This window comes from Talpa europaea (assembly GCF_964194135.1).
Source record: "Talpa europaea genome assembly, chromosome: X".
Lineage (NCBI taxonomy): Eukaryota > Metazoa > Chordata > Mammalia > Eulipotyphla > Talpidae > Talpa > Talpa europaea.
This window is the reverse complement of record NC_140081.1, coordinates 81,279,129-81,342,605: the sequence shown is the minus strand read 5'-3', so window position 1 is coordinate 81,342,605 and position 63,477 is coordinate 81,279,129. Positions and strand designations below refer to the sequence as shown.

Sequence of the window (63,477 nt, the reverse complement as noted above, 5' to 3'; positions counted from 1 at the left end):
GACTTATTTCTCACAGTGCTGGAGGCTGGGAAGCCTATCGTCAATACGCATGGTCTGCTGATGACCCACTTCCTGATTCATAGACAGTTGTTGTCTTGCTATGCCTGCACATGGTGGAAGGGGCAAGAGAGTTCTCCAGGATTCATCTTATCAGGGTGCTAACCACATTCATGAGGGCTTCACCTTGTGACCAAGTCACCTCCCAAAGGCCCCACCATCAAGTCTCATCACACTGAGAATTAGGTTTCAATATGAATTTGAGGGGCCGGCACAAATATTCAGTCTAGAGCAGAAACATACCAGGATTTTCCCCCTAAGATTGATTTATGCATACCACAACTGGGGTACAGGCCAGAGGTATGGGGGGTGAAAGGATTCACAGAGTTGGGGAGCAGGACAGGCAGATCTACTGAAATACACTGCTGAGAGGAGCAGTGGGCGATCGAAGTCTTGCTGTGCAGCAGTGGCTGCGGATAACTTCATAGTGCTGCAACTTAAGCCCTTGCGCCACCAGGGAGGCCCCTGAAAGCCAGTTTCAATGACCACTTGTGATGTAGTCTACTCCTTGCCATTCATAGTCAAGAGTTAAACCCACTGAACTCACTTGGTTTCATTTTCCAGACTGATTTCAGCTATAAATGATTTTTCAGATTTATCAGAAGTAGCTATTTCTTAGTAGCGGACTTAGTGATATTCTAGTCTTTTTTTCTGTATTTGTCTCTAGGATGTTTTTTCATCATACTATCCACTTTTTTCTAACTTTTCCAAAATTGTGTTTAAATATGTAACAAAATTTGCCATTTTAACCATTTTGTTCGTATTGAAGTGCCATTGTTTTACATCCGCGTTAGTGTTTTGACCTAGGATTTCCTCCCTCAGGTGTAGTCACCATTATCACTCCCACCACTGAAACAGCCACAGTCCTCCACCACAGTCCACTGTGCTCTCCCCCCACACCCCCGTTTCTGCCCTCCCCCACTTAACCATTATCAGATGAACAGTTCAGTAGCATTAATTACACCAAGTTTTAAACTCTTACACAGCAGTAGCTTTTGTTCAGGTTTTAACACAGGTTTTCTTTATATAAAGGCCTTTTCTCTACTTCTGTCATAATTCAAAAATATAATAAATCACATTTTTGCTATAGCAGTATTTTAGGTAGGGATAGAACTTTGTGTACAGTATAAGGTTCATTTTTTTTTAATATAATGCTCTTAAAAGTTCTGTATACTGTAGCATCATTTTTTAAATTTCATTTAAATAAAACATTTTGGTCAGTACCTCTGGCCTACACCCCAGCTCTCATATGTATAAATAAATAAATCTTAAAAAAGTAAAAAGTTACAAGACTATGAGATAGAGTAGGAGTGAGAAAGGACAAGGGCCACAGACAGATCCAGGGAGTTCCAGCAGTTAGAGGTTAGGGAGATGAGATGGACTCAGCAGAGGGCACTGAGGAGTGGCTAGTGATCGGAGAGCAATGCTCAGGAGCGTGACAGTGTCCTGACCTTAACCTCAGATGCCCTCTCTGTAACACTTGGGTGATAATCTCTTGTAGAATTCTTGGTTTCTATTATGGTTCTATCTAAATGTTACATGTAATTTGTTCATAAGAGAGACTGACTCCAGACTACCGTCACCAATAGCAGAAACAAGGACTTTTTCAACATTGAGAAAATGAAATATTTCAATTACTCCTAGGTGTGGTTAACTCCCTCCAAGTACTCTTGTGAAAATAATAATACCCTTCCATTTCTGCAAAAGAAGTAATCTTGGTCTAGAGTTAATGTCCATTATCTATAAATGGTCTGCAAAATAAAAATCCCATAGTCAAATAAATTTAGAAAAATGCTGGGCTACAGTTAATACAGATTCTTTATTATGGGATTTTTTTTCATATTACATGTGCCCTATAGTTCTCTACCAGAAAATTACTGGGCACTTATTTGTCCCTGGAATCCCCCCTCCAATGCTTAATAACTTCTAACCATTCATCTCCATAATTTATATTGGGGAGGGCACTGACCTAGAATAACCATTAGATTTTCTGAGCTGGAAATAAATAGTTGCGTGAGAGTGATCTAAGACGAAGTTCAGGACATTTCATTCCATGACTCACCTGCAAGGTGGAGATGTAACTGGATAAATGTAATATCCATTACATCCTATGTCTAGAAATATACCAGGAAAAAGTACTCATTACTGTGTTTGTATAACTTAAGAAATAGGTAACTGGAAGAAACTACTTTGTGTTGGGGATATGGTCACTTTGCACACTTCAAATTCAAGAAGCTTCAGGATATTGTCCTAATCATGTCTAGCTTCTCTGTAACTCATATTTAGCTTATCAGTTTACCCACTTACCTGCTTTTTAAAAAAAACTACTTTTCAGCCTACTGTTACCTTTTAAGAAGTTTCTTACTCTAAAGTTTACTGCCTGCTTACACTGCGTCACGATACCCAACTCCATGGCAAACCCTCTCCGACCTGAAAGGGGCAGTGCCTATCTTGGAGATCCTGCTCTGCCAATGACGAGATGCTTGTCTTTGGGCTCAGTTTCCTCTGTTGTAAAATGGAAATAGGAGCACCTGTCCATAGACTGACGGGATGGCAAGAGCTAGTACATGTGTCTGGAACTCAGAGCAGTGAGTGACACACAGGTGTGTAAGCCATTGTTGCTATTCTTGCTAGTGAATTACTACCGTTCCTGATTTTATTTATGTCTTCATGTCAAGTAGAATGGCCCTACTTTTCATTCCTAATTCCTATTCATTTTTCATTCTGACCCGCCCCCCCACACACACACCACTTTCACAGTCATTTTAGTTACCTTTCTTTCCCTAACCCAGGCTGTCTTTTCTTGAGTCATGGTTGACGCACATAGCACCAAACAAAAGCAGGCACACTATTAGCGTTTTCATGTCTTAAGCTCACCAGAATTCTATTTGTAGAGAGCAGCTATAAATGCTCCCAAAATGTTCATTTGAGTCATAACTGTCTTTTATAAATAGTATTAAGATAATTTCCTGGACCTCCCTGGTGGTGCAGGGGTTAAGTCTCAGCGCTATCAAGCTAATGCCAGCCACTGTGGCATGAGTTCCACCCCTGGCCAGGGAGCTGACCCACATGGTGCAGCAAACCTCTGGTGTCTTGCCCACTGCTCCCCTCAGCAGTGTATTTCAGCAGATCTGCCTGTTCTGTTCCCCACTCTGTCTCTGGTGAATCCTCTCACCCCCCCCACACACACACACACCTCTGACCTGGACCCCAGTTCTTGTATGCATAAATCTTTTTTTAAGAAAAAAAAATTTTCCCTAGAGGATACTGCCTTGTACTTAACCACACCATGGCTCGCCTCACACTCATACTCACACAGCACCCTTCTCTGATTTGGAGATCCAGCTGCAGCCTCACTTTTGTCAGTTTGCTACTCAACCACGTGGGAAAACATGCTGTCATCAACAAACTGGGAGAGGCCACTGTGCGTCTCCTCAGCTGTTTAGAATTCTCCATGCCCTGGAAAAATATCCATTTTTTTTCAGTTCACTGTGATGTGTGGCAATTTGAAGGGATCTCAGCCTTGAGTGAAGACCGCCCTATGTTTAAATCCTGGTTTTGTATCTAGATAGCTTTGTCACCTCAAATAAATTACCTAAACTTGTGAAGCCTCAGCTCCTTCATCAGTGAAAGGTATGAAATGATCATTTCTTGCAAGTTTACTATAAGGATCAGAGATAATAAATTTTATATTAAAGCAGAAAAATTTCTATTAAAAAATATATATATATAAAATTTGGCACTGGCCTGACAAAAATCAGGCACTCAATGAATGCTGCTGACTCTATCACCACGAAAGTGAGTGCTATTCCTGTCACTGCTCTGGCTGCTATTGCTGTCACAGCTGATACTGCTGAGAGGACACCCAGGAAACTACACAGCGATGGACAGTTGTGGTGATCCATCAGCACTGCCATTAAATGTACTTGTCATATAGTTCCCTGGTCTCAAAATACCTTCCTCCAAACAGTTGGGTGGGTAACATCTTATGGTGCTTCAATCACCTGTGGTAAAACTGTCTGGCACTAGAAATGAGTGTCTTTCCAGTTTTTCCCGTAAGGCTATGAAATGGGGCCTCCCCTGGTGGCGCAGCCATTGAGCACTAGGCTGCGCCGCAGCCCGCAGCCTCTGCAGCGCTGGTTCAATCCCCGGCCACCGGCGAGGGTCCCACATAGCGCGACAGACCTCTCCTGCCATGCCCGCTGCTCCCCTCAGCAGTGTATTTCGTCAGTCTGCCTGCTCTGTTCCCTGCTCTGTCTCCGGTGAATCCTCTCACCCTCCTGCGCTTCTGACTGTGCCCAGTGCTTGTATAAATAAATAAATAAATAAATAAGCCTTAAAAAAAAAAAGACTGAAATGATACCACCTGTTGAAAACCAGAACAGCCTATCTGAGTCAATTCTGAGGAGTATTCTGGAGGAATTCTGGGGAATATTCTGGAGGAAAGCATTCCTTTCTGCAATTAGCGAGTCCCTTCTTTACAGGAAACTTTGTAGTAATTATTACCAGGAGTTCATTTCCAGCAATGTCAGCTAGTAATCTAATATTATTATTCTTATGAAAAAGTGTAATTATAAATACTAGCAGTAAGTGATGTAATTGTTTAATGCCTTGGTTGTGGTGATGGTTTCTCAGGTATTTGCATATGTCCAAATGCATCAGAACTTGGGCCTCCCCAGTGGCGCAGCGGCTGAGCGCTGGGCTGCGAATCTGCCCAGCAGCCTCTACAGCGCTGGTTCGATCCCCGGCTGCTGGAGAGGGTCCCACATGGCACGCAGACCTCTCCTGCCGCCCGCTGCTCCCCTCAGCAGTGTACTTCGGTCCTTCTGCCTGCTCTGCTCCCCGCTCTGGCTCTGGTGAATTCTCTCACCCTCCCGCGCTTCTGACTGTACCCAGTGCTTGTATAAATAAATAAATAAATCTTTTTTAAAAATGCATCAGAACTTGTATGAATATGTTCAATTTTTTAAGTATATAAATTATACCTCAATAAAGCTTTTTTAAAAAGTAAACTTTCTAGCTCCAGCTGTCTGGTGACCAGACTAGCACCAGGATTAGCCTCTTCTGTACGGGTTGCCATCCCAGGAAATTGGAAACACTTGCCAACCTTCATGCCTCTTACCAGCAGGGGGCGCACAGCCAACATGTAATCTCAGTGACTTGTCCACCTCCTGTCTTGTTACCAGAGTGATCCTGGTAGTGCAGAGATATTTATACTCTGGATTAGTTCTTCCTCCGTTGTCTCTGAGGTAAGAGACTCTTGCCTACTGTTTTCAGACAAACATCCCAAGCCTGTTGGTGTGATTGAAGCACTTTCATTGATCCTAAGAAAGGATGCAGAGAGGATGTGCCTCATGAGACAGGGTCCATGGTTAGATAGCTAGTTTCGAAGCTTTGACTCAGGATAGGTAGTTTCTGATTTTAGTGTTCATTAGGAAGCCTAGGATTGTGTACACACACACACACACACACACACACATGCGTTGACCCTGACAGTTGGGCTTTCCCTTTTTGTAATGCAAGTGTCTGACATAAGCTTTGATTACTGAAGTATCCACTTCAAAGAAGGTTATCTCAGGTAAACACACGGTCAGCCACAAGACCGGATACAAGCCAAGCTGCCTCCCGCACTCAGGGTCCTTTGTTTAGAGATCTTGGTGGATTTCAATAACTGTCCATTTGGGCGACTTGATTTTTTTCTCTTCCTGCACTTTGAATTTCCACAATTCACCAATAGAGTGAGCACATGAAATCTCAGACTCCCACCTTCCACCCCATAAAAGCAGAACCCCAAGTCCATGACAGCTAGATGTTCCTCTTTCTCTGTCTCTCCGCACCCTGCTTGACCTCTCTATGTAACCTCGGGCATCTTGCAATCATAAGACCCCAAGGGCTGATCCAACCCCAACGTTGCCTATTGATAGGCTGAAACTGGCCCAGAATGCACACACACAGACACACAGACGTGGAGCCGCATCAGAATCAATATGGACATTACAAAAGTACAAATCCTTGGGCCCTGCTCCCAGATCTAGTAGATCAGAGTCTCTGGGGGTGGTGGCCCAGAAATCTATACTTTAACAAGTTCCCAACTGATGGCATACACTCAGCTAAGCCAGTACTTGGGAACTGCTGATCTGAGGGGATTTCTGGGGTCCCTCTTTCAGTCTTGCTACTCCAGTGCCAAGGGATGTGGACATAGGATGCTTAGAATCAGAACGAGGTTGAGACCAGTGACTGCTCTGTCTGAATCATATTGGGATCTTCAGGGAACTTGCAGATGGTTCAGGAGCTTCAGCCAGCCCTTCCAGAGGGGGCAAAGCCCCTCCCAGTGAGGGGATGAGGGGGTGACAGGTTCAGGGCGGAGGGAAGCCTTTACAAGTTCCGGCAGCCGCCCTGTCCCCCCGAATGTCACAACAGAACAATGACTGACCTCTCCCTCTGCGCTGAAAGTTGCAGGAGAAGCTGAGCCTTGCTCTCTGGGGAGCTCCCGGCACCGCCACACCCTCGGGCCCCAGCCCCAAGCACACGCGGGGTGCGCTGCCGTGGGCTGCCCTTGGGGCCGGGCTTCTGCGGCTGTTCTGCGCGAGGAGGTGCTTCTCAGAGCAGCATCGGGCCTTGGGTTCTCTGCGCAAGGGTCCTGCTGACAGGCCCTCGGCCTCGACGGGTTGTTACCGCAGCGCGTCCTCGGGCCGCATCCCTGGCCTGAGCAAAGGAGCAGCTGTCAGAGGAGGGGAGAGGAGCGCTGGGGGGCCCAGTGACCCGTCCCCACACGCCCCAAAGGCCGAGCAGCAGAGTCCAGCTGGCTCTGTGGTTCCCAGCTGTCGTCCAAGCTGGAGACATCTCGGCCGCGCCTTGGACGCAGAGCTGACACCTCTGCCGGTCGCTCGGGCTGCTCGGAGGGATCTGGTCCGCGGCACCCATTCAAGGGAACGTCCCAGTGTGGCGTCCTGGGTCATGAACGACCTGCTTGCCTGGCCCCCAGGGGCCAGGGGGACGGACCCGAGTAAACCTGCAAGCCCCAAAGGCCTTGGGCTTGGAACTAGCTGAGAAAACAGTATAATTCATAGCAAGAGCCTCAACTTGAAGACAGACTGTTCTTTACCATTTGCTCTCTTGGACAAGTCACTAAATGTCAGGGTGCATCTGTATTTTTTGTTTATAAAGTGGAAGCCATGATCCCTACCTCCTAGGGTTGAAGGCACATCAAATGAGCTAGTGAATGAATATAAAGTGTTTAGCACAGAGCTGGGCGCATAGTAAGCTTTCCAATGTTGGTAGTTATGTCCGGGGGTCTTCCCTCCGCAGTGCACATGTGGAAAGTGAAGAAGAGCTATAGAGATTTATTTGGGCTATCACGGATCATTCCAGAGACACAGTGAGGTTGAATAAAGAGCCAGGAAGCAGCGCACTTCCCTCGAGGCCCCCTGCTCGCTCCAGCCTCACGGCAGCAAGCGTGCCAACAGCTCTCTGCTCTCCTGAGCGCGCTCTGGGAACAGGCCTTCCCAAGTCCGCTTGCTGGGCTGAGGTGAGCCCGAGGGCCGCTGTGGCCCCCTGCTGGTAGCAGCAGGACGTGCTGGCGCCGGGAGCCTGTTTTCAGGGTTCCTGGCACCGGAGTGGCAGCCCCAGGACTTCCTGGCTGTCCCCAGGTGCCTGAGGGAGATCAATGTCATACTGTGGGGGGCCGGGGGCGGGGGAGGTCGAGCACTTAAGGCACAGAGGATAAAGGCAGGTAGGGTGGTGAGGGCCTGCTTCTCGCAGCAAAACTACCAGACCCTGTGGAGGACCAAAAGGGGATGGTTTGGGGGAGGTTTTCAGAGTTATCTTTTAAGGTGAGGCCCAGTCAGCCTGGAAGAGCCTGCCCAGAGGCCCACATTCAAGAGTCACCCAGGAAGGGGTCTCTTATCTCTCTGAGAGGAGCAAAGTGGAGGCTTTTCCCTCCCGTAGGTCAGCAAGCCTGCTACATCTCCCCAAAGGTTACGGAGTCTAGATGATGCGAAAACCTTCCACTGCTTCTCACTGCACTTAAATGAAACCGCGACCTGACAGACCTGTCCTTACCCACCTCTCTACCTCGTCTTGTCCAGGCTCTCCCTTGCTGGCACTATTTCCTGTTCCTCAAACCTCAGGACACTGGCATCTGCTGTTTCCTCTGCTTGGGGTTTCTCGTCAGCCCGGTCGTCATAGCCAGTTCCATTTCCTTATGCAGGTGGTATCAGCATAAATCTTATCTCCTCAAAGCATGCCTCTTGTGACCACGCCATCTACTGCGCTACCCTCCCCCCGCTGTCCCTTTGCCTGTTTTATGGCCCATAGTCCTCTCCAGTTACCTCCCGTGTTGTTTGCTCTCTGTCTCCTTGAAGAGAGCAGGATTTTATTTTGTTCACCTGTGTAGCCCCGGGGCTTAGAACAGTAGCACATGGTAAGTTTTTTTTCCCCTTTTTCAAAGGGTTTTTTTTTCTCCTTTTGAAAAAAAATTTTAATTAAAAATTTGTTTCCTTTTTCTTATTGAGGTAACATTGGTTTACAACACTGTATATGATTCGGGGGAATAGGTTCAAGCCCTTCAGTGCATGTCAGCACACAGCACCCACCACTGAGACAGCCAGAGCCCTCCACCACTTTATCCCTCCCCCCACCTTTGTTCTTACCCCAGTAAATGTTGAATCCTGGAAAGGTGTCGAGGCAACCTAGGTGTGGAAGAGGCAGTCCTGGTTAGAAGACTTGGAGTGTTGTCATCTTGGCCCAGTTATACCAGAAAGTCACCCCGCCCAAGATGGGCCAGGACCCAGGCTGCCGTGCGCCCATCATGTATCTGCAGCCCAGTCCTAAGAGCCAAAAGACGCTACCGTGGGTCTTGTCCTGGGCAATGGATCAGGGTATAAAATCTGAGACAAGGTCCTGGTGTCCCACCAGTGAGAAGCACGACAAACAGGGGTGTTGGCAGTTCACACAGACAACAGGACCCGAGCCCCTTGGGTGACACTCAGGGGCAGAGCATTGGGTGGTTCCCCTGGTCTGAAAACCCTGGGCTACTTGGGCAGATTCCAAAGACAGGCAGGTGACAGGTGCCCCATGAGGGGCCAGACTGCAGGCTGGGCCGAGCCTGAGGCTGGGGGTGGGGAGGCTTAGCCTGTGGCTAAAGGGACAGGACAGGACCAGGCAGGCTATTTGTGTGGGTGGGAAGCTCTTCTGGGTGTATCAGATCAGCCTTTGCTATAGGAAGAAGTTTACCAGAAGAAAGTGCTCAGCCTTCTCTGTCACCTTCGGTGACACCACCTTTGGTGTCAAAGAACACTTGTCCAGGACCCTCTCCCAGACGTTTCACACAAGACAGTTCCCTTAAGGAGCACCCCCAAGCAAAGAATAGACTTGGGGCTATTGTAGATAAGTCTTTAGAGCCACTTTTGTTCTTTAGCTGGAAGATTGGGTTCCACGTGCATAAGAAAGACCCGCAAAACCCCTGCTGGAAAGCCTGAAAGCTCCCCTGGGCTTAAAAAGCAACCGCTGTCTTGCCTGATGGAGAGCCTCCCCAACCTCAGCTCCCCCCTAGGGCTGTTCAGCTCTCAGCTGGCCTAGCAGCTGTCCTCCCACTCAACCCCCAAGTTCATTCCTGCCTTCCTGCTGTTACCCACTCCCTCCTCTTTACCAATCCAACCCAATCGTTACACTCTAGTCAATACACAAAATAAGTCCAGTTCCCTTTTCCTGAACCATCCCTGATGTTGAGCACATGGTGTTCCCCCTTCCCATAGCACAACCCCCCACTTGGTGATATTGTCTCATTTTTTTTTCTTTGCAAAACATTGTTCCTGAAACTAGATCAGACCTTTGGACTTCGGAGAGGAGTCCTCCTTCTGTTGTTTCTCCCATAGCACCCTGCGAAGATCTTGGGGCATATTAGATACAGGTTAACTTTGAGTCCTGTGCTCGCTGAGAAAGGGCACAGGAAAAAAAAACACCTTTGGTGTCAAAGAGCACTTGGTGAAAAATGGGGAAGCAAGCTGGGCCTCCCTGGTGGCGCAAGGGGTTAAGTCACAGCACTATTAAGCTATTGCCAGCCACTGCAGCAGGAGTTCCATCCAGCAGACCTCTCCTGTCTCACCCACTGCTCCCCCCAGCAGAGTATTTCAGTAGATCCGCTTGCTCTGCACCCCAGTCTGTCTCTGGTGAATCCTCTCACCTTCCCCCCCTGCCACCTTACCTCTGGCCTACACCCCAGCTCTTGTATGCACAAATAAATAAAAATAAATCTTTAAAAAAAAAAGATGGGGAAGCAAGCTCCAGTTGCTCTGGAAGCAACCTGTACCTTTTATTTTTAGACTTTGGAAATAAGGAGAGAGCAGCCTACTCTGGATATCCAGGGAACCTAGGAAATATTTATAAGGCAACACTGCCTTTCAAGACTTTTTTATCCCACCCCCCCATAGAAGAACTGGCCTGTATCCCATCCCCTTTTGGGTGTTTCTGGCCACTCAGCACGCCAAGTGAGAGAATCAATTAGTCCTGAAGAAGTGACTCAAACGATGAGGTGGCACAGGGGGTTGGTAGGGAGTGTGCCTTGGCATGGATATGCCATTTTAGCAGGGCAGGCTGCCCCCAGAAATACCTTCCTGGAGGAAAGCAAGACATGAAGGCATGTGATAACCTATACAAATTTTATTTTAATATCAATTTGTATGGAAACAAGCAGTTGTCAGCGTTACGCAGGAAAAAAAGGGAAAGAAAAAACTCCAGTGAGGACTGATCTCCTAGTTACACCATTTGGTTTCAACAAGGACAGGAAGTTTTACTGTTAGCTTCCTGTGGGAACTCCAGTTTCTGCACCTTCCCCTGTTGCCTCTCAGCATCGCGATAGAGCAGGGATTTCTGGGCCTTCAATCGGCAAGCCAGGCACATGAAAATCGACTCCACATTCTGGCTCTCTTTGGGGTCCTTGGCCGATGTCTCAAACAAGAGCATGTTGTGGGCGTCGGCAAATTTCAGGGCTAAGTTGGAGGGCACCTGGATCTGTTCCCTCAAGTCACACTTGTTGCCCACAAGCACTTTCGGGACGAGTGGGGGCACAGCGTGCCCGTTGCATTCTTGGATCCACATTTTGAGGTTGGTGAAGGATGTCATCTTGGTGACGTCATAGACGAAGACCACGGCGTGCACGTTGCGGTAATAATGTTCCACCATGCTCTTGCGGAAGCGCTCCTGACCCGCCGTGTCCCACACCTGAACCTGGAAGATACAAAGACCCATATTTGCAGTCAGAAAAGGAACCTGAGCACAGGGGAGAGAGGATGGTTCTGTGGCATTATAAAAATGAGGCCATAGGCCCCAACACAGGAAGTGGTTCTTTGAGCAGAAAGAAGGGACTTTTGAAAGTAGACAGTTTTTGTACGGGGACTATAACCCAGATGAAAATGCACACATTGTGCAAAAAATGAAAAATGATGTAAAAATATAGAACATTTAAAAAATAATAACGAAAACAATTTGTCTCAAGATAATTTAAGCTGAAAACCTTAAGTTTTTTCGTTGAAAAGCAGAAATGTAAATTGGTCAGCTTTTCTGGTGGGCAATTTGGCAATGTTATCAAAAACCTTCAAAATGTTCAAAACTCAATGTTTACACTTGTCTCCCAGAAACGGCACGTGAAGCCTCTGCCTGGGAGGAAACCAGCATTGCAGCTCTCCTAACTGGCCACCTCGGGTCTCCCTTGCATGTTGTTTTCCAAGCTGCATGACCACTGTCTGTTCCGGCCAACCAGCCCTCTCGAAAAACCTTGCAAGGTGAGAGAACATGGGCAGATCCTGCACCTGCTCTTTCCAGATGTGCATACCTGAGGGACAGGTGTTTGTTAAAATGAGTCAGCTGTCAACCCAACTGCCCAGCTTGTCAGATAGTGTCCATCAATTGCCACTTCCACCTTCCAGTCGCTTTCACGTAATACGCTATTTAATATTACTTCTCTTCTTATTAGAAGGCAATAATGATAAACAGTAAAAAAATAATAATTTACACAGATATGGGGAAAATGGGAAATTGATTCTAAAAGTGGATTTAGTAAAATGTAAAACACCTGTATCCACCATGCCTGCCCTAAAAATCCCCTGTGCTCTGCCTTTTCATTCCTTTCTCCCACCTATTCCTTGACAACTAATCTTTTGGTAGTTTTGCCCTTTTCAGAATGTCATGTGGTTGGAGCCATACAGTATGTAGCTTTTACAGTGGACTTCTTTTAGTCTGTTTTGTGCATTTAGTGTTCCTCCAGGTCTTTGCATGGCTTGACAGCTCATTTCTTTTCAGTGCTGAATAATATTCCATTGTCTGGATAGGATGTACCACGATTTATTTTTCCATTCTCCTACTGGAGGACATTTTGGTTTCTTCCAAATCTGGGCAGTTATGAATGAAACTGCTATTTAAAAATGTTCAATATTCTGAGAGTCTATAATCCTTGTTTCAGATTCAGTACAAAAGAAATAGCAGAGATATGGTCAAAATTCTGTAAAAATACCTTAATTGCAGTGTTACTGATCCTTTTTAAAAAACAGGAACCAACCTAAATACTCCCTAGGGGAAGACGAGCTAAAGTATATGCACATATCTATGAAGCGGCTAGTATGCAGCCTTAAAAAATCATGTTTTCAAAGAATAAATGGCGGAGGAAATTCTCACAAAATACAAGTCAGTGGGGGAAAAAAAAGGAAAGAAACATTTTCATGTCATATATGGTCCCAATTTTAAGAAAACTACTAAACACAGACGCACACAGGAAAGACTGGAACTGTAGGCATCAAAAAATTAATAATTATTTATGGGCAGTGGGACAGTAGGTAACATTTAATTTCTTTTCATTTATTGTTTATTTCAAATTTTCTAGTGTATGCATACAACCCTTTGTTGGGAGGTGGGTTGCATGACTTTTAAAAGAAAACAGGAAACTCCCTGGTGGCCTAGGGGTTAAGTATCACTGCTGTCACCACTATAGCCTGAGTTGGATCCCCAGCCAGGGAGCTGACCCACATATAGCACAGCAGACCTCTCCTGTCTCACCCGCTGCTCCCCTCAGCAGCGTATTTCAGTAGATCCGCCTGTTCTGCTCCCCACCCTGTCTCTGGTGAATCTTCTCACCCCCCACACCTCTGGCCTGCACCCCAGCTCTTCTAAACAACAACAACAAAAAAAAGGTAAATAAATAAAAATTAAAAGGTAAATAAATAAATGAAAACAAAGTGTTAAAATCTCACCTTTACATGCAGTAGGGGAGGGAAGGCAGTGGCGTGCAGAGGGCAGGGAAGAGCACAAGGGACGGGGGGGAGATGGATCACAGGTGCTGTGATGTAGGAGAGCTACAGGGACTACACCTGAGGGGAGAAATCAAATACTGTTCCAAAATGAACAAGGATGTAAGAAAATTAAAAAAATAATTAAAAAAGAAAAAATCTCACCTTTAGCTCACTTTATTTTAAGTTCACTTCTTTGTTATGTGAAAGCTAATTTAGCTCACCAGATTTTTCTTCTACATCTCAGCTTTTGGGATAAAGGCCAAATGATGAAGGGAAAGCGCTGATACCAGTAACAGGTACAAAGACACAATTCCCAGGGGATACTCTGGAGTATCCCCTTCAGCCAATCTATACCTTCAGCCCAATCTATTTGCCATCACACATGCAGAGACTGGGGCACAGAACATTCATAATCAAAATGATGTTCCCCGGCCATATACAATTCTCAGTTATCAAGGCAAATTTGATTATGGCCACTAATTGATTACTATGGCTGTTAAAACAGACAATAGCCTTTATTTGGACTTTGCCGTCAATAAGTATAATCTAGTCAAGAGAATTCAATCTCTTTGCTGAGTGAAGATTTTTCAGGGTCCCAGAGTCATCATTCTGAACATCAGTGTTGATCACTCAGCCTCCCCTGCCTCTCCTCTATCAACACGGCCACCACCTTCCTTTGCCATGGCCTTCAGACCCCTTTCGCTTTGATTTTCATGTCCCTAGGCCAGCCCACCTCTCCTCACTCCTGGGGGACAGCAAAGCCTTTCAGACTCTAGATGTCTCCACTCGGTGCCTCTGTATGCTGCTTTCTTAAGTCCCTGCTTATAGCAGCAGCTCATCCTCTTTTTCAGGAAATTATAACAGTGCTGCATGTGGCATCAAATGGAAAATGTCACGTTGTGATCTGATCCACACCCCCCTCCGCTATCAACGGTACTCGGCTACACCTGGTTCAGTCTCTCCTGTACCCGGGGCTCTGTTAGTCCATCTTTCTCTACAGAATTGGGGGCCCCTCCAGTACTTTCTCTAGATTTCACCCATTCTTTAAGACTCAGCTCATGTGTTCAACTTTCTTCCCAAAACCAACTTCCACTCACTTTCCTTTCCCTATGAATAAAATATCTCCTGCACTCTGAGCCTGGACCACACCCTTTAGAACATATTTGTTCTCTAGTCGTGTCATCGGCACCTCTGGCACCTTTCCAGCAGAACTGCAAGCATCGCTCGTCATCACGGTTGTCACTGTCATCGTCATGGCATCCTCATCCCCATTATTGTCGTCATCAAAAAGCAGCATTGGCTCAAGTCCCCAAAACTTACAAGCGATCTGGCATCCTAGGGGCCTGCCAAAGCGATTTCAGAGAGAACATTCGACTCTGGTTACCCAGAAAAAAATAAAGTTAAGTCCTTGAAGACTGATTTGCTTCACCCTGCAGAATCAGAAGAGGTTTTCATTTCTTCTACCCCTCTGGTGCTCTGAGCTGGAAGCAGGGGCAAGCTGGCCAGGGAAGGAGTGGGGGGCAGTGGCAAGAGAGCAGGTATAATGCAAGAATATCATTACCACTTGGCTCCTGATCCCCACCTCCACCCCCGGTAGTCGTAACTCCTGCCTCTGAGTAAGACTGAATTCCTACCAGCCCTCAGGCATGTGGCAGATGCTTTAACACCATGAGCTCAGCACTCTAAAAATACCTGCCATTAGCAGGAACACGGGTGGGAGTGTGTGAGGTGCTTGGGGCTGACTAGGTTGGTTGTTTGGCTTTTCTTTGGCTTCCTAATTGTTGACACCACCCAGGCTGCTGGACTCAGGGAGGGCTGCGCCTCTGGAGACCTCCGTGGCCTTCGAAGCTACGCGGAGCCTTGCAGCTTTCCTGTGGAGGCCTGGAATGTAAAGGGGAGGCATGGCTCCCATTCCAGCTGTTGAGAAACCCCATCCCCAGCTCTCCACTGCCCTGTTTGTGGTGTCAGGTGAGCCGGAAGCAGGCTGCTCACAATAGAAAATCAGAAGCAGTGATGGGGTGGCCTCAGAACCATCACAGAGACACAGCACAGCAGTCGAGCTGACTGGAACACGATTGGCCTCATTTTCTGTTGCTGCGTGGCGTCCCTGTTCGGCATTCTCAAAAAACCTGGGCCCCTGCCAGACAGTAAAAGCATTTCCTTCCCCTTCTGCAGCTAGTGCCCTGCTCATTGGCTCCTCCCTTCCTGGGGCAGGGGTGACATCTGCCCTTTCACCACACACACCTTTCCCAGATCCTCTTTTCTCTCCGCGAGCCAGCGGGGCACACTGCTGTCAAACCCACTGCCGTGCAAGTCTCAGCCCAATCATGCTGTACCCATCATGTTAGGTGTCTTCAGCAAAGTGAGGGGTCCACGCAGCCTCGGTGTCCTCTGTCGACCGAGGGAAACCACAGCAATCTTGTGGAGATCAGCATTCCTTGTAAGTGCATGACACGGTGCCTAATCACACTCTCCTTTCCTTCCTGTCCCCAGTGCTTCACCATCCACTCTGGCTGGACAACTGACGGAGAAGGAGCTGCTGGAATCTCAGCAGTAGCTTTGGGCTTGGTCGTCCAGCAGAGGACCCTGCCGAGCAAAGGGCAGATGGCACAAGAAAGGGCTTTGGCAAAATATAAAGTGCTCTGCAAATATGACTTGTCCCCTGGCTTCAGAAGGCCCTGGGCTCTGTCCTGCTGGTGCTGCTCCTTTGGTCCATGGGCTCTCATCCTGGAAAGCACAGAGTGTTTGGCTTCTTGATGAGGAGAGAGAGCCAAGGCAAAGGCAGTCCAGTGGGGAGGGCAGGAAAGGAGAATGGCAGCAAGGGGCCACGGGTACGGGCAGCTCGGGGGTGGGGGGCTGGGGGCAGGCCCCAACTGAAGGGGATGCAGGAGGAGGGCCCAGCCCCTGTGCGGGGCGCAGCTAAAGATAAATCTGGCCTTTTAAGCCCCTTTCCCGAGGTTAAGGCAATGGCTGCCTGAGCAGGCTTCGGCAAGCCCCCTACTCCCTGCACGTGCTCCTGGCCAGCATGGGTTTTTCTCTTCCACAGGGAACATGAGGGGCATCTTTCTGTAGATGAGACATCGGCGTATTTTTCTTGAGGGCTGCTGAGGGAGGGCAGAAGTGGGGAAAGGGGAGACAGGTATATCTGTAACCTTTGGCACATGCCTGAGTGGATGATGGGAAAAGGTTAAAACAAACCTTTTGTTCAACTACCGAGACCATCCCTTCTGGGTCTCTCTCTCACACACACGAGGCTGACACAGAGAATGGCGAAAGAGGACAGAGACAAAGAGAAACTCATGCACAGAGAGGTAGCAAGGGAGATGGAGAAACACACACTGATGGCTAATGAACCATTAAGCTAACTGGCAAAGATGGAAGCGCAGAGCCCGAAGGAAGGCGTGATGTCATCCTGACTGCAGGCGGCTTCCGAGGGAACACTCAGCTTTGCCTCCGTCCACTCGGTCACGTAACACCGAATGGTGTTTTCCAAGTGATGGGCAGAGGAAGAGAAATAGATGCACTGTCCTGGGTGGCACCTCACCCACGGCTGACCTGCCCTGTGCCTAGGCTGGGGGCTGGGGGAGAAGGGAGGGCCCAGCCTGGGGGAGAAACCAAACCAGACAGGAGGGTGCTTCCGTGAAAAGTTAGAGAATGGCTCAAGAGTGAGTTCTGAGACGTCCCTCTACCACCTCCTCTTCCTCTCCTCCCCCCACATCCTGATTTGGCACATTCCAGTACTTTGAGACTGAGAGGGGCTCAGGAAGATTTAGCTAAACCTAGAGGTGACAGCCTCATAATGTCATTAAGGGAAGTTGCACCCTTCCTTTGGGGGCTGGGGGGGGCCTCCACCCTCCCCAGGCTGGCGTCAGGAAGGACTGTGGGTTTCGCCATTTGGTATCCCTCCGTGTCTCTGTCATGATTAACCATGTGGGTCGAGGGGCCACAGGGCTAGTGCAGAGCAGCGGGCTGTGTGTTCTTCCAAGCCAGACGGCATGATGAGTGCAAAGAGCAGCAGAAGGAATTAGGAAACCTGAATTCTAGGCCTGAGTCTATGTGATCTTGGATAAGTCACTTTCCCTCTCTGAGCCTCAGAGTTTACACGGTTTGCATAGTTTCCTCTGTGTAAAATGAGGACATTGGATTCGAGATTCTCTGAGATCCTTCCCAGCTCAGAATATTCTCTGATTCTCACACCCAATAGGAGACTGTCAAGGGGCAAAAAGTGAAGCCCAGGTCCTCAGCTCAGTGTCTGCAGTGCAGCTGAAGGAGCTCTCTGGAAGGCTCCTGGGTCCTGAATCTGGATCCCTGGGCCCCTGGCCTAGAAGAGACCACTAGGCCCCTGCCCAGAACACCACCTCCCCTGGGCACGCTCCCCAGGGCTCACTGTTGCCCCTGAGAGTCGAGTGCTGTGTTGAAGAGCACAGGCCCCCAGCGTAAGTGAAATCCTGGCCCATCCAGGGAAGGCAGGACAATGAGACAGTTCTTGGGCTCAAGGATCCAAGACTGAAGTTCAGATCCATGTGCCAAGGATCCTACTTCAGATCCATGTGCCTTTGGGTAAGTTATTTCATCTCTAATCCGGGTGTCCTTACCTTTCAAAGGGAATGCTAATAACAGTACTGATTTCATAGGGCTGCTGCGCAGATGAAATGAAATAAAGCCTGTAAAGTGCCCGACCTGATTTCTTCGTCGAGTCAGTAAATTGAAGAAGTTATCGTTGTAATGAGTATTGCCTACTCATTGGAGGTTTTTCTCCATGTTCAAGTGAACCAGGAAACACTGGACTATAAATACATGGGGAGAGACTGGGGGCACATTGATCAGGGACACCAAAGAGGCTTCCAAGCCCCCGGGATGGCCCTGGTAAATAAGAGAGTAGCCCAAAGAGCTGAATCAGTCTTGTCCCTGCCGAGGCTGTCATGAGAGCTGTCCTGGGCCAGGGAGAGGCCGAGGACAAAGCCACACCCAGCAGGCCTGAGAGCAGAGCGCTCTGAGACCTCCCCACGGAGCTCCTTCAAGGGCTGGCATTTCATAGCTTGGCCATCTTCCGTTGCTGGCTGTGGACTAAGGCTGCCTCCTCCTGTCAAACTGGACTTTTCTCTCTACCCCAAAAGGGGAGCCTTTGGCAGTCACCTCCTAGCATGGTTTTGGCACTTGTTCCTTGAGAAAATCCAAACCAGCCGGAGAGTGGGGCAAGATCTCCTGTGGGAATCATGTGTAGCTGCCCGGCTCTGCCGTCTCCCCGCAGACATGCTGGTCTGCCTGGCACGGACCCTGAGCGGCAGCCTCTGTGAGAGGCAGGGTCACCATCTCCCCACTCCCACACCCCACCAGGAATTCCTTCAGAATCTGCACTCGGAGGGCACCTCTGGGGGCAGTGTTACAAGGCTTTGCCCTCTGGAAAGTATCATCTTTCCCCAAAAGCCTGGATTAAGCACTTCTCCGCACGTGGCGCTGAGCTGCGCTCTGTGACGAGTGAGTCACACTGTCACCGGCTCTGCCCTCTGGGAACAAGTCGGAATCTTTGGCAGACACTGGAAAATCCAGTTTGGCTCCAAGTGCTGGGGTGTTAGAAGGGAAGGAGCCTCTAAAAATTTCCCCCAAGGCCCCTGGGTGGTGACCTCCCTTCCTTGTTTTCACTTCTCATTTCCCACTTTCTACCTTCCTCCGCCCCTTGTCCTGTTCTCCCCGCGCCCCCTCCTCCGCCTCTAGGCTCCCAGACCCTTTTCTTTGCCCCCATCTCACGCTCAGGTGGACTTAGCTCCCCTCTCTGAAATCCAGACAACTCTTTAGCCCTGCGTGCCCTTCGGCTTTAGACAAGCGATAGCTTATAAGTTTTGGGCTTTCAAGGGTTGAAGAGCACGTCCATAAATCTCTCTCGACTTTGGATTTTAAAAAGCTGTGTTTTAGAAATTCCAGAATCTTACAGCCTGACATTTAAAAAGCCAGATGCGCCAGCAAAATTCCTAGCCCAGCAAATGTCAACATAGCAGTCCTACGGAGGGCAGAGGCTTCTGAAAGGAAAGGTAGCGGCCCCTCCCCGCAAGCCCCCCCCCCCATGCAAGGGCAGAAAAAGCTCAGTTTCAGAACAGCCGCCGGCCTTGCTGCCCTCCTAGGGCCTTGTCCTGGTTTCTGAAGCCATTTGAAAATATGTTCATGTTAATAACTAAGGAGTTAGGAGTCGTGCACAGTTTGGACTTTTTCATCATTCTCACATTCTCCCCCCTCCCCCCTCCTCGTTCCTCAGAAGCAGAACCTCTTAGTCATTTGGGCTGTTTGAGCAGCCAGAGGGAGGTTTACCTTCATCTGACAGGGTCTGACCAGAGCTCCAGACAAGGCCAGCCATGAGTCTATCAGATCTCCAATGCCTGTGATTTGGGGGGTGCCCTTTCTGCCCATAACCCTGCCTCCCTCTGCACCCCGTTTTGTATCGGGGTTGCTCTACAACACCTGGACCCATGAAGCTACCCTTGCCTGCCCTCCCTCCACATTGCAATATTCCTGGCCTATCAAGTTTCTATCTGTTCTGAACCAAGAGTGCTCCCACCTGGACAGAGGAGACTATCTGTATTTAACCCATTGGGTCGCCCTCAGGTAAGGTGCTCTGCATTTTTTTCACACAGGCCTGCTGAGGACAATACCAACACAGTGAGTCAAGGCAGTTCATCCATTAGGTGCCCCAGGCGAGTAAATGGCTTGAGAGGAACAGCTCCAGAAGAACAAGTTTTGTCTGCTAGGGCAGGCTAGAGGGCGACCCTGTCTCCATAGCTTTAAAAGAGCGGATGGGTTTGTGCCAGAATCACCCACTTCACCCCATTCCAACTCAGCCCCAATTTTAACTATAAACTGTAATTTAAAATAAAGCGCCTTTCATTTTCTGTGGATGTCCATCCCCCACCCCCACCCCACCCCCATGCCTCCGGGCTTCAAGTGGCTTTCTGCAGGTTATTGGCACCCACGAAGCTGAAGGGACCTCAAGATGTGTAAAGTGCTTTGGGATCCACCCCGCAGACCAGGTCCAAGCGCTGCCTCATGCCTCCCGCCGCCCACAGGTGCCGCTGCTGTGGCTCAGGGTCAAGGATGGGCTCAAACGTGTTTTTCCCAGCTGAAGCTGTCAGGCAAGGGCAAAGGGCAAGAGTCCAACCACTCCCGCCGGCCTTTAGGAAAAACAACACAAACGGGTGAGGTGGGAACCGATACAGCGAAAGGGGAAAGGGAATGAGGGGGTGCCGGGGGCGTGGGGCTCAGCGAGCGGGGACACAGCTACTCACGCTGGACGTTTACAACCCCTAGAGCGAGGCCCTCTCCCGGGTCCCTCCCTACCCGAGCCTGACCATCTGGATCACCTTGATCTTCTCGCCCTCGATTTCCACCGTCTTCTCCCTGAAGTCCACGCCTATGGTGGCTTCAGTCTTGTCCGGGAAGGTCCCCCCGCAGAAACGGAAGGTCAGGCAGGTCTTGCCCACGTTGGAATCCCCAATCACGATGATCTTGAAGATGCGAATCTGCACGTACTGGTCCAGCGACGAGTCGAGCTCCAGGGACGCCAGGCCAGCGGCCGAGGCGGGCTGCAGGCTCCCATGGCCCAGGATGGGCTGTGCCATCTCCCCGGGACCGGACCGGGGCCCCAACCCCCCTCGAGGGCTCCACACAAAGAAAACGGCCACGTTAGTGCGCTCGAGGCGAGCGAGCTTTGTGCGTGTGTGTGCGCGTGTGTGTGCGTGTCTGTGAGTCTGTGTCCGCCCGCGTGTGCGTGCGCCGGCGGCGTGTGCGCGCGCGCGTGAAGGGGGTGCCTCTCACCCCAGGCCCCCCTCCTCTTTCTCCAGCGCACCCTCCTTGCAGCGCCCAGGCACCGACACAAAAGCCAGGGAGGGGAGGAGAAAAGGGGAGGCGGAGGAGAGGGGGTACGCCGCGAGCCTTCCCCTGCGGCCCGCGCCCTCCAGCCGCACGCGCGGGTGCGCGATCCTGCCGCGTCCCTGGAGCCGCCGCCGCCCTTCCCGGGCCCGGGCCCCTGGGACCCCTAGGGAGAAAAAAGATTGGGAAGGGAGAGCGGCACGCATCGCCCGAGGACTGTCTTTCTTTCTCCCTGCCCCCATTTATGTTGTAGGGTTCAGGCTTCCCACCCCCTGTTTCTCGGAGCGCACCGGGTCTGCGCCCCGGGAGCACAGCTGGGGAGGACAAAGAGAGCTGCACCCGAAGGCATGTCTGGAACACTTCAGCCTCCGAGCTACAGAAGTCGGCGGGGGTGGGGTGGAAGGGGAAGATCCCTCTTTCACCTTCCCAGCGCCGGCAGCTGAGCTGCGCCCGGGCGGCCTTCTCCCGAGCCGTGGGGTGAAGGGATGCTCCATTTTATTGAGTAAGCAGGTGCACTCGCGCGCCCCAAGCAAGCCGGGAGAGTGCTGCCAAGACACGCCCTGGTTTGTGGGGGCCCGCGCAGCTGAGGGGAGGCAGCCGGGGGGCACCGGTGTGCGTGTGTACGGGGAGTTACTGTTTCTGTCACAGACTTGCCAGATGTAGGGGGGCGCGTGCCAGGCGCCAACCTCCCCTCATCACACCATGAGCACCCATCCCCTGAATGTTCAGGAGAGCAGCTCCCATTGGCTGCCGCAGTCGGTTGTGTATGGCTGGCCAATGGGGAAGGCCCGCTGCAAGCGAGGGCCATACCGGAGACTCAGAAGGGGGGACTCTAGTGGAGGCAGCTCCAGCGAAAGGGGACTTTGTTTCCAGGGCTAACCATTATAGGCCCAGGTGGTGCGCTCTTGGGAGAAGGCATAAACCTCACAGTGCCTTGTATTTCCCAGCCCGCCATATACAGTAAGTCCTTCCAGAAATGGTGGGATTTCAAAGGGAACTGGAAACCCCTAGGAGGGTTCACCCCTCTATATGTGAATGTAGAACAAAGTGGTTGGGTCTAATTTACCAGGAGCCCAGATTATGCTTGGAAAATGATAAATGAACAGAACTTTCTTAAGGCATTAGGGGCAGCTTCCCAAAGCTTACTGAGCACAGGGTATCTTGGTAAGGCCTGTACTCCCTCCATCGAAAGTGGTCTACGGGTTCAGAATCTATTTCAAATCAACTTTACTCAGGTACAATTGACAAGTAATAAAATAAAGTCATTTTATGTGTTTTTAAGATTTTATCCTTCCACTCACATATTTAATAAGCTAAGGTAATATTGACATATACTAATAGTAACATCAGAGGAATGATTTGCTAATCCAGCAAGGTCAGGGATGCCAGCAACACACGTGATCTGCCATCTTATTTGTGTGTGAGGCCGAGCTGAGGAAGAGATTACCACAACTAAATCCATTCCCATTATGAGAAAAACTATTCAGTGCATAAATGATAAATCTGAAAGCAAGTTGGGACGGCTCAGCCAAATCCAAGTAACTAAAAATGCCTGGAAAAACATTTGATAATCTTTTTAGCTTGAGTTACCAGATATATTTATAGCTAACTCTTTTAGCAGCTATGTAGGTCACCTATTTCTAAAACTCTATATTATACCATTCAATATTAAAACCACCTCTAGAAGGATTTAATCTTAGCTGACTAATCCAAGATCATCATTATGATCATACAGTGTGAATAGCAATCATTGTTGTACAGCAGTTTGGATTGGTTGATGTTGAGACGACAGTTTGCTGCATGATTGTCCTCTGTATTTTCAAATGTAGATCTCTGGGTGATTACTATCTGCAGAAAAGTAGTTAGAAAAAGGTAGGAGTGGGGAGGCAACTATTACGTAGATATATCCAGTAGAGAGGAAAGCTTTGCAAACTCCTAGCCAGAATTAATACTAACTTCCCAAGAGATACAACACACATTATGTCCACATAAGATTATTTAGATGTATGCTTCTGGCAAAAACTTGTCACTTAGTCTGAGAGTTCACCTTCTATTTGTAAGGTAGAGACATTGATTTCTGGAAATGTGTTATCTCAAAATGGGCTCCTATAATTCCTTAATAAAAATTGATACCCCTGAGGGGCAAGATTTGTGAGAACTTCCACTTATGTTTTTGGAGTTAGTTCAATGTGTGAATATTGCTCTTGCAAAAAGAGAGAGATAAAATAGAATTTTTAATTAAAAGGACAAGAAAACCACCTCATTGCACTTATTAAAAATTGGGGTATACAGTGTCTTTTCTTTGTTTCTTGTGCACCATTACATGCTTTTATTCAAATGTACACACAGGTACCTGACCATCACAATTTGGACAGTGTTTTCCAAAGCCTCTTTCACCAACTGATATGATTACCTTGTACTTAATCAATCCATGTTTATTACTGGCTTTTAGAAATGGCAAAAAAAAAAAATCAGTGTCTGTGAGGCCTTTAAAATATTAAATATATATTTTTATTTTATGATTTGCGCAATCAATATTTGCAACATTTACCCCTCAAGATAGCACTAGGTAAGAAGTCACTCATTGCATGCAAGTCTGATCATTCATCTATTCTTAATGAGTAATGGAACCACGGACTTTCACCCAATAAAAAGGAGGGCTTCCTGGGTTAAACTTCCTAAACGGGTGCATTTGTCCTTTCACTCCCTAGCTCTATTCTACTTTAAAAACAAAACAAAACAAAACAAAACAAAACACTTCATCACCTATAAGGTCAGGCTCAAACTCTTGTCAGTTCAAATCTGCTTATCATATTACTTAGTATATACTCTGCCATTGTCCCCTGAAAATGTGGTGGGTTTTGTTTTGTACCTCTAAGACTTTACTTTCAAGCAGCATGGTGCTTCCTCTAACTTTACAAATATTAGCCCATTGTATTTCATAACAACTCTGTGAGACTGGTAGACGAACAAAGTGAGGCACAGGCACAGTTGAGTCGCCTAAGTGGCAGAGCCAGTATTCAAACCAGGGCAGATTGGAACCAAAGTCAATTGTGCTTAATCACGAAAAATATTGCCTTTGGTTCGCATGTACTCACCATATAATGCCATTCCTCCACCACGGTCTTTCTGAACTTTACTATTGGTCCTTCAAGACACAGCTGAAAAAACACTTGTTGCTTCAAGCCCTTTCTTAGCTATTCCATTGCATACTCTTTTCTCTTGCTCTGGCACTGCCTCAGATATTACCTATTAGTTAAAGACCAGTGTATATCATCTCTCCACCTAGACAGATACCACTTCCTATACTTTTCATATCTCCCAGAGCCCCCTTCATAGCGGAACCTAAGTGGGAGGCTCTCCATAAATACTTGTTAAATGAACATGTAACCCAAATCTTTAGAAAAGGCATATGGTATGTTTTGCCACAATTTATTTCCAATTTAGCTTACACTTGTCAAAATCAAAACACCTATTTACAAGTAACCCCTCATCCTTACTGCTACCACATCTCTCCAAATCCTGCTTAGGATTTCTCTCACAGAAAGTCTGTGAAGCACGAACTCTTTTTCCCAGGATCAGGTCCTCAAGCACAGAAGTCATAATAACAGGAGACCTTCTACAGCACCTAAGATACAGAATCTAAGATACAGAATCTTAAAATATAAAAGTGATATGGGGAGAGTGTGAAATGATCACTTGTTCTGGAAACCGTGGTTGGTGGGAACGTGCCAGCGATCTGTAAAAGACGGATGTCCATTCCGAATCTGGGAAGCCAGGGGCCTCATCTGAGACCTGTGGAAAGAGTGGAAGTGGACCACAGCTAGGGAATCCGGAAGGCTTAGTTCAGTACTGAGTGGCCTAAAAGAGAACAAAGTGCGGTGCCAGGGCACGCTCTGTGAGGTGCTGTTGCCAGTTGCCACCAGCGACGCAGCGGGAGCACCGGCCACAACAGCCAGGCAAAGCGGCCGCATGGGTCGCTCCTAGACAGTTTTCCGCTCCCGCTGAGCTCAAAGCGTTGCCGGTAACCCGCGAAAACTTGCAAGCAACTCCCGCGGGGTCTGTGCGAGCGTGCGGACAGTCAGGCGCATGCGCAATGCTCTCCCCGTGCGAGCCAATAGCGAAGCGGCGCTAAATGCCACGCCTGCGTAGTAGGCCTCCGCTCACGCTTCCCCTTCCCCTGCTCCAGCAGGCCGGCTCCACTGTCCAATGCCCACCCGGGGCTGGAAGGAGGAGCCTGCGTAGGGTGCGTGTAAAGGGAGCCGGGGAGCTGGCCGGGTCCCACGCTGTTTGACCCGTTGGTGGGTGCGTGAGAAGAAAGGAAAGGAGGAGGTGCGGAGTAGCGGTTGCCGAAATGTTCCGGTGTGGAGGCCTGGCAGCGGGTGCTTTGAAGCAGAAGCTGGCGCCCTTGGTGCGGACAGTGTGTGTCCGAGGCCCGAGGCAGAGGAACCGGCTCCCAGGTGACTGACCCATTCCGTGCAACCCCCACCAAGGGCCTGGGCGCCATAGGTTGCCTAAGCCTCTATGCCCTCGCCTCCCCTCCCCCTCCCCGCCCCCAGAGAAACTTCCACTCATAGTTGCATGAATTCTGAATTGGTGGAATCCACGCTGTGAGTTTCGCAAGCCGTGCCGACCTGACCTTCAAGGGAATTGAAACCCCGTAGTCAGCGTGAGGCCTTTTCCCGGGAGGGTTTGCTCTTCAGGGATAACAGAACAGCTAGCCATCTCCTAGTGTGCCATGCCGCCGCTCCACCACCCCCAGGCCGCTTCTTTGCAGCAATGAGGTCACATCGACTTGGTCTTTTTGGACTGTGAGACTTTAAACAGGACATTTAAGCCCTGCCGCCTTACACCCTTATGTAAATGAGCATATTACCTGCTCTACCTTCCAAACCCCAGAAGACATCCCTAGCTTTGAGTACCATGTGTAACAGACTGTGTGCAGTGCCAGTAAGGAGTCAGTTGGTTGTTTGCCAGACCCCAGAAGAGCTGGCCCAGAATTAGTTTGAGATGATTGGTTAGTGTAATTCTTGCCGGTCTTTAATGCTTCAAAGAAACAGCGTGCAGGACGCTTTGTATTTAGCCTTCATGAAGTTATTCCATTAAATCTTAGAGCTGGGAGGGACTTTGTGGTAAAGTTCAACCCACTTATTTTTATAGGTAATAAACCGAGGCACAGAGAAGTGAAATTGCTTGCCCAAGGTCACGTACCTAACAAGAACAGGAAAGGATAGGTAGCCAGTCTCTGGTGCCCTTGTCACAACTCAGAACTGCTTCCTAAAGTTTGACCTTAAAAGTTTAAAAATGAATTATTTCCACTTAAACAGTTGCCTTTTAACCCATCCTGTATCAGATACCTGTGAATTGATCTGAGCATGTCTTGAACGTGCTGATTTTTCACCTGTACAACCTCAAGTGGGTATGAATCTCTTCACGTGTATGAGGTGCTTTGTTGTTTTTTGAATCAACAATCTTTGAATGGCCACCTGAAGAGGTTCACATTTGCAATGTCAAGTTATTCTTGAGGGTTTCCAATGTGGCACCATCTTCAGGGTCCTTTAAAAATAAAAAGTAGAAAAATATTTCCCTGAGAAATATCTTAGCAGATATACATTTGAACAGTTTTTCCAGTTCAAGAAAATGTTTCCTGATGGATGTATGTGCTAATACAAAGTGCTCTTGCAATGTAAAAATCTCTGCCTTAGCTTTTAACTAACACTGCTTCCGTGATGTCATCTATATGGGTTTTCTGCATTCAAATGATAGTGCTCTATGCAAGGTGTACAGAAATTGACACCGTAACTTAGGTTAGCTGAAGATTTTCATCCACTGGCCTTTCAAACTTCATGTACTTATTTTGCTTAAACTCACAACTTTTACTAGTATTCTAAAGTCCAATCAGAAGTTCTCATTGATTAAATATGGATTTGCAAGTTAAACTGATTGATTAGACATTTGATGGTGGTTGGTAATATTACAACTAGTGGAAAATACAGACTCAGAGTGGTTTTTTCCATTGCATGGCTTGGTTTAAAGGCAGTCTGCTATACAATATATTCTGATTCCCTGACATAGCCATCCATCTCTTTGTATACACTTATTGTTTGGCCAAACATCAAACTGTAACATCATCTGTCTTTAGAAATGGTGGGGGTGGGGTTCCCATTTCAAAAAGAAATTGATTCTATTATTTTTAAGAATTAACCCTAATTGGTTAGCTTGATTATTTTTTAAAAGATTTATTTATTTATGCATTCAAGAACTAGGGTACAGGCCAGAGGTGTGGGGGCGTGAGAGAATTCACCAGAGATAGAGTGGGAAGCAGAACAGGTGGATTGACTGAAATACACTGCTGAGGGGAGCAGCAGGCAAGTCAGGAGAGGTCTGCTGTGCCATGTGGGCAGCTCCCTGGCCGGGGATTGAACTCATGCTGCGGTGGCTGCGGATAGCTTCATAGGTTGCGGCTTAACCCCTTGCGCCACCAGGGAGGCCCTAACTTGATTATTAATTGCTTCTAATCTGATTCATTTTAGCAAAGTAGATCTATCATATATTTTCACATAGGTGAGGCAGAGGCATTGTCTTTTTTTACATGCCATTTCTCCCACCCCATTTCCATCTCCTTCCCAGTCCTTGGCTAGGATGCTAGCAAACTTACCTCACGTCTTGTCACCATTGTCAAGTTCATTGCCATTATATATTACCCTTTGCCTTAAAACCATAATTGTAACTATTTGCTTATTTACTTTATGTGGATGCTCTGCTTCCTTCCAGAAATACTTGACAGTAACTAATAGTCACCACCTTGTGTCTGCATTCAGCACCAAGGAGCATCACACAGATTAGGTAATAGATATTTTTTGTTCAGTAGTATTTGATTTGGTCACCAAACATTGTGCTGCCCATGTGATCAAACTGATCACTGACCCCTGATCTGAGGGTCAAATGTTTGAACATGTCCCTCTATTTAGAATCCTTCCCACCTCCTTAAAAAGAAACCTGGACTCCTTGTTGGCAAGGATCCAGACTTCCTGGACACTGCCAAGTGATACTTTTTTTTGTTCTTGAAACCTAGAAGATGAGCCTTTCCTTACTCTTTCTGCTGAGACAGAGCTTTCCAGAAGAAAATTTTGGCAAGTCAGCCTTTTCTCAGACAGTTAATATGTTGTTTTCTAGAAACTTTCTCACATTTTGAGGGAGTTGCTGCATACTGCAACTTTCTTCTAGGTCACATTTCCAAAATTTGCCTGGCCATATAAATCTACTCAAGGACTGACTCCAGACCCACTGAATGGGAAACTCCAGGGGAGAGTCCTGGTAATCTATGTTATATCAAGCCCCTCAGTGCAATTTTTTAAAAGATTGATTTATTTATGCATACAAGTGCTGGGGTACAGGCCAGAGATGCTGAGGTGGGGGTGGTGGTGGTGAGAGGATTCACCAGAGGCAGAGCGGGGAACAGAACAGGTAGACTGACTGAAATACACTGCTGAAGGGAGCAGCGGGATAGACAGGAGAGGTCTGCTGCACCATGTGGATTGCTCCCTGGCCAGCCGGGGATCGAACTCATGCTGCAGAGGCTGCGGATTGCTTCATAGTGCGGTGCTTAACCCCTTGCGCCACCAAGGAGGTTGCCACAGTGCGATTAATATGATCAGGCAAGTTTGAGAAATACTGTTTTGAATGAATAATGATTCTTTTCCTTCTGTTTCATAGACTTAAGGGTTAAAAAACCAGACCAAGCAACCCTGAGTCTCTTGTGATTTGTAGCAAACCCATTTCTGATACTCAGAATAATAACCATTCTCTCCTCTTACACTGCACATGACCTAAGGACAGGGATTGTGTCTTATCTATTTACCTACCTATTTATTTAGTACAGTCTCTGGCACATGGTAAATTCTCAGTGATTGAACCCTGGCGCTGTGAGTGGCTTAACTTCGCTCTTTTTGTTATCTCAATTATCTTTCCTTTGGTGCTTTTCATTAGAGTAGCTGATTCTCTAAAATTCCAACGCAGGTTGGTGCTTTACTGAAAAAAGGCCAATAAATAATGAAGTTTACCTTCATTGGATTGCTTATTAATAGGCACCTGGCTACAGTGGGCAGAGCTCTGCTTGTCCCATGCTGTGTTGTATCCATGTCAGAAAAATCATATTGCTGTTCAGAAAACAAGACTCAAGAACATACACTCCTCTTAACCATTTGGGTTCCTAAGTGCATTCATTGTGGATATATTTCTGGAAAAGGACTTCTGGGATTATAGAAACACCAGAGATTATGAAATCTACAAAAATGAGTTTTCAGTACTAGCCTAATGCTAGTCTCTGCTATTCGCGGTTGCTAATTTATCATTAAGCAACCTGAAGTAAATGGAACCTGACTAAAGCTTCTTTGCAAAGAATTCTTCAGAATATTCAGTCATTATCAAGAGAATTGGGGAAATTTTCTATTTCATTGATTCAACAACTATTTATTAAGTAAATACCTGCAATATGTTAGGCACTGTTACTCTGTGTAACAATTCAAGAATTGAATCCTTGCACGGTATAGTAAATGTGGACAACAGTATTGCATTATAATCAAACTTGTTAAGAGAGCAGATCTTAATTATTCCAAGCCCTAAGAAAAATGATAATTATCTGACATGATACTTATTGCTACTATGGCAGTCATATATATAAATATATTAAATTTTAAAAAGGAATTGCATTTTAATTGTGAGGAAGAAAACACTCCTTGTTTATGTGTGGTCTGACTGCAGAAAAGCTAAAACAAATAGACTGGTACAGTAATGAGAAGTCAAGGAATAAATTGGCTTTCCCACTTAGTAAGACAAGTGAAAAGACATGTTTCAATCAGGTAAAAATTTGAAGCTATGAGTGGGTGGTAGTAATTTTATGGGAAATGAGGGGTAGAAATACAAACATCTGTACAGTACTGAACCACCTTTTGCAAAATTATGTCCCTTATAGATATAAAAACATCTGGTTTGTTAATGAAAATATGTTGTATTATATTTCTTTTCAAGTACTACTTTCGGTATTAACCGATTTGCATTTTAAGAAATCAATTTACTTTACAAAAATCTCTTTTTTTTTTTTTTTTTGCAATTTGAGGCAAACACTGATGAACTTTCCCAAATTTACACTCTTACATTCACCAGTTTGTGAAAAGCAAGCAAAAACAGAATCTTACTATTATAACAAAACAAAGTTGTTATGATTCCTGGACTTAGGATCTTCCAGAGGGATAAATGGCATTTTTGAAGAAACATTTATTTTCAGTAAACAAACTTAGAGTGGCAGTGGGAAACAAAACTAAATGTGTTGAACTAAAACCACGTGGAAATTTTTCTAACCAGTTTCATTTTCTAATCTGAGTTCTCAATTTCTACTTCTGATGATGCTTCATCGTGATTGTGGACTTCTGAAAATCAAAAGCTTACCCAGACTGAGATAAGTTTCTCTACCCTTGCATATGTCTTTATTTTCGTGGTTTGTTACTTCCAAATATAAACCATTTTGCTTTATGTGGTGATGAAGGATTCTAAAAGCAGGTAAGGAAAAAAGAGTAAAGAAAAATACATTTCCATATCTCTTATCTATAATTCAGAAATCAAAATAGGACTCAAAATCAGGTGTTTGTAAGTCATTTGCCAGTAAAACCTGACCTGAACCGGGGAGAGGCTACATACAAACTTTTGTTTATCCCATTCAGTGTGATTGGTCACAGAAATGTGAATGCATGTGTGGACTGCTGCTCCATGTTGTGATGGGTATTACTTACTATATGGTAAATGCACTAAATATATGTAAGACCAGACAATTCTGAATTCTGAAATAGTCTCCTAAGGATTTCAGGTAAGACACTACAGGCCTGTGTTGGACATATTTTGCCTTCTTTGCCCTGAAATTGGGGAAGTGCCCTATTTCTACCCCGCCCCATCTTAAACTTTACAATACATTAACTGTTAGGAGACCTATTGAAATATTCATATTTAATCTTTCTGAGCCTGTTCCTGCCCATCAAAAATTGCATTTGTAATACCTACACACAAGAACTTTTGTGAAAATTCAGTTAAATTATGTAATAATGCACCCAAGTGGTCCTGGGGCATAAGAGTCTATTAACTTCCAATCTCTATGTTCACATAAAAAGCACCCCATTTGTAATCTCTGCAAGTATAGATGGAGTGCTACTACCACTGCCCATTCTGTTTGTCTTTTTAAACCTTGTCAGGCCAGGAAGCTATCTACCTGCCTCTAACTAAGTTCTCAAAGCTTCGGCACCACCTGGGACTTGTTAGCAATGCCTATTCTTGAACCCCACCCCAGATATCCTGACTCAGAAACTTGGAGGGTGGGGCCTGTTCTTCTTGGTCTTAACAAACCCTTCAGGGATTCTGAAGCATACTCAGGTTTGACAACCACTGCTCTAGGTCGGTGTTAGCAACCTAGTGCCCACAGGCCAAACACATGTTTTTGTGTTCCTGGAGCTAAGAATGGCTTTACATTTTACAGACAACGGGGGAAAAATCAAAAGTAGATAATTTTGTGATACATGAAGATTATGTAAAATTCAAATTTCTGTGTCCATAAGTAAGGTTTTATTGGAACACAGCCATACTCATTCATTTATATATCATCAGTGGCTGCTTTTGTGCCACACCACCAGAACTGAATAGTTGCAGCAGATACCATATGGCCATATAAGCTGAAAACACTTGCTATCTGATCCTTTATGAAAAAGTTTACAAACCCCTGCTCTAGGTCCAAGTTACCATAAGCAGAGAAGGTACTGAGACTTGTCTATGAAACCTCCTATATTGCCTGGTGTCAGAATTGTTATGATCATCGAATGATTAGTTATAAAGACTTTACATCACCATAATTTATATTTTGGAAGAATAAGAACCAAGCAATTGGTGGATGTTTTAAATCTTGCCATTCTAAAAAAGATTTCGTAGTATGATATTCTTCAGATCTTTGGGGGAGATAAAATCGCTTTTAAAACAGTTCTAATTTTTCCTCCATCTTTAAAATTTCTATCTTCCGGACACGTTACCTTTCATGCAAGACTGAACTGAGTCCTGATTAGATTGTACTCTAGGGTTTTATTGTTTTGTGCAAGGTTTGAGCCAACCATTTAGAGGACTCTTTAAGTGACTGTTGTAATGTCCCAGGTAACTGGAATCAACTTTTTATCTATCTATTCAGTCATCTATTCAGTTATCTATCTATTCAGTGTTCATGTCATATGGTAATAATGTGAAGAGAGAAGTATTTGATGAACTGCCCATATGTTTTTCATTATCTTTTCTGGAAGCTATAAATTTTCTCCCTGGGCAACATTAGAATGTATCTTAAAAACTCTCAACAACTTAAGACTTCATTCTGAAATCCATAGTGTTTGTATGTACAGTTTTGATGATTTTTTTTCTTGATCATTTAACAGTGAACTTCATGCAGCCCAATGGGCAGTAAGTCTTTATTTGTACAACTCATTGAACTTAGTCATAAATATGTATTAACTATTTTATTTTTGTATGTGTGTGTCTTAATAAATTGTGTTCCTTAGGCAACTTGTTCCAGCGATGGCATGGTCCTCTGGAGCTCCAGATGACAAGACAAATGGCTAGCTCTGGTGCATCAGGGGGCAAAATCGATAAATCTGTGTTAGTCCTTATTGTGGGCTTATCAACAGTAGGAGCTGGTGCATATGTAAGTAGAAAAGCAGCGTGTGTAAAGAAGCTGCAAACAGCTCCCATTAATAGACTCAATACTGTTCTGCTTTAAAACTTTTGCAACTAATTCCCTTCCTTTTCTCCTTTCGAAAGAAGTTCCAAAAAACCTTTCAAGTGCCTACTGTCTAATGCCATATGAGAGCCAATTTGGGAATGACTGGAAACATAATCTCATGTTGATTGATCTTTGCTCTTTTCACTTGTCTTTTTACTCTTGAAAGCCAGTGTTTTCTTAGACTTGACTAACCCACCAAATTGTACCTTTTCTCTTGGATGTGACACAATTAACTGTGAATAAGGTCAGAATTCACTGCAGCTCCTTAGCACAATATTTGATTTTGACCCATTTGTCAACTATTTTATTTTTCCTCAGCTTGGGAAAGGCATTTAAAAAGAAACTAAAAACATTAAGCATTCCTAAGAGGAAAACTGTGCCTGAATCTTACCCAAAGACTATATTCTAGAAACAGGCCTAGTATCTCCAATTTTTAGAATGGAGTTTGTGTGAGGTGAGAAATTTGTTTTTAATTGCTATGTAGAATTAACACAATTATATCTCCTAAAATGAACTCTGATCAGCTTAAATGGCCACAGAAGTTATTCTGTGAGTTTTTTTTTTTTTCCTTAATTTGGCAGGGGTTACTGTGACTAAGCAGATCAGTCTAAAGTTGGATCATGTAAGGTTGAGTGAACCAACTTAGATAATACCTAGTAACACTCTTGATTGAAGGAAGCTATTTTACTTATTGAGAGCAAATGGCTGGACACCATTACAATTTTGGTTCTTTCTGCAAGACAGTAAGACATGAAGTTATCTTTGTTTTCTCGATCCCTAGGTTAAAAAAAAAAAAAGAGGCACATGAAAATAATTTGAAGTTACCTAGATCCTCCTACCCTGACCTGACTCCAATACCTAAGAAAAGTAGACAACTTTTGCCAGTTGTCAGTCAGGTCAGAGTAAGATAACAGACTTTGAGGAAATACAAATTCGCCTCCAATTTTGGAACAGTCTTTTTTTCTTTTTTAGCACAGGGTAACCAAAAAATGCTTCCCTGCCTTTGTGTTGAATGTTTCTTCATTAATACTTAGTGCCTTTTCTATTTCCTTTTGTTTCTTTCTTGGCCTTATCTTTACCTACAGTTGTGCAGTGTCATCACCTAGGACCCCCTTCTAGATCACTAGCGTCTACAGGTGCTTCTGGGAAAGATGGCAGCAGCCTAGTGTACTTCTTAATTGTAGGAGCAACAGTCACTGGGGCAGGAGTGTATTATGTAAGATGCTGACACTAAAATATATTTTGGGGGGTAGGGTGGGTGAGACTATGGCACTAATGAAAACTTGGTCATTTGACTACAGTCAAGTATTCACAGCATGTGCTTCCTTGGTATTTATTAAAGGGACATTGTCAGCCACTAGGGAGTCCTTACCTCTCATTCTTCAAACTGTTGAGGTCCTGCCCTGTGTATCTACAGCCAACATTGAGTGATTATTACAAATCCTCATCATTTGAAACTTTTCTTTGAAACTTTTGCCAATTTATGAGGCTTAACCATATTGTGCTTTAGTGCTGCTTACCTAACAAGACAATCTCAAAGAGTAAACATTAAAGTAAAGGTAACTTGACCACCATCCATTTGTAATCATTTGACGCAAAATGTAATTTTTGTGTTTTGTGGGAAACCATTGATTAACCCTACTTTTATTGAGAAAAGGCATTTTATTGAGTGCTTCTGAGGAAGTCCCAAAAGCCATAGATATTGCAATATTCTCCCCACTTAGCCCCAGCCTGCATTTTAAAGTAAATTCTTTTGGCAGTGTCCCTTTTGTAATCTCTAATTTGGTCAAACTAGTGGCTGAAGTGGTATAAGCTAACACATTCATGTAGGTTGCTTTTTTTAAAATGCCTCTCATTCATAATTCAGATACTACCCTCTGAGCCTTAACTTTTCCATTTCACAGCGCTCTCAACTTTTCCCATCAGTTCCACCCCATTCATTCAAAAATAGATTTAAAGTGTTCGTCTCTGATATGTTTATAACAATTTAAACCTGCTAAACCTCTGGTTTATGTTGCTCTACCAGAGTTGGATGGCCTCCACCAAGCCTGCCAGGCAAATCTCTTGATGCCAGGCCATAAAACAGGGTCTTAGAAATATCAGTGAAGTACAAGTTCCTCTCAAGCCATTCAGTTAAATGCCTCCTTCCCCTCTGTGTTTATCCAACACTGGTAATAATAAACCTACTCTATCACGGTGGTTTCAGGTTAAATGATAAGCTTTTGTCTACCTGTAACTGTTATCGAACTATTTTATATAGTTTTATATTAGGTTTTAAAACATTAAAAACTTGCTCTGAAGTGGCTTAGATTATTTTTCTCTGAAATTGGAATTAGTCTCAAGATAGCTGTTAACTTAAGACCAGAGTTCAGATGTGATGAGATGTGACTATAAGTTATTTAGTGTTTGTACTAGTCTGATCTGGCTGCCATAAGAAAATATCACAGACAGGGTGACTTAAACAACAGAAATTTATTTTCTCACGATCTCAGTACTGGAAGTCTAGTATCAGGATCCCAGCAAGTCAGGTTCTGGTGTGGGCTCTCTCCTGACTTGCAGATGGTCACCTTCTCCTGTCTTCATGGGGGAAAGAAAGAGAGCATGAGCTCTGGCGTCTTTTCCTCTTCTTATAAGGGCACCGGCTCTATTGGATTAGGGACCCACCCTTCCAACCTCATTTAACCTTTATCACCTCCCCAAACTTTGAAAAGCCATTGAAACCAGAGTAAATACTTCTGTTTAGAAAAGTTGTCTCCACTAATTTTCATAAATTTGTAGTTTTTCTTAACCTGACCTGTGTTCATGTCACTAAATGGAAATTGTTTAAACTGGGTGGGGATACAGAAAACACTTGGATGAAAGGCAGATATCTATTTAGTATGTCTGAACATATTTTTGTATCTGAATATTTACTTAAGAGCTAAATATATAAATAGATGTATGTATATAAATCTATGACAAACCTCATTTTTGTCCTGTCCCCGCTAAACCTCAAGCTATTTCTTGGTCTGCTCTTCCCCTCATGTGTGAAGTCACTAGGTGTGAGAGGGCTTAGGCTATTTTTGGATATCCCTCTGAATATTAATATGACACCAATTCATGTCTCTGTTCACTTGTGTTGACCAGACTAAACCATCCTTTTTGGAAAAAGTCCCTTTCTCAAGAGAAATGTTTCTAAGGTGTGGCAGGTATTTGTAAATACTACATTTGTTATTGTATCCTATGCCAAGTTAAATAAAAAAAATCTTCCTTTCTGAAATTAATGTTAGTTGAGTTCAGTTTATTAATTCGATGAATATAGTGGTAAATTCAAGGAATAACTTTCAAAAAATGGCCCTTAATTTTCTAATCCATCCATGTCAGATGTTGGATGTTACCAGACTGATAAAAGTAAAGTCCAGGTCTCAGGATCCAGGTGTCTTATTGCAGCATATTCTTCTGCTGTGGGTCATGGAAATAGTCTTAGAACATGTTTTAGGATACCTCCTCTGATTGTCCTCACTTTCTCCTGGAATTAGTTAATAATCTGGGACTTCATTTGACATATGGTCACTTAAATTTTTGTATTCTTGAGTCTGAGGCATACAAAATACAAAAAACATTATAAAGCAAGTCTTTTTTTTTTTAAAGATTTATTATTTATTTATTTATACAAGCACTGGGTATAGTCAGAAGCACGGGAGGGTGAGAGAATTCACCAGAGCCGGAGTGGGGAGCAGAACAGGCAGTCTGAGGAAGTACACTGCTGAGGGGAGCAGCAAGCGCAACAGGAGAGGTCTGTGCGCCTTGTGGGACCCTCGCCAGCGGCCTGGGATCGAACCGGTGCTGCAGAGGCTGCAGGCAGCTTTGCAGCCCAGCGTAAAGCAAGTCATTCTTACCTACTGCTTTACTTTTAAAATCCTCAATAACTCTGGTTCTGTATGTTTTTTTTTTTAAAGCTAGTCATAATGCTACAGTATTCTTCAATTTGAAAGGATAGAGATGGTAGTATATTTTAAATACAGCAAATGTTACAGTAAGGTACTTAACCCTTAATAAATTCCCCAGTATCGTAAAAGATGGACCATGAGGGAAAGAGGAATTTCCCTAAGAGACTGATTACTGGTGCCATGTTTCAGGCCATTGTCTGAGTACCCACAGCAACTGGAATATCTACCAGGAAAACTTAGGTCAGAGCTTCCTACCTAGGACCATACAGATTGGTTTCATAGCTAGTATCCAGCACAGTCTCAAACCCCTTTTATAAAGTTTAGCCCTTCCTAGCACTTTACTTTTCCAGTATAAAATGTTTTTCTTCTTTCTTTAGCTGTGCCTTAAGAATTAAATATATGAGCAAAATTCTTTCCATAGAGCCTAAGGAAATCTGAAACTGGGACATTTTCATCTGCCTATCTGTATTGTTTCCAAATGTGTACATACTCAGTGTTTTTTATTTAAGAAAAATAAGTTTGCCATAGTAGTTTTAACAGAGTAACTAACCTCGTGTAGACAAAAGCTTCTCATTTAATTGTGAGATCGTGATGTTACTTTTGGTATGAGCTAGCTGTACAATGAAATATGTTTTCCCCATGTTTGGGTCTGCAGGCCTACAAGACCATGAAAAATGATAAGAGACGATATCATGAACGAATTTCGGGATTAGGGTTGACCCCAGAAGAAAAGCAGAAAATGGCTGCATTATCTGGTGAGTATGATTTGAAACTCAGCGTACGAAGGGATAATTATAAAAAAGATTGGGTATGATGCTTTGTGGATGTCTTGTAGATGCCATGATGCTGTGAGGTTGTAAGATACTACCCTGGTCCTGGGAGTAATTTGTTCAAGTACTCCACTGGAATTTGGATTTGAGAGTATCGTTAATGATTACAATTGGTTCTTTTTATTTGGCTTCTAAACAGCAAGTTTTAAGTTAAAAAGGCAAACTTAAGGAAAGCTATTGGCAAAGAGATGAAGGCCTTTTTTTTCATTGAGAAAAGTCTTTCGGTATATTTGTTTCCATTGAGTCTTTGGGGTCTTGAGTTGTCAAAAATATATTTGTTTTCCTAAAGAATAGAGCCCTAGCTGTCATTTCTATCCCATGTGACTGGCTTGATTTTTTAGAGAGGAGTGTTTTAATCCTTTAATAAGCCCCCACAATTCTGGGTAGGCGATTTATAGTGCTTTCTTCAATAACACCTCTTTATTCGTGAACATTGTATAATAATCCCCAATTGACCTGCTGGGTTTTCCCCCTTTTATTGCTAACAAAAGGTGAAACTGAACTTGATATTTTCCTGTTGGTGATTAGGAAATTAATGGGAAGGGCAGATGTGTTCTAATATGTACTTTCTAATATGTTTTAGAAATAACTAAGCGTGTAAGCTAGGCTTAAGCTCTGACAGACTTAATGAGTGAATGACTTTGGCGAAATCATTCATCTCTTTGGGGGGTATTTTTCACTTGTAAAATGAAGGGATACGGCTTTTCCTGTGAAATTTGTTAAGATTAATATAGGCAGTGTTTTGCTAGTTTTGTGTAAAGGAGTGGGGAGAGTGCCAGGTTATCTTTTCAAATAGTGGCAAGGTATCACCTAAGACTAAGAAGAGACCCCATCTGCTCTGTCACAGCTCCAGAAGGAGAGTCAGTTCCTCAAGTGAGAATACCAAGTCACGTTCCCTTCCTGCTCATCGGTGGAGGCACTGCTGCTTTTGCTGCAGCCAGATCCATCCGTGCTCGGGATCCTGGGGCCAGGGTAAGGCATCCATGGTCTTGCTTGGCAGAGAGCATAGTTAGTCTGCAAGCACTTAGCCTTCATGAACATTTTGACTTTTGCCTGTTTGGTCATGTGACTCTGATAAGTATCGCCATTTTATGTATGAAGGTACTAATTGTATCTGAAGATCCTGAGCTGCCATACATGCGACCTCCTCTCTCAAAAGAACTATGGTTTTCAGATGATCCAAATGTCACAAAGACCCTGCGATTCAGACAATGGAATGGAAAAGAAAGAAGGTATGTTCACTTATGTAAAAATGGGCCTGCCTGGCAACTTCAGCTAAGCAGAGGAAGCAGGTGCCAAGCTTTTGCAGGTACCATGTCAGTGCATAGGAAGGGTGACGTGGCTGCACATTGAAAGCTGCTGCAGTACATCCATGGTATAGCTTAGAGGCGACAAGTCACAGTAGCAAGATTCCTGTGTTCTGCAGTCAGATCTACCAACAATTAAAGGTGAAATGGCCTCCAAAGCGCGAATGCCCCTATTTCCAAGGCCTTTGATGTTATACTTCTTTAGGGAAAATCAGCCCAGCCAGTGTTATCACTGCTCTACACTTGTCCAAGAAGAGCAAAAGAGAAGATGATCTTCTGTGGCACTGGCTTTGAAACCCTAGCAGGCACTCAGAATTGGGGATGAGAGTGGGGACACTCTAAGGAAGAGCCTCTTTATTAGATGTTTGCATGCATGAAAGGTTCAGAAGCCTTTTTTGTTTTTAAAAAAGGACTCCTTAGAGCTCTTTGATTCTAGTACCATGTTCTTTCATTTCCAATTTTTTCGTTAGCAATCCCTTTGATAATGGACTATATTTTACAAAAATCCCCGCCTCTCTTACTTAACTGTCATGTTCCATTCTCAAGCAGGATGCATACTTCCAAGTGTGTAATCATCCCTTAATTAATATCTCACAGTAAATGTCTACTGTTTGTAGCAAAGTCATGTAAGGAGCTAGACCTAGTATTGGCCAGCACCATTCTGGCCATTTGGGGGTCATTTGGGGGTGTATGTGTATATCACCTCCTCCAGTTCTCACTTTGAAACGAACCTAAATCCACAGCAGGGTTTCTGAGCCTCCTCACTGTTGACTTGTTAGGCTGGAGAACTCTTTGTTGTGGGGACTGGTCCGTGCATTGTAGGATGTTTAATAGTACCCCTGAACTCTGCCCACTAGAACATCCCTTTCCCCAAACTGTTATAGCCAAAAATATCTCCAGACATTGCCAAATGTCCCCGGGGCTGGAAGTGCCCCCAGTTGAGAACCATGGGTCTGAAATAGCCCTGTATAAGTAAGTCACCACCAAGATTGAGTGGTATTAGAGGCTTACTTTGGAAAACGTTCCTAAAATTTTTTCATGGTAGAAAGAGTTTTACACAAGGGGAAGTTGATAGCAATTCCAGGTGCTATAACACTTCTTCCTCTTGTCTGCATAGCATATATTTCCAGCCACCTTCTTTCTACGTGTCTGCTCAGGACCTGCCTCACATTGAGAATGGTGGTGTAGCCGTACTCACGGGGAAGAAGGTGAGTTAGTGCATTGCTGCCACTGTCAGGCTCCATGCATGTGCCTGTTTGGACAGCAAGTATGGGGACTTGTCCAGCTGCTATTCACATCTGTCCTGCTGTTATAGTTCATCTAAGGATGTCAGGTTTCACATTGCCAGTCTACACTTATTGGTGTCTTTTCTGAGGAAAGCACTAATCTCAAAGCCCAGAGTAACATGTCAACTGAAAGGGAAGTCAAGTCATTGGGGACCATGACCCTGAAACTGCTCCCTCCCCATTTTCCTTCCTATTTTTCCTCACTCCCATCATCACTGATGATGAGATACAAGTATGTATTATTCAGGATAGTAAAATAACTTGGCGTGGAAAATACTGTTAGACTTCTCATGGGTGAATGCTTGACATGGGGACAGTTATGGGAGGGCATTTGTGGGATCCAGCACAGGTTTGTTGTGTTAATAGGAGGTGCTAGAGTGTGTTTGTGAACAAATGGCAGAGCTCTAGTAGAGAGGGAGGAGTTATCAGAAGGAACAAAGCTGGAACTAGCGGGGATCCAGAGCACAAGCCAGGCACTTTGACAGGGAGGGGTCCACTTCTGCAGGGGGATGTTAGGCAGAAAAGATGGGTCCAGGTCTACCGAGAGACCGGTAGTGAGACAACATAGTAAGTCTCCCCTATGTCTCAATAACACACAGGCTCTGCCCTCTAGGTGATAGTGGTACTAGGCAGCAACGTGAACATAATCCTGAGACCTAGATGTGGAGTAAGAAAGGTGTAGAGGACATATTGTGGGAATGATTGGGAAGCATGCCCAGAATAATGATGGTTTCAGAGCAGGCTTCCAGGAGGAGGAGGTGTCATAGCATGGGAAATCTTGCAGAATGAAGAGACTTTCACTAGATTAGAAAAAAATTAAGGGCATCTAAGTAAAAAAAGAATAGAATAAACCAAGGCACAAGGATGTGAAAAAACATGTTTGGTGTAGGGAAATACAAGTAAGCTACATACTAGTAGAGCAGAAAACACAAGGTAGGGAGTGGCAGGAGATAAAACTGAGGTGCCTGAAACTGTGGTGCCAATGGTTACTTTGAAATAGTTTCTTCAGGACCAGCTTAGGTCAAGAAGTCTTTCTTTTCATTGGGTTGACAGCTGGTAGGTATAGGGGTCCTTTATGGGGCATTGGAATGTTCTGGAACTAAATACTGGTGATGGTCACATAACCTCAAGAATATACTAAATGCCACCGAGTAACACACTTTAAAATGTTGAATTTTATTCTGTGTTCCACATATCAGGAAAAAATTGGGAAGTGTGTTCACATTTCCATTTTTCCCTGTACGTCTGAACCAGGTAGTGCAGCTGGACGTGAGAGGCAACATGGTGAGACTGAGTGACGGTTCGCAGATAACCTATGAAAAGTGCCTGATTGCAACAGGTGAGTGTTTCTGGAGGTGGCTTTCGAGGTGGCTTTCTTCCCTGAAACAACTCGTTCCAGTTTTAGAGGAGGCTTTCATTAAGCTTTAGAACACTGAAACCCGGGCTCTCAGAAATCAGTTTCTTCTCTTGAGGCAATAGCCTTTCTGAATTCTCCTTACTCTTTCTTCTGGGGAAGGTATGGTGGCTTAGACCTTGCCTTCTGCCCTCAAAGTGATATTGCTAGTTCCAATCAGAAATGAAGAGGAGCTGAAGCAGTTGCTTAAATGAAGGTAGGTAACTCTCTGGTGAATGCCCAGCAGAAACTGGAAGAGCAGGTGGGAGCAATAACCAGCCTTTGGGCATCTATGGGGAGGATGGGCCCTCGCAAGAGAGACTCTCAAATCTGATTCTCAGAGGAAATTTATAAAAGCCCTGATATGAGGCGAGTGGAAGGAAAACAAAACCATCACTTCCTGTTCATGGGGTGGTGGCACTGGCACGGGAGGATCACAGGCTCTACAGCGCCACCTTTGTGGGGGGACTAGTTGACCTAACTCCCGCTTAATGGGCTAAAGGGTTTTCTGCCTCTTATTTCCAGGAGGCACTCCAAGAAGTCTCTCTGCCATAGATCGGGCTGGAGCAGAGGTGAAGAGTAGAACAACGCTTTTCAGAAAGGTAATTGTCGGCCGCAGTGCTTTCCTTGTGTGGGTTTTGAAGAGGTAGCATAATCTTGTGGTCCCCGAGTACCCACCAGGGAATTGGGAGATCCGAATCCTATTTATGGCTCTTGTACTGCCTTATTATCTGGCCTCGAGCAAGTCACTTCCTCTCCCTGCACCTCAAATACCTCACTCAAGGGTTTTTAGCTCCTAGGAGAAAAATACATTCTGTGTTTTTACTGCTTGCTATAGTTCCTTCCAATTGCTCTTCCATAGTTGTTTTTTCCTGGTGCACTTGAGTCATTGGAACTCCTTGTAACCTCTTGGCATTTTTCATTGCAAGTGCTGTTGTGGACACTTTGGGGAGAACAGAGAGACCCAAAGTGAAAAAGGAAGGGGGCTTTGCTTCTTGACACTGTGCTCCGCTTATGAAAACCACTCTTGTGGGTATTTGCACAGACTTCTACTAGTCTGAGAACCATGTTTGTCACCCTCAGCACCATTGGCATTTGGGGCTAGATAATTGTTTGCTGTGGGGCTGTCCTGTGCATTGCATGCAGGATGTCGGACAGCATCCCTGACCTCTGCTGACTAGCTGCACTAACACCTCGCTGCTGCCAGTTGTGACAACAAAAATGTCTCCAGACTTGGCCTCATGTCCCCTTGGGAGGAGGGAGCAAAACTGCCCCCACTTGAGAACCCCTGTTTTTAGAAGGAGTGTTACAATGGAGAAAGAAATTGACATCAGTAACAGAGAGGCTGTAATTGAGCTTCTTTCTTCAAGGAGAAGCTTTTGTGTGCAAATTACTCTGTCAGAGCCTTAGAGGAAAATATTTCCGATTATCATCCTGTACACCTTTGGGGAATCAATGGACTAAACTGGTGTCATCCTGCAGATTGGAGACTTTAGAACCTTAGAGAAGATTTCTCGGGAAGTCAAGTCGATTACAATTATCGGTGGGGGCTTCCTTGGTAGCGAACTGGCCTGTGCTCTTGGCAGAAAGGGTGAGTACTGGGGAGTGACCTCGATTTTCTTTTTCTGGTCCTATATTACATGCTTTTCATGGTGCTTGCAAATTCCAGGATGCATTGCCAGGATCAGCAGAAAGAGTTTAACTAAGGTTTATGTGGTAAAAAGCTAAGCATGGAGCTTGGTGCTGGTGAGGGATCCCTTAGTGACAGAATAGCTGTCACCTGAGCAACTGAACAGTGATCTGTTCCTCCCTTGCCACTAGCCTCTAGGCCAGGGCTCCTTAGAAAATATTAAGGAGAGTGAGTTCTTTTTTTTTTTTTTAAAGATTTATTTTTATTTATTTATTTATTTATTTATTATTTATACAAGCACTGGGTACAGTAAGAAGCGTGGGAGGGTGAGAGAATTCACCAGAGCCAGAGCGGGGAGCAGAGCAGGCAGAAGGACCGAAGTACACTGCTGAGGGGAGCAGCGGGCGGCAGGAGAGGTCTGCGCGCCATGTGGGACCCTCCTCCGGTGGCCGGGGAGCAGCCGGGGATCAAACCGGCACTGCAGAGGCTGCAGGCAGCTTCGCAACCCAGCACTCAACCGCTGCGCCACGGGGGAGGCCCCGAGAATGAATACTTAAGATGGTCTGGGCAATGTGGGCTACAGAACTTATCTTTGAACTTCTCTCTGTATAAGTGAGTGACTCCTTCTCACTCGTGATAGGTCCCAGCCATCTGTAGTTCCAATTTGAATGCTTTATGGCAGCCATATTTCTTACTGTTATTTTTCAGCTATGTGAACTCGGGGCATCTTCTCAGGAAGGTGCATACTATTCAGAGAGTGCCAGGCACTGGCCTGAGGGGACACTAGGGTGGAAGTGCACTGAGTTCACAGTGTGGAGTTAGAATCCAGGGACGACAGTCCTGGCACCTGTGGTATTTGCCTCATGAAGGAATTCAAGCACCAAGGCCCATGGGCCCCAATGCCCCATAAATGGGTGCTCTGGCCTGGCTGGCAGCGTTGCCTTGGGTGTGGTGAATGGCTGCCTGCTGCCCCTTTTCTTCTTTCCCTGCCTTCCTAGGATTTTCTTTTGCCTCCTGCTCAACCATTGTTTCTTCTTCCCAGCTCAAGCCTTGGGCACAGAAGTGATTCAGCTCTTTCCTGAGAAGGGAAATATGGGCAAGATCCTCCCTGAATACCTCAGCAACTGGACCATGGAAAAAGTCAGACGAGGTAGAGACTCTTTCCATTTGCTGTGCTTCTTCCCTTGAGTCAGGCCTGAGGCAAAGTTTGCTTCTTTGGGAGACCTGTTGACATAAGCCATATCCCCTGACAAAGAAAATGTTTCCTCTGTTCTCCAGTTAGCCAGGCTTATGTAGGTGCTCAGAGTCTCATGCACCAAATTCCCAGAAGGGCTGAACATGAACTGTGGGTGTTGGTTCTTGCAGTTCCCCAAGGCTGCCTGGGTGTAGATGATTACTGCTTTTATGGCAGGGGATACCTCCAGTCAGCTTCCCTGCTTTCACGAAGGTGGCAGGCTTGTGGGCTCAGCCACAGCTCCCATTTGCCTTTACAGAGGGGGTTAAGGTGATGCCTAATGCCATCGTGCAGTCTGTTGGAGTCAGCGGTGGCAAGTTACTCATCAAGTTGAAAGATGGCCGGAAGGTAAGGAGGGGATGCCAGGCTGCCTGAAGACCTCCTGGCCCTCCCCTACCCCTCTCCTCATTCCTACTCTTTTATTTGAAACAAGTTGATTCATTTTTCTTGGTAGCCACCCTTAACCCATCATCATTTTCTCAATGAACTGTCCCTCCATTCAAATAGAGAATCATGAGAGTCAGGGTCGACACCGGTGAACCACTTTCCCGCAGCCCCTTCCTGTCTGTATCACAGGTTTCTGAGACCTGACTCGAGTGGCAGGTTTCCAGTCAGCTAATATGAGGCGGTGTGTGTGTGTGGAAGGAGGGGAGGGGGCTTTAGGAAAAAGAACTTAAAATCTGTCTACCAGAGGTAAGTTAACCGTTTTTTGCAAAGCCCCCAAACTTCACAACCAAATGTGCAGTTGTGAGGCCCCTCAGTCATATGTGGAAACTGCAGAAACTGAATGATTTCTTGTTCTCCTCAGGTAGAAACTGACCACATAGTGGCAGCTGTGGGCTTGGAGCCCAATGTTGAGTTGGCCAAGACTGGTGGATTAGAGATAGACTCTGATTTTGGAGGCTTCCGGGTGAACGCGGAGCTGCAAGCACGCTCTAACATCTGGGTGGTAAGTGTTCCTGGTTCCCAGCCTGGAGCATGTCTGCCTGCTGGTGTCCTGAGACTGGCCAGCAGCTTACCCATGTGGGCGCAGTGCTTGGAGGCTGAGGTCAGGGGGCAGACACTTGCAAACTGCTTGACCTAGTAAGATTAGGGGCAGTCTTGTTCTGTGAGGAAATGGGCAGTGTTCGTGCCCACAGGCCAGAGCTCTTGTGCTCCTGCTGCTGGCGGCCGTCATCGGCATTACCCTAGCAGGTGTGGGCACAGCTTTCAGGCTGATGTACTGTTCCCTTTGCCTGAACCTGAGTCCAGGGAATGGAGAATGAAGCAGCTGTGTAACATTGTCAAGAAAGGAAAATTACTCTGTTTTCATTTCCCTTGAGTACTATTTTTAGCTGTTTTTAAAAATCTGTCATGACACAAACAAGACTATAGTGTGGAGGAACCATGAGGTCATTTCCCCATTGTTAGCTCATTGCAAGTGGATTGTGTTTGATTGTGGACTCTGCAACCAAAGACATAGGAACTTAGAAGGGTATTTTTTTCTTTAAACCTTATTTTTTTTAAGATATAATTTACTGGATTTTTCTAACCTGTCCTAAAACAATACAAACTCAATGTAGAAGGCACAGACAAGCAGGAGATGGGCAAAGTCCCCTGCAGCAACCACCGATATTTTGGTGTATTTTCTTCCTTCATTTTTGTGCCGTTGGGTTTTGGTTGTTATACACTGTCATGGCGAACATCCTGTACATGAACATTTATATTCTCTTTTTCACTTAACATTATATTTTCCACGTTGCCCCTAAGCCTGTAAACACTTTAATGACTGTATAATATTCCATTAATTGTATTTCATAGTTTCTTTCGCCACTGGTCACATGTTGGATTTGTAGGTTTCTTTGGGGTTGGGGGAATAGCCCCAGTCTGGATAGTTACAACGATGAACAGAGTAAAGCTCATACACCACATCCTTCATGGAGCTGGCCCTCTTCACCTCCAGCCAGGGGTTCTATCTCTGCTTGGAACACCGAGCTCACTTAACTTGCACCTCTCCAGTAGTCCACTGCTCGCTTGCATTGCACTGCAGTGAAGAACAGCGCCCCGCCTTCCTCAGCTAGCTTATACTCTCCCGGTGGGCAGCGTTTCTGTCAGGTGCATCTCAGCAAGGCAGATGACGTAATACTTTGTATGTGTTCAGTACTCCACAAATATTTTGTCAAATGAATGAAAACTGGATAACCAAAAACATTTTGGAAAACAGTGCTAGGTAACAGACAGTTCCACCTAAAAATTGGTTTCCAGGTGTAGGAAAGAATATTGTGCAAATACAGCTATTAAATATCCTGTCTTGGGCCTCCCCGGTGGCACAGTGGTTGAGCGCTGGGCTGCAAAGCTGCGCGCGACCTATGCAGCACAGGTTTGATCCCTGGCTGCTCCCCGGCCACCGGAGGAGGGTCCCACATGGCGCGCAGACCTCTCCTGCCTCCCGCTGCTCCCCTCAGCAGTGTCCTTCGGTCCTTCTGCCTGCTCTGCTTCCCGCTCTGGCTCTGGTGAATTCTCTCACCCTCCCGCGCTTCTGACTGTACCCAGTGCTTGTATAAATAAATAAATAAATCTTTAATCAAATAAATAAATATCCTGTCTCTGCTAAGGGCAGACTGAGAAGAAATACATAGGAGTCAGCTGGAACATAGAAGACATAGGCTAGTTCTGTGGAAATAGAAATAGTATTTAAAAAGTGGAATCGCAACTATTTTGATCGTGTAGGTATAAATCTGGCCTGTAGATGAAAAATGGTGATTTGTTACCATCACAAGATTTTTTTTGAGCCCCAAAAGTCTGTATTCTATTTTTAACTTGCTTTTTTGTCATGTGCTCATGTGTGATGTATTTGTCTCCAAAGGCAGGAGATGCCGCATGCTTCTACGATATAAAGTTGGGGAGGAGGCGGGTAGAGCACCATGATCATGCTGTTGTGAGCGGAAGATTGGCTGGAGAAAATATGACTGGAGCTGCTAAGCCATACTGGCATCAGTCAATGTTCTGGTAATACTTTTGTGCCCTGAGGACTCAACTGGTTGGAACAGAATTAATGGAATCGGAGTTATGGTTTGGTCTCTTTGTTAGGTCACTCAGCTTCAGAGAGGTGAATTCATTCCACCTCATACACATGCATTCTACCCTTGAGCAGCCCTCTGGGAACAGGGATACCTTTGGTGAATGAATGGAGATGCAGCAGCACTCTGGCAAAGTAGTTCATAGTTTCAGTTCTAGTAGGTGATTCAAGAGTGTATGCTTAGGTATAGACAGCAGAATATTTTAATTGGTTCTTTGCTGCTAACCCTAATGAGCCCAATGTACTGACAGAAAAGGTGCACGCTCACAGGTCACCCTCAAGATCAGCGATTCAAAGCCAGGCATCTAGAGACAGTTCTCTGGAAAGAGAAAGGTTGGCAGTGGGCATCCTGAGTGCTGGGGCTGGCCCGATTTGGCATGATTTTTCATTTTGTTGATTCGAAAGGTGGGAGTCCATAAAAAAAAAAATCAAGGTTTTAGGAGCTTCTCAGCTGTTCCTGTTGGGGAGATTCTCAGCTGATGGGAGTACTTTTTAAGATGATAACCTACAACTTTATGAGCGGGCGGCAGAAACATTACAGATGGATTTCAGGGTCAACTCCTGAAAGATAATACAGTTAAAAAAATAGTCCCTAGCTATGAAATTATCAGTTAGGTCCCAGGAGCAGAATCCAAGAAGTCATTGTAGACTGTTCCCTGAAAGAGACCAGTCCAGTGAGCTGCTGCAGCCAAAAAGATAAGAAAATGCAGAGCACTAGAAACAAAACAGCTCGCATAGCCTGGATGATTACAAAACCATGGAGGGTCTGTGCTGCAAACATTCGGTCATGATCCTAGTTTGTAAAGAAAGGCAGGGCAATGATAGGAAAGGTTTCCAAGAAGAGCAATTAAAATAGAATGACCAAAAGAAGGGGCCTCGTAGTAGGAAGCAATCCACTCTTGAGTAATGAAGGCTAAGAGGAAAATACCATCAGTTAATGAAACCAGAAAGTATCAGAGGTTCTGAACTCCATAAATATGGAGCACTCTTTACAGCTTCAAAAGGGCTGTTTTAGGATGAGCAAAAGTCACACTGGGAATGGTCAATGTGAGGAACCCCTCACTGCCCAAAGGTGGTATGGGGTAAAAGCATGAACACCTTTAAGAAATCATAGACCGTGGTCTGTGGATGTGCTGCATATGATGTCATCTTAAGGGAAATAGAAACTGCTTGGGATTATCATGCTTTCTCACAGCTGCCCCCAGGTGCCCTAGTGTTTTGTGTTTCTCTTGTTGCACATGCCAACTTCTCTGGTTGGCATGAAAGCTGGTGTCTTAGAGAACATGTGCAGCCATGTCATTGCTGGTAGCCCCTTGACAGAGCACGCTCTTTTCTCACCTTCCCTAGGAGCGATTTGGGTCCTGATGTTGGCTACGAAGCTATTGGTCTTGTGGACAGTAGTTTGCCCACAGTTGGTGTTTTCGCAAGAGCAACTGCACAAGACAACCCCAAATCGGCCACAGAGCAGTCCGGTAAGAAAGCGCCCTCCCCCCCGCCCACTTCTCTTGGGAGTGTTGAGAAGCAGTGGTTCAGCTTCTCCTTAACAAGGGGTTTCTGTATTGACCAGAGGGAGCAGTCAGTGAAAGCTTTGCTTTCAGGTTGTATTTTAAAATAAACCAAACCTGGGGGCCTCCCTGGTGGCGCAAGGGGTTAAGATGCAATCTATGAAGCTCACCGCAGCCACTACAGCACAAGTTCGATCCCTGGCCAGGGAGGTGACCCACATGGCACAGCAGACCTCTCCTGACTCACCCGCTGCTCCCCTCAGCAGTGTATTTCAGTACATCTGCCTGTTCTGTTCACCACTCTGTCTCTGGTGAATCCTCTCACCCCCCAAAACTGTGGCCTATGTCCTGGTTCTTGTATATATAAATAAATCTTTAAAAAAAAATAAATAAACCAAACCCAGAGTCCTCACTCTTTAGCGGTCTGAGAGCTGGCAACCTCGTGGATCCTGGTCAGAGCACAGACTCGGGTATTGTGGGTGTCTGTCCTCGACCCCAGATGGTGGCTAGGTCAGCAAGTCTGTCTAGGGAATAGGACCTGCATGATGAAAAACCCTGAACTTTTAAGGTGCTGCTTTTATTGCTGTTTTTTTTGTTTGTTTGTTTGTTTGTTTTGCTACCTGCTAATCCCAAGAACCTTAGCTTAGGACCTGCCATCTTCTATAGGCCCTTGGGCACTGAAGAACTGAGCTGCCTCCAATCCCCTTTGTCAGCTCTTAATGCCAGGGTTGCTTTACACAGAAGGCACCTCATGGAATGAGCTTCTCTCCCACACACATCTCTTTAGCCCTGCTCTCTCTCCCTTCCATGACCTTGGTTGATGTTCTTTAACCTCCGTATCCTCTTGTCAGAGGCATTTCAAGGGCAAGTTGCTATTTAAGGAGGAGAAAGCAGGACATTGTACAGCTATGTGGGTCATTTCCCTGGGTAACCCAAGTGGATTCCACACTCCTTAATTCTGGAAGTGGACCAGGAGAGGGACCCAGGGACTGATGAGCTCAAGGTCACTGCTCTGTCCACTGGGCAGTAAGTATTACTCGGTGCCTGGGGGTTGTCAGAAGACAGGATGCCTCCTCCCCATGCTACCACCTCCCACTGACAGGAAACACCAAGATGGTTTTTCCACACAGAAGTAACTTCTGCTTTGACCAGAGGGTCTCTCTAGCAGCACTGTCTGCTAGAATTTTCTGCTGTGATGGCAATGGCCTGTCTCTGCTCTGTCCAATACCTTAGCCACTAGCCACATGTGGCAGTGTAGCACTGGAAGTATGGCTGCTACAAATGAGGAACTGAGTTTTACGCTTGCTTTAATTAATTTCTAGCTTATTTTTGGTTAGAACAGCTGTATGTAGCAAGTGGCTGCTGGACTGGACTACATCTAGAATGTTTCTCAGGGCATACATGGAAGATTGGCTTGTAAGGGATGGAGGAAAGTTTGGGGTCACATTGACCTACTGCCCACAGCCTGACAAGGAGGAACCTTCATCAGCTTTGTTGATGAAGAGAGACTGGAAAAGGCCAGCATCTGCTGAGAGGCGATAGAAAAACAAATCATCTCAAAGCAGGTGTCCAAAGACACTTGCCTTCTGGAATTCCTCAAGCTCATAATAACTGAGGTTTTGACTTCGTTTGTTTGTTTTGGGGGTTGGCCACAGGGACTGGTATCCGATCAGAGAGTGAGACAGAGTCCGAGGCCTCAGAAATCGCCATTCCTACCAGCAACCCTGCAGTTCCTCAGGCCCCCACACAAGGGGAGGACTACGGCAAAGGGGTCATCTTCTACCTCAGGGACAAAGTGGTGGTGGGGATCGTGCTGTGGAACATCTTCAACCGAATGCCCATCGCAAGGAAGGTGGGTGCTGGTTAGAGTTGTTGGGGGAGGGTGGGAAGTACGGGCCGGAAGTGCTCCCGTGCTTTCATCCAGGGCCCTGCTCTGCATTGTCCACCTAGGTCAGGTTGTGCCTGAGTAGAACAAAGCTTCAGCCTTGGCTCAGGAATGTCGTGTTTTCACTTGGCGGTTGGCTGGGTGGCCCGGGGGTTGGCCCACACTCCTTTGGGGTTAGTAAAACGCTGCTCCCACAACTCTCCCAGCGTGAGATGGGGCTGGCCCAGGCTGCCCCACCGTGCTGCCTGAATGCACATGGGCTGGGTTGGTGACCTGTTGTCCTTTCTCCCTCAGATCATCAAGGATGGGGAACAACATGAAGATCTCAATGAAGTAGCCAAATTGTTCAACATTCATGAAGACTGAACTCCCTCTTCCCCGCCCCCCGGTGGAATAGACAAGCACTTTGCTGTCCCTGACAGCCATTTCAATGGGTAACGAAGCATTTTGTATGCACAGAATTCCTCTGTGTGTATAAGTGTGAGTGATCGCATCCTTTGCGACTGTTTCCAACCATGTAGGTGAATTCTTAATGTTCACGTCACTAAATAAAACCTGATTCTTCTACATTAAATTCTGTCCTCTTTGAAAGGGAGCGGGTGTGTGAAGGGAGAAAGCTGTGTGTGTCAGAGAGCAGGCAAAGTTGGGCTAGTGCCCAGTGCATGGCTTTTCTCAGCCTCTTTCCCCTGGCCACAGGCGGAACTTCTCCAGTTCCCCAAGCTGCACTCATCCCTGCAGACCTCTGCGTGCACACTTGTCGTGGCTTCTCCCTGTCTCTAGGAAGACTTTCCCGACCCTCCTTCACCAGTTCCTTATTTTCTTACCTCCCTGCTGGAAGCGGGAACCATGGCTTTAATACTTGCTCCAGGATTCTAGCACTAGAGCTTAGCACAGGGTCTGGCTCACAGTTGGTGTTCAGGAAGACCTTGTTCAATGATTGAATAATAAAATGATGGGATAGAGTCTGCTCTACCGGGACAACTCCTGGTATGCACCTGACCCCCAGCCCACTCCTGACCTGAACTGGCACAGCAGGGGCCAGGAAGGACACTGACTGCCAACAAAAACACGGGACTTCATGCTTCTCAACTGAACCAACCGCCTTCCTTGAGGGATGGTGATGGATCCACTCTGCTCCCTGTCCCTGAAGCAGAAACCAGTGACTCGCCACCTTTCTTATCCAAATATGCTTATAGGCACATCACACTTTATAGATGAGTTCCCATGGGAATAGAATTCAGCGTTCCATGAATCAATTCCTTTCTTTTTTTTGCATCTCCGCTACTTCTAAAAATCAAATCTTATTTCAATTATGAGGAAAGTTGCACTACTTTCAAGAATCCTGAGTCTTTCTGTAAAGAGAAAATTACTACCAGTCCAGAATTTTTTCAATATCATGAGTTTATTTTTTTTTAAAGATTTATTTATTTATTTATTTATTTATACATACATACAAGCACTGGGTACAGTCAGAAGCGCGGGAGGGTGAGAGAATTCACCAGAGCCAGAGCGGGGAGCAGAGCAGGCAGAAGGACCGAAGTACACTGCTGAGGGGAGCAGCGGGCGGCAGGAGAGGTCTGCGCGCCATGTGGGACCCTCTTCTGGTGGCCAGGGAGCAGCTGGGGATCGAACCGGTGCTGCTGAAGCTGCTGGCAGCTTCGCAACCCTGCGCTCAACCATTGCGCCACCGGGGAGGCCCAATATCATGTGTTTAAAGGAGTTGCAGTCACACTGCAATCCCTTCTGAACACTACAAGACAAACATCCATGTTAAGAATTAGCTACACCAGAAATAGATTTTTTTTACTGTAAGTATGTAAGTTTAGTCTGATGCATGACATGTCCAGATCTGCATGTAGAAAACTCATCCAGCCTCCTGTGACGGGGGACTTACTATGCAGCAGTAATTGCTGCTTACAAAGATGGTGGTGAGACACTTCCACGTCCTCAGACAGTGTTTTACGAATCATTTTGAAATAGATGGAATTGTGATTGCCGTGTTATGCACAATTTAGTCTTAATTCTTTAGAGTCTGTTATCCTTATATGGAATGCCATTGTAATCCAGTTGATTAAAATGAAACGATCTGTTCATCTGACCGGTGTTCTCTGAGTGCCTACAGTGAGCCAGGTAAATGCCAATGCAGGAAAATGGAGAAAATGCGGCCGCTGCTCCTAAGGAACTCCCGATGTCCGTGGGGAGCGCAGCCTTGTGAACACAGAAGTACAACTCAGTGAGAATTGTCCACAGACAGACACACAAAGAACTGTGGACACACCAAGAATGGAGAGATCAATCAGAGCATCCATCTTCAGTCACCCACCGCTGCCAGTGCCACTCCATGACCCCCGCCACCTGTTGGACAATAGACAGTGACTCCCTGTCACCGACCACCTCGAGTCTAGAGTCTGCATAGTGCTCCAGATCTCAACACTCCGCCCATCCAGCTCCTTCCCCATGCTGTTATACCTGCAAGCACACATACACCGCCGGTTATCGCCACCTCGCAATGTGTTCTCATATTCCACATCTGGAATGCCATCCCTATCACCAATCCTGGTCCCAGTTGGTCTAGTGCCTGCGTGTGATTTCTCTCATCTTTGAACTCTCCTCTAACTCCTTTGAACTTAACTGTTGTTTATGCCACTCTCTGCGTCATTAGTGTTCACTCCCCAAATGGACTGCAAGCTCTCTGACGGCACAGACTTTTTGTCAGGATGGGGACCACATGGCCCGTCCCCAGAACCACGGCAAAGGGCTGAGCAAGTCCTTGGTTGCTTGGTCAGATGATGACGAGAGCAGGTCAAGTATGAAAATGAGCCTCTGCCTCGTAGCCTCCGGCCTCTGTCATTCAGGTGGTTCATGGGAGGACTGGCGACCCCCTTACTTCACCACTGCCTCAACTCACCACTTCACTCAGGATGCCTGGACTCCCACCAGGCCCTGAAGGGACACAGGAGCCAATTTCTGACTGTACAGACGAGCAGTGCCAGTTGAGGTTTGGCCCTCGGGAGCCAGCCTGTGGTGAGCTGGGCTACAGCACAGTGCAGCACAGAACTGGTCACACCCTGTCAGGAGGAGTTGGGGCTCTGCCAAAACAGAATTTGCAGCCCCCCACTTCCCTTCAGCCTTGTCTTTTTTTTTTTTTTCATTTTACAAAGACTATCTGAGGGCACCTGGGCACCACCTCGTGATGGCACTTGCCGCCATGCCCTCCCTAAAGGCAGAGCAGGAGATGTCCTCACACTTTCCAGCTGGAGAGAGAGACCTGAGGGAAGGAAGTTTGTTTGATTAGAAAGGGGTCAGAGTGAGCCTCTTGGTGGAGGATGAGGTCAACATATGTGACTCTTGTTGTTCTAATCAACAGGGCCTGTTTTGGAGACAAGAGGCATAAAGCAAAAAGGGCTGGGTGTGGGGACTCCACAGCAGGCTGCTTCCTTGAAGGAAAATCTGCTGCTTCTCTAGAGACCCATTTATACAAAGGAACTCCCTTCCACTGCTACCCCTTCCCGCTCCTCTCAAGTTTGGCTGCTGCAATAGCCCCTCTGTCCTTCCCTGACCCCACCTAACGCTTGGCACCCTTGTGCCCTAGAGACTGTTGAGACTTAACCCCAGCGTGCTGTTCTCTGGGCGGGGAGGCAGTCCTGCTGGGCCCAGAGAGCGAGGTGGGACCACCTCTGGCCTCTTTCCCGTCTTATCAGGGAATTTCTGGCGGGCACAGACACATGTACACAAAACCACACACAGACGCACAATCCAAGCCAGTGATGACGTTGCCCTGCCTGGCTGGTTCTACATATGGGTGTGACTGGGTCAGAGTACAGGGAGGGTCTAAATATTTAGATACGGGACTGCCAAGCTCTGGTTGGAAAACAGGGATCATCTCAAAATGGACATCTTGTGGAAAGAGAAAAGCAGCCCCTGATAGCCAGAAGCTGGCCTGGACTGTTGACCAGGCCTTGGTGTTACCACCAATTGGTCTGGGTGTTCTGTTGACCGTAAACAGCTTCACAGGACATTAGCACACAAGGCCACTCTGACCATGATGGACCGAGACAAAAACAAGACCACTCCTTAGTTATGTGTGAACACAGAGGAACACAGGAACACTGCCCAAACCGCAGAAATCAAGCACCCCCATTCTGGCTGATCGCAGTGACTGCTGCAGCTTTGCCAATTATAACTTTAGTGTCACTCTAGTCTCCCCTCCTATTGGCTAAGATTTATTCAATAAAGCACCCGACTACCCCCGTTTCCTGACAGCATCCAAACCACAGCAAAGCCTGGCTTCCTTGAATCCTCCCCCAATTACCCAGCTTGGCCCAACTCCTATCAAAAGTTCTGTCTCACCTCCTCTTCCTGAGAGGCCCTCTGGCTTTCATCCTGCCTCGCTGCAATAAGCAACAAACCCACCTTGTTCAACCACAAGAGTGTTCTGGTGGTCTTCGGTGGGAGGGCCTTGGCAATTTGGAGACTAAGAGCCAGAATATCTTCCAGGGGCCCACTACCAGGCAGAGACCTTCGTGGCTTTGGCCTAGTCATGGACATTCCTAAAATCCTTACCTCGTTCAGGGGCGTCTCCAAGTCCTGTGTCTCAGCTGGGGAAATCCCAGGACTCTGGTGTCTGTGGGCAGAGGTGCCTGGCTTCCCAGGCAGGTTCCTGCCTACAAAGTCTTGGCCTTTGCAGTGCAACACAAGAGATGCTTCTGGAGGAACAGCGAACATGGGGTTCAATTTATGAATACATCCATCCATACGGAAATGTATTTATTGGTCAGCTAGCAAATATTGACTGAGCAAGTACTGCATGCCACGGCACGATAGGCCCTGCAGATAAGAGGATGAGTAATAAGTAGTCCTGCCCTCAATGCCTTTATACCTAGTGGCGGACACAGGCGAGTCCACGGGAACGGTCAGCTCTACGCACATGCCGGGGCCGGGATGCGAGCGCAGATGGGCACGTCAGCACTCCCCATGTTGTTGTCTTGTTCCGCTCCCACCCAGATGAGGCTTTTCTTCCACTGACCAGATCGTGGTTTTTCCGCTATCCCAGGCTTGTAACCTCACTGTCGTCTCTAGGAACAGAACATGAATACGTTCAACGCGTGTACATGAGTATGCGTAACCCCCTCAAGATGGAGGCTGGCGTGGCCTGCTCTCCTGCCCAAAGAGATGGTTCTCGTTCTTCACTTTTCCTCTGCCCCTACATTTCCCCTCCTTCCTCTCTGACCGGCTGCAGCCTCTAACCCCAATACACATCTGGCGTGCCTTCTGCCTGCATTTCCTCCTCAGGCTCCAGAAAATCCTGCCTGTGTTCTTTTCTCCTCTGGAGTTGAGGCTCAGCACTGCCAGTCGCTCCTGGACGATCTTGGGCAGCTGCTTTCCTAGGTTTCAGTGTCCACATCTGTCAAATCAGGGGAACAGACTGGGTCACCCCTCCCTTCCCCAGTTCAAACCTCTGGTGTATGGACAAGTCTCACTGCTCGTCCAGGACTTTCTCCATCTCGGTGAGGACTCACTGCCTTTCATCTTTAAGGTCTAGAGCAGGTGCTGATGGGGCCAAAAGCCCTTGGCTCACCCCCTGTTGACTCTGCTGTCCCTTTGGCACAAGTAGATTTACAGGCCTGTGTGTGTGTGTGTGTGTGTGTGTGTGTGTGTTTCATTTGTGACTCATTCTTCTTTGACCTAGTGAGGTCCCCTAGAAATTATACCTTGCCTTGTTTTCTCTCTCTGGAGAGTCTGACAGTCTTAAAAGCAGGTTCCATGAAAGGTGACGTCTTTCAGGCCCTAAAAAAGGTTGGCTTCAAGCCCAAAATTTCCGCAGGAGGGCTTTATGGTGGGAATTTCCCCAGCCCCGATCCTAGTACACACGCCCCCACCTCACCATTCAGTGGCTCCCGGTCCCCAACGGCTGAGTTCAGAAGGGCTCCCTCGCGTCCCAGAAGGGCCAAGCCCCAAGACCAGCCTGTGCACCCCCTCTGCTCTTAGTCCATGGGCATTTCCAGAGATGTGCCCCAAACGTCAAGGGCAAGAAGCTGGCATGCCTCACCACCTGGCTCTTTGTGTAGAGACAAAAGAACTGCCCAAAGGGGGGAAACCTGTACCAGGAGTTTCTGGGCTGCAAAGTCGCTGGGCGGGAAAGGCCGCGGCTCCTCCAGAGGGGTATGGGAGCCTCAGGTGTTTCAGAGGCCCGCAGAGGTCCTGGCGAAGAGTCTTCGCTGCCCAAGGCCTGAGGCCCTCGGCCACAGGGACGAGCCTGATGCCCCACGCAGCCCCGGGGCCTTCCGGTCTCCCCCTCCAGGGGGACTCTCGAGTGACTGGCACAGTGGAGGGAGCGGTGGGAACGGAGTGCTTGGCCTCCGAGTCACCCCCAGCTCAGCCTGGACGGCGCAGGTACCACGTTAGAGGAGGCAGCGCCGAGAGCCGTGCAGCCCCGGTGAGCACTCGGCGGCGCAGCCCGCGTGCCGGCCCCAGCGCTGCCGCAGGAGGTTCCGGGGGACCCCGGCGTCCAAGAGCGCGCCCCTCCCCTGCCGGTCCCAAGCCCAGGGAAGGAGGGGGGCTCCCCATGCCCCCCGCTCCGCGGGCGCTCCCCGTGTGAGGTCGGTGACCCGAAAAGCGGCCCACAGGTCGTTCCCTCGCGGGTGTTCCCCCGCGCACCCCGGAACCGCGCACACCCATCGGGCTGGGACTGGGGCGCCTCGGGCTCCGCGGGGACTCTCGCCCGCCGGAATCCTCGCCGGGGAGCGCGGAACCGCCCTGGCTCGCCCGACGGGACGGAGGGAAGGGCGTGGGGGGGGGGGCGGGCGCAGGAGAGCAGGGATCGAGGGGAAGTTTCAAGGGGTGTGCCTGGGCCGGGGGAGGATTCTCATGAGTCAGCGGATCGGGCTCCGAGTGACTTCAGCGCTTCCCGAGAAGAGGCGCCCGGGGCAGGAGGCCGCTCGCGGCGCAGCAGCAGGCGCGGAAGGTGGGGGCGCGCGGCGGCCTGCGCGGGGCAGGGCGAGGGCCGGGCCGCGGGGCGGGCGGGCGGCGCGGCGCCGGGGCGGGAGGGGGGCAGGGGGGCCGACCTCTCCCCCGCGCCGCTTCCTCCTCCGGCTCCGCGGAGCCCGGCGCGCCTCGGCCCGGGACGCGCGGCGCCCTCGGCCTGCAGGTGGCGCGGCAGAGGCGCCGGGGCCGCCCCGCGGGGGGTCGGGGGCGGGGCTCGGCCCCCGCGGGGATCCCCGCTTCGGAGGGCGCGCGGGCGGGAGAGAGGGGTGTCGACGGCACGGCGGGCGCGGCGGCCCCCGGGGCCAGGCGCTGCCACCCCCGGGGGAGGGGGCAGCGGCCCTGAGGCGCCAGCCCGGGGCGTGGACCGTGGACCGGCGGCGTCGCGCAGGAGAGGCCCCGGGCCACCTCCCGGCCCCGCGGAGCTCGGGGCGCCGCTCGCCTTCCACCGAGGGATGGCGGTTTCGGGTCCGGCTCTGCCCTCCGGGCAGGGCGCGCTGGCCCCGCGAGCGGTGGAAGGAAACTCTGAGTCGTGTCTCGGCGCTGGGGGTGGGCTCCCCTCGCAGCCCCCCTCCAGCCTGCTTCCCTGGGGCTCGCGGGCCTCCCGCAGGTCTCCCGCGCGCGGACAGGACGTGCGCCGCCCTGGGGCGCTTGCTGGGGTCTGGGCTCGGCCTCGAGGAGGGGAAGGGGCTCGGCTTTGGGCAGAGGTGGGGGCCGAGGGTGAGGATGCCGTGCGCGGCAGGCCGGTCTGGTGCAGCCAGTCAAGAAAAAAAAAAGCGGAGGCCCATCTGGGGCTCAAACTTACAACCTTGGCCTTGGTAGATAGCGCTGTGTGTCCTCACTCCGTGCAGGCCCTGAGCTCTAGAAGTCTTGCTGCTGACCTTCCCGCGTTGGTTCATGGTTATGTGGTGGCTATTGAGCTAACATATTGAGAGCATCAGGGCACAAAAATAACCTGTGGCCAGACACCTTCAAGCTGAAAAAAAAAAAAACAAAAAAACTTGATAGGGGGTCCAGCCTCACCCTTTCCAGAGACTTCAGGGGCCATTCCTAGGATGCGGCTTTACGCATCAACAAATGTATGGGCAGAATGTGTCTCCCTTTTCTGTGCCAAGGTATGGAGGCTGTGCCCTCCCTGACGCTTCTGCCCCATGAGTCCACCTCCCCTCCTTTCAGGATGTCCAAAGCCATCTGAAAAAGTTCTCTAAGGATTTTCCAGAAAGGGGAGGAAGGGGCGGGGGGAAACCCAAAGGATCCTAAACGTTCCCAGGTTTCACTGTGTGCCAGGAGAAATACCGTCTGCCTCCCGCCCAGACCTCAGAGCCCGGGCCTCCTTCCTGAAGGGCGTGCCCGGCTATTCCTGGAAACCCCCTCCTTTCGACCAACCCCCTCCCCAAGGTGTCTCCTGTCAGAGCACAACCTAGGAAAACGATCCTATTGGCAAAGTTGGATGCTTCTGTCCCCTTTCTGTCCCCAACCTGACCTGCTGCCACTCTGAGTTTGTCCCCTTCTGAGATGCCCTTGTGCTGGCCTCTCTGGGAGCAGGGCCTGAGCTGTGGCCTCTCCCTCCAGCCTGTCCCTGTGCCCCCTAGGTGCCAGGGGAGACTCTGATATACTAATTTGTGTTAATGTGATAATGGGTGCTAATGGGGTCACGTGCTAACCTGGGGCCAATTCCTAGGCCGGCCTCCCAGCCTCAACCCCAACTTGAGGCTGCAGGGATGGGAATTTCAGGCTGACTAATCTCCACAGCCGGCTGGAGGGGGGGAGTGGGAGGAACTGAAGATCCCAGGGTGCTGGTGCCTTCGAGCTGCTGCCTCGGTTTCAGTTTCATCGTTGGCTGACACTTTTCTCCAACAAAGTGAAATTGCTTTGGTTTCCCTCCAGGCCCTATCCCCTCCCCAGCACCCCCCCCTTGGCCTGCTGGCGTCTCTAGGCCAGCCCTTCACTTTGCGAGGGGAGAGATGGGAAGATAATTTGGCAGCAATGAGGAAAAAATGTACACGTAGACACCCTCAGATGTACAGGCTCACATACCATACTGCCTTGCAGACATGCACACGCCTTCCACAAACACACACGAGAGGACCTGACACATCCAACTGGAGCCCATGGGCGGGCGGGCGTGTGCGTGCGCACACACACACATCATGATGACACCCTCACTCACAGCTGTGACATCCACAGGGATACACACAGAGGCAGGCAAGGCCCTTCAGAGACCCACCGCACACACAGACCCACACCCACACTCGCACACTCACACACAAACCACCAGCAGCAGCCGAGTTGGATGGCTTCCTCAAAAGAGGGCTGGAAAGTTTGTTTGCTGCCAGCGAAGGGGCCTAGACATTCCGTGAAATGACTCATACTGCACCTTTGTAGACATTAAATGTATTTTTCTGGATTCGACAACAACAACAACAGCCCTTGACCGCTTACAGGGGGCATCGTGGGGAAACTGAGGAGCGGTTCCGTTCCTGCCGGGCTTGGGTTTGTCTCAGATTTGTCATCCCTGAGGACTGTGGCTGCAGCAGTCCTGAAAGGGTAGAGAATCATCCACCTCCCCGGACAAACCTCAGCCTGGAGCTGCCCCTTGGCTGGGCGGGAAGGGGGTGAGATGGGGAGCTACCTACTCTCCCTCACTGTGTCTCCCGTCTCAGCTGGGTGGGTGCCCCCACTGTGGTGCCCGCTCTGAGCTCTTCCTGATTGCTCCTTCTATCCCAGCGCCTCGCCCCAGCTCTCATGGGTCTGTCCCTCCTGCCACCTCCCTGCACACCTCCAGGGGGCGCCGATCACCATATAGAATATGTGCGCCCCTGGCAATAAGACGCCAGCACCCTGAGCCTCCTCTCCATTCGAGGGGGGATGCTAGTGTCCCTGTGCCCCAGCACACTCAGGGCTGGCAGAAGTCACTTGGTGCCCTCCTTGTGTTAGCATCCCTCCGCCTCCCCAACCGGACTCCTGCCCCCTAGCCATAGCTCCTCGGACCCACCCGTTTTTCCTGTGGGCCATTAAGGGAGGCATGTTTGGAGAGTCTCTGGGCCAGCAGGTGTTCGGGACTGAGAGGTTAACTCTGGCTGCACTGACTAGGGTCCGAAAACTCGATGCTGCCTCAGATAGTGCCCCGAAGCAGGCCCCTGCCCTCAGCCCTTGGCCCAGGGACTTCCAAGCCTAGCTCCGGCCCTAAGATGGGGGCTGGGGACCGGTAGAATGATAGACTCCAGGGAGCTTGTCTTTTGCTGAACTCTTCCTGAGACCACTCCTTCCAGAAGCACGACAGGATTGGGCCCCTCCTCCTCCCTCTACCCCCTAATGTCCCACCAACCTAGAGGTCCAGCCTATCCTGAAGGGCACTTAATCTGTTTCCCAAACAGCAGGCCTGCGCCCAGGCTGTGGGTGCCATGGGGACTGCAGCCACGGTGGCCAGGGTGAACATGCAGTACGCGCTCGGGGCCACAGCACCTCCTGTGTCAGGCTGCCAGACCCCCCCCCCCCAACCAGGCAACACCTCCTCAGCTGCTGTTCACCCCTCCAAGAAGAGAAACCCAGCGGTCCTCTGATGTTCTCAGGCTGTTAGGGTGCCTGGCCATTCCCCACAACAGCCTGGAGGGAAATGTGTAGCTCTCCAGGGTGGAGGATGGGCTGGGGGGCACCACATGGCTTTCCAAGAGCCCTGAGTCACACATGCTCCCCAACCAGAGAAGGTGGTCAGTCAGATAAAACTCATGATCCAGGAACTACACCCCCCATCTGCATGTCTGTGCTTTGGCCTTGGCAGCCCCCACATACTCCCTACATGCCAGGAGGGGCTGAGGCGACAGACGTCTTTCAGGAAGGTGCACTTCCGCCCCACCTATCCCAAGGCCCTTTCTATTTTGCAGCTACTCAGCAATCTCCTTAGAACCAAAACTGCTTATGCTGCCCAGGTACCTCCTGGGACTTGGAGGTTTCTGTAATTTAGACCCAGCGATGCCCTGGGCACGGAAACCCGACGGCGCGCCCCTGGAGGGGTGGTTGCTCGCTTTATGGAAAAGGGCAGAGGGACTTCTCAGCTGTGCAGGCGGGAGGATTCCTCGTGAAGTATACCGTCTCCCCTGGCTCCGGAATAGGCTTCTCATTAGAAAGCTGGTTGATAGGAAACTTTGCAAGAACTGTGGTATTTTGTTCTGGCCACAGGTTTGAATAGAGTATGTGAGGCCAAGGGGTTAAGGGAGGGGAGAAGCAACCAGCCACCTTGTCGCCAAAGAACACCCGGTGGATTGCAAAAGTACACAGGCCACCAGGCACTGCTTCAAAGAGAGGGCAAAGAGGGGGCAAAGAGGGGGCAAAGAGGGGGCAAAGAGGGGCTCAGAAAGTCCCCAGAGTGGAAAGGCAAGTTGATGGCTGAAGCAAGTGGGGAGGTGGCCCAGCGCAGGCTGGACGGACGCAGGTTCCGAGGCCCGCGAGGACCCGGTCAGGCTGGAGGGGCGGGGAGCGGCTTGGGAGGGAAGGGGCTCCATGCCTGCTGGATGGCGCGACCTGGGCATCCACGCAAGCCGAGAAGGGGAATTCCTGCCAAGTCAGGGAATGAGCCATTGGCAGAGACGCGTCTGTGGCTGTCGTCAGGAGGGGTGATCTCAGCTGGCTGGCCCCACCTGGCTGGGGCTTACCCAGCTGGTAAGTGGAAGAGCAGGGAGCCAGGTGGGGAGGGGCTGCTGGGCTGGGGAGCAGCAAGGTTGCTGGGAAGGGCAGCGGCGCTGACCTGGAACCACAGAGCCAGGAAGCTCATTTGGGCAACCGTGGCTCCCTCAGGCGCAAGATTTTCATCAAGAGGGATGGGGCTTTCCTGGAGCTGTGCTTAGTGCCACATGGCTGGAAAGGGGAAGAACTTACGGGATTCCCACCAGGTTACTGGCAGGCCCAGGGCCAGAGCCCCTGAGCTGGTTAGGCATCAAGACCTCTCTCCCTGCCCTCCCCACCAGGAAGACCTCTCCTCTGGCTCTCCTTGGCCTTGAGGCATCAGCCTTGACTTAAACCACACACACTCTCATGGAAGCCACCTACATTTCTCCTCAGCTGCCTCTGGCCTGAGAACTGTCAGACTTTCTCCTGAGAGCTGGGCGGGGAAAACCGAAATGGGGATAAAGCGTGAGCTGAAGGCAAATAACACTGAAGCACCGGTTGCTGCCATAGGCCTGGGTTATTTTATTTAATCCACACCACAGCCTGTGAGGGAGACGTGTATCATCCCTAATTTAAAAATAAAGAAAGTGGGCCCCCCGGGTGGCGCAGCGGGTTGAGCACAGCACTGTGAGGCTGTCCGCAGCCTCTGCAGCGCGGGTTCGATCCCAGCCAGCCAGGGAGATTCCCACATGGAGCGGCAGACCTCTCCTGTCTCACCTGCTGCTCCCCTCAGCAGTGCTTTTGGTCCGTCTACCTGTTCTGCTCTCCGTTCTGTCTCTG

General features: G+C 47.9%; 2 protein-coding genes across 6 annotated transcripts; one reads left to right on the top strand and one right to left on the bottom strand.

Moving 5' to 3' along the window:
• Window positions 1-10,827: 10,827 nt before the first annotated feature.
• On the bottom strand, window positions 10,828-20,944 carry RAB33A (RAB33A, member RAS oncogene family; the record flags this gene model as incomplete). Of its 3 annotated transcripts, none has more annotated exons than XM_084258119.1 (2): window positions 10,828-11,283; window positions 20,687-20,944. In XM_084258119.1, 2 exons carry the CDS (start codon window positions 20,942-20,944, stop codon window positions 10,828-10,830), a joined length of 714 nt encoding a protein of 237 aa, XP_084114245.1. The 3 variants fall into 3 exon arrangements, with proteins under 3 accessions (XP_084114245.1, XP_084114246.1, XP_084114247.1); XM_084258120.1 differs by having other exon boundaries at window positions 10,828-11,277; XM_084258121.1 differs by having other exon boundaries at window positions 11,090-11,277; window positions 20,664-20,944.
• A 4,604-nt stretch (window positions 20,945-25,548) lies between these two features.
• On the top strand, window positions 25,549-51,417 carry AIFM1 (apoptosis inducing factor mitochondria associated 1; the record flags this gene model as incomplete). Of its 3 annotated transcripts, none has more annotated exons than XM_084259103.1 (16): window positions 25,549-25,654; window positions 34,080-34,210; window positions 37,579-37,678; window positions 38,601-38,725; window positions 38,855-38,985; window positions 40,178-40,268; window positions 41,601-41,685; window positions 42,265-42,341; window positions 43,222-43,330; window positions 44,412-44,519; window positions 44,863-44,951; window positions 45,412-45,552; window positions 47,449-47,591; window positions 49,009-49,133; window positions 50,822-51,018; window positions 51,346-51,417. In XM_084259103.1, the coding sequence occupies 16 exons, from the start codon at window positions 25,549-25,551 to the stop codon at window positions 51,415-51,417; spliced, it is 1,830 nt and encodes a 609-aa protein (XP_084115229.1). The 3 variants fall into 3 exon arrangements, with proteins under 3 accessions (XP_084115229.1, XP_084115228.1, XP_084115227.1); XM_084259102.1 differs by lacking the exon at window positions 34,080-34,210 and adding an exon at window positions 32,774-32,916 and having other exon boundaries at window positions 38,607-38,725; XM_084259101.1 differs by lacking the exon at window positions 34,080-34,210 and adding an exon at window positions 32,774-32,916.
• Between the last annotated feature and the right edge of the window lie 12,060 nt (window positions 51,418-63,477).